Source organism: Giraffa tippelskirchi, chromosome X (genome assembly GCF_054371585.1).
Source record: "Giraffa tippelskirchi isolate mGirTip1 chromosome X, T2T-mGirTip1v1.2.pri, whole genome shotgun sequence".
In the NCBI taxonomy this organism is placed as follows: domain Eukaryota; kingdom Metazoa; phylum Chordata; class Mammalia; order Artiodactyla; family Giraffidae; genus Giraffa; species Giraffa tippelskirchi.
Genome location: NC_137289.1, coordinates 2904977 through 2976396, shown reverse-complemented (window position 1 = coordinate 2976396; position 71420 = coordinate 2904977). Strand labels below are relative to the sequence as shown.

Below are 71420 nucleotides of genomic sequence, written 5' to 3'. Positions count from 1 at the left end.
AGAATTCTGAGTTCCTGGGATGGGGAGATGAGGGTGTGCTTCTTCCTTTAGTATAAAATCATCTTTTCTGCTATTTGAATGCTAACATACAACTTGGTTTTGATACTTGATTCTTGCTTTGTTTGATTATCTTTAAGCATTTACTTTTACAAATACCTAGTAATTTGATCCCCTGTTTAGAGACTGTTTGCTTCAAAATTTTGTTTTCCTTTTTTTTCCATTTTTGCTATGATTAAAAATTGTTGAATATCTTGGCTACGGTAAAGAGTGCTGCAATGAAGATTGGAGTGCATGCATCTTTTGGAATTAAGGTTTTCTCCAGGAATATGCCCACCAGTGACGTGCTGGGTCATATGGTAATTCTTTTTTTAGTTTTTGAGGAGCTGCCCTACTGTTCACCATAGTGGCTCTACCAGCTTACATGCCCACCGATAGTGCAAGAGGGTTCTCTTTTCTTCACACACTCTCCAGAGATTATTGTTTGTAGAATTTTTGATGATGACTCTTCTGACTGATGTGAAGTAATAACCTCAAATGTAGTTTTGATGTGCATTTCTCTAATAATTAGTGATGTTGAGCATCTTTTCATGTGTTTTTTGGCCACCTGCATGTCTTCTCTGGAAAAATGTCAATTTAGATCTGCCTGTTTTTTGATTGAGTTTTGCTGTTTTGTTTTTATACTGGCCTACATGAGCTGTTTGTATCTTTTGCAGAATAATGTCTTGATAAGTAATGAGGTTCGTGAGATTGTACAGGAGGCAGTGACCAAGATCATCTCCAAGTAAAAGAAATGCAAAAGGCCAAAATGGTTCTCTGAGGAGGCCTTACAAATAGCTGAGAAAGGAAGAGAAGCTAAAGGCAAAGGAGAAAAGGAAAGATATACCCATTTGAATGCAGTGTTCCAAAGAATAGCAAGGAGAGATAAGAAACCCTTCCCCTTGCGACCACTGCTCTTTCTGTGCACTGTTTAATGTTGTTTATAATGTTCTATACTGTTGCACAATAACATAACCTGAGGGAGTTCTGAGAAGGAACACCTCTTGCTTCTGAGCAAGCTGTAATCCTCCTGAGATACTGCCTGCCCTCACCTTTTCATGATCTTCTCCTGCAGTTTTATTGACTCTGGTGCATTGCTTAGATGGTCATTTCTTTCTTTGATTTTTCAGAAGGTCTAGCAGTTTCTGGTTTCAACTGCTTAAGTTGTTCCCCTTTTACCTAGTTCTCCCCCTTTGCAAGGATTTTTGCTTCCAGGTCCTTAAAGGAGCATTCCTGGGTTGTCAGATTGGCAAGAGGCTTATTGAGCTTTTTAAAATGATTTCCACATATTGCAAAGAGGCAGAGAAAGAACTGACACGTTTTCCAAAGTAAACCTTCTAAAGCAAAGTGAGGGGTGAAAGCCTGCTCTCAGATTTTAATGGGGATAATTAAACCTCTGTTTCTTATGTCACTTTGTATTTGCCCTCCAATATCCTAACATGAGATAGCACATCCCCCCAGGTGTCTGTCCCCCACAAATTGTGATTGCCACACCCTGGGCCGCAAGGAACTTCCTTCAGTGGAACTTGTGCCAAAGGTACCTCAAGGAAAAGGAATAAGTAGGAGCCATTGTTCACCTTCCAGCTCACTTATATTTTACCAATACCTGTGCCCTTATGGCGAGTTGCAGTAGGGAATATAACCAGAGGCCTTGTTTACAGATGGTTTCAGTTGCTATACTGCTCTCAGCAGTCTTGGCAAGTGGAAGATGTACTGTTCTGTCAGAGGGGAACAGAAGATTGTGCATCACATCAGGTACCAAGTGGGACTCTGGGCTCAGTAATCTGGGGCATTGATGACAGGGGGTAGGGTGGCAGGGGGAGGGGTCTCCAGGCCGGAATTGAAGTTCTCCTCTTGTTAAGGCAAGAAGGATGGTAGGTAATCTGACATCTTCCTAGGTGAAGTGCTCCTTCTGGCCACTTCATGAGGATGACAGATACATGCCTGGATATTGTGGGGGTGGTGGGGGTATCTCCTGCTCCTACTAAGGGTGAGGGTATGAGGAGTGGCCCAGCATGGTTCTGGAGAACATCAGAAGTCATGGGAACAAAAATTGGAAGCACACAATAGGCTCCTGGTCCATTTTGTATTAGAATCCAGTCCCTTGTATTAGGGATTTTTCACTATGTAACACTCATTACCAGAGTATGAAGGGACAGAATCAAAAAGGTAACTGAATGGCAGAATTGTTTTGTGCTTAAAAAAAACGAAACTCTACACACATTGTGTAAAATTTCTAATAGGAAATTTACAAACCCTTTGTAGACCAGCTTGCAGACAACATTTTATGAAATAACCATTCAATTGGCAACATGGTACAGGAATACTAATTCCGGAGAATGTTAAGATAACTCTCAATCTGCCTAATGAACCTAGGCAGAGCGGGGAGCATCCAGGAGTTGGGCAGGCAGACAAGTTGAGTGGGCCACAGGCCCACACCTGACCCTATGTGGGGATGCATGGAAGTGGGGTTATGCCAGGCCCGCTAAGGGAAGTACCAGAAGGATGGCCCATGCAGGCAGATCCCCCAGGACATCTTGAGGCCAATCCTAAGCCAGGTGGTGAGGGCTCAAGCTAGAGCCTGGCTCAGGTAGGCAGGGTTGAGGCCTGGCCCTGGGGCTCTTGGAGGGCTCCACTAGGGGCTGCCAATTGCTTGGGGCTTCACTGAGGGGCTGCTGGATCTCAAGATGTGTCTGCCAGTTAGATTCAAGCACTCCTGGAGGCGGCCAGGGAGGTGGACATTCCACTCCTCCAGGTGGTCCAGACAGCTGTTGACCTGGTCCAACATGGCATTGATGGCTGCATGTACTGCTTCTTGGGCGATGCCATCGTCCTTGCCTTCCGTGTGGACATTCACAGGCACACCCTGTTCCACGTTGCCTCCCGACATGGCGGGCTCCTGCACCCGCAAGGCTCACGTGGCCATAGAGTGAGGCGACACAAGTTGGACATTCGGACGGCCCAGGCAGGAAGAGCGGAGGGCGGTCATTAAAACCTTGTGCTCATTGAAATCGTCTTACTGGGGAAAAGAAAGCAAGACTGTCACACTCTGTCCTGATTGAAGATGTGCCTGCTGGCTGGTGCGCTCGGGTCTCTCCCTGATTATTCATAAAGATCTTAACAGGCTGCAGCTGTCAGCAAACTCACCTCTTCCCACCCTGGTCTAGGGGTCCCCCAAAGCTGCAACATGTCACCTCCTGCCTGAGGGGTTCCTCAGGATGCTGAAGTCGAAGAAAGTCTGCTGTACTGTCATCACAGTGGGAATTTACTTCTTTTTTTTCACATTTTAACCTTTTTAAAATTTATTTATTAATCTTTTTTTTTTTTTTACTTTACAATATTGTACTGGTTTTGCCATACATTGACATGAATCCACCATGGGTATACATGTTTTCCCCTTCCAGAACCTCCCTCCCCATCCCAGCCCTCTGGGTCATTCCGGTGCACCAGCACCGAGCACCCTTTATCATGCATCGAACCTGGACTGGCGATTCGTTTCACATATGATAATTTACATGCTTCAATGCCATTCTCCGATACCATCCCACCCTCGCCCTCTCCCATAGAGTCCATAACACTGTTCTATATATCTGTATCTCTTTTGCTGTCTCACATACAGGGTTATCTTTACCGATTTACTAAATTCCATATATATGCGTTAGTATACTGTATTGGTGTTTTTCTTTCTGGCTTACTTCACTCTATATAATAGGCTCCAGTTTCATCCACCTCATTAGAACTGATTCAAATGTATTCTTTTTAATGGCTGAGTAATATTCCATTGTGTATATGTACCTCAGATTCCTTATCCATTCGTCTGCTGATGGACATCTAGGTTGCTTCCATGAAATTTACTTCTTTATCTCAGTATTATGACCTACTCGTGTTAAAGAATGGCTTACCCATTAAGATGTGAGCTACCCAACTTAGCTATGAAAGTCCAAGTCAGCAGCCGGGAGAGAAACAGGCTGAGATTTGGGGGGGTGGGGGTGGGTCCTACTTCTCATCTGTACTCCAAATACAGGATCGGCAGTTATTAATTAAATAATTATCAATTGACACATTTTGTGTTTTGTAGGAGAACAAGGGATTTTGGACCTGTGGAAGACTCAAGAGGAGTGTGCATAATTTTTTCCATTTATTGAGGGCTTTTTATGGGCCAGGCTGTATGTGTCTCCCTCATAACTATTGCTGTGGGGATAAATGTGATGCTGAAAGGGCAACTATGCGAAACACTGGCTATCCTGGCACTCAGAAGTAGGGTCTCATTGCGCAGGCACATGCATGTAGCAGTCCACATAACTCCTGGACCATGTGTGCACTTTTAGAACTCTGTTATTTTGGTGGAGATCAAGAATCTCTTAAATCAGTAACACTCAGTGTTCCCCACCCCCTCCACCACAACCACACACAGACACAGAGCAGGGGGTCCCTGCCTCCTTCTACCCTCCTTTTTCCTTAAATGTGGTGTCAACTTGGAGATGAATGATTAGGTGACAGGAAGCCTATAGGAAAAAGGGATGAGTAGGGGCCTGCCCATTCTGGGTTCCTTTTATGGTTTGTTCTGGTTCTTTTCCCCACCCCAGGTATACCAAGACTAGAAAGGCATGGAGCACCTTTTTGAAAGCAATAATTGTGGAACAAAACAACTGGCAAACTGGTCAATACATTGTAAGATGTGGATTATGTTACATGAATAGTAAGTAGAAAAAGAATCAGAGAAAGTAGGTTAGTGTTGGTGGAGTTAGCATGGGAAAGTCTCCAGAAAGGAGGTTGTATTTGACCAGAGACATGCATGGTGATAAGCTAACAGACCTAGTTATCATTACATGAAAGCTTAGTGTGTGTTAGTCACTGGTCTAAATGCTTTTCATGAACTCACTAAGGGTCATGGCAGCCTGATGACATAGTTCTCATTAGGATCCTCACTCTACTGATTAGGAAACAGAGGCACAAAACAATGAAGGATATTCAGCTGGTAGGAGGAATAATTGTGGTATGAATCCCAAGAGCATACCTCAAGCCCATGTACTGTACACAGTAGGTAAGAAGCTGTGAAAGATGAGGGTCATGATAGTTTCCTATTCAGTGAAAACCTGAAGCCTGAGATACTTAGAGAAACCTGTCCTAAGCCCATGTTCCTTCACCAAGTGACATGATGATGAGCAAAACTGGCTTATTTCCTAGTCAAAACAATTGTGAAATTTCAGAATAACTGTGATGCTTTATTCCCCTTCTACAGAAATATATTATGTAGTTTAAACGACCTAGTCTATGATGCTTTGTTTTGACAATCTGAGTAAGACACCTAATCTAGGGTTTTCTTAACTGTGATCTGGAAAATGCTGTTGTGCCTGGACTGTTAGTAGGTGTTGGTTCTATGGTCAAACACCTTTGAGAATGTTGCATAATATTAACATCCATTGATAGTTCACAACTTACATTAGACTATTAAAGGCTTTCAGAGCCCTAGATTAAGGAAACCCGGTTACCATTGTTGGAGGAGCACCTTTTAACATCTATATCACCGATTTCTTACACAGGGCCTGTGGAAGCCCTGGTGGATTGTTTTTGTTCTTGTTTCACACCTGTCCAGGCCTTGACTTTGCTAACTCCACACCTACTGAACCAAAATACCTGGGGGCAGAGTGCCCCAAATTATGAATGACTAAAGGCATACAGATTTTTGTGGAGCTGAGTTTGGGAACTATCATTCCAGGACAACACTCTCATGTTATAGGCGAGGAAATTAAGATCCTTGTAGGGAAATTGCTTGCCCAAGTGTGAGCACAGAGCAAATATTTGGACTATTTTCCCCTCCACTATAAATAACCCCTGAGGTTTTTGATATTTCTCCCAGCAATCGTGATTCCAGCTTGTGCTTCATCTAGCCCGGGACTTCACATGATGTACTCTGCCTATAAGTTAAATAAGCAGGGTGACAATGTACAGCCTTGACGTACTCCTTTCCCAATTTTAAACCAGTCTGTTGTTCCATGTCTGGTTCTAACTGTTGCTTCTTGACCTGCATACAGATTTCTCAGGAGGCAGGTAAGGTGGTCTGGTATTCCCATCTCTTGAAGAATTTTCCACAGTTTGTTGTGATCCACACAGTGAAAGGCATTGGCATAGTCAATAAAGCAGAAGTAGATGTTTTTATGGAACTCTCTTGCTTTTTTGATGATCCAACAGATGTTGGCAATTTGATCTCGAGTTCCCCTGCTTTTTCTAAATCCAGCTTGAACTTCTGGAAGTTCATGGTTCAGGTACTGTTGAAGCCTGGCTTGGAGAATCTTGAGCATTACTTTGCTAATGTGTGAGATGACTGCAATTGTGCAGTAGTTTGAACATTCTTTGGCATTGCCTTTCTTTGGGATTGGAATGAAGCTGACCTTTTCCAGTCCTGTAGCCACTGCTGAGTTTTCCAAATTTGCTGCCATATTGAGTGCAGCACTTTCACACCATCATCTTTTAGGATCTGAAACAGCTCAGCTGGAATCCCATCACCTCCACTAACTTTGTTCATAGCGATGCTACCTAAGGTCCACTTGACTTTGCATTCCAGCATGTCTGGCTCTAGATGAGTGATTACACCATCATGGTTATCAGGGTCATTAAGCTCTCTTGTATAGTTCTTCTGTGTGTTCTTGCCACCTTTCTTAATGTCTTCTGCATCTGTTAGGTCCATAACATTTCTGTCCTTTATTGAGCCCATCTTTGCATGAAATGTTCCCTTGGTATCTCTACTTTTCTTGAAGAGATCTCTAGTCTTTCCCATTCAGTTGTTTCCTATGGTTTTCTATTGTAACTCTGTGCTGATTCCTTATAATCAATCTCTTTCTGACTCTCTTTCAGTCTCTGTCCCTCTCTCTTACACACACACCACATAGTACATCCTATTAGTTCTGTTGCTATGGAGGACCATGACTAATACAAATGTATTTTATATTTCTTTTAAAATAGACAAGTGCCTTTTATTTTGGTCTTAAATATTTAGCTGAATGTAATATTGTATCAATTATCTGATTGAAGTTCATTCCTAGTCTTCATTTATAAGATATTTCAGAATATTTCCTCATGATATTTTTATTGTTCTTCATCCCCTCATGAATGATGTGCAAGTGACTGATTTCCTGCATTCTGAATGTTAGATTTTTCAACCTTCAATCAGAAACAGTATTGTAAAAAATAATGTTTTAATTTATTCAATATCTTCTGCTTCTGTTAGGTCCATATCGTTTCTGTGCTTTATTGTGCCCACCTTTGCATGAAATATTCCCTGGGTATCTCTAGGTTTCTTGAAGAAATCTCTAGTCTTTCCCATTCTCTTGTTCTCCTCTGCTTCTTTGCATTGATCACTGAGGAAGGCTTTCTTATCTCTCCTTGCTATTCTTTGGAGCTCTGCATTCAGGTGGGTATATCTTTCCTTTTCTCCTTTGCCTTTAGCTTCTCTTCCTTTCTCAGCTATTTGTAAGGACTACTAAGATAACCATTTTGCCTTTTTGTATTTCTTTTTCTTGGGGATGGTCTTGATCACTGCCTCCCGTAAAATGTCACAAACCTCCGTCCCTAGTTCTTCAGGCACTCTGTCTATCAGATCTAATTCCTTGAAACTATTTGTCTCTTCCACTGTATATTTGTAAGGGATTTCAGTTCAGTTCAGTTCAGTTCAGTCACTCAGTTGACCCCGACTCTTTGTGAGCCCATGAACCACAGCACGCCAGGCATCCCTGTCCATCACCAACTCCCAGAGTTTACCAAAACTCATGTCCATTGAGTCGGTGAAGTCATCCACGCATCTCATCCTCTTCATCCCCTCCTGCTCCTGCCCTCAGTCTTTCCCAGCATCAGGGTCTTTTCCAATGAGTCAGCTCTCTGTATCAGGTGGAGTATTGGAGTTTCAGCTTCAACATCAGTTCTTCCAATGAACACCCAGGACTGATCTCCTTTAGGATGGACTGGTAGAATCTCCTTGCAGTTGAAGGGACTCTCAAGAGTCTTCTCCAACACCACAGTTCAAAAGCATCAATTCTTCTGTGCCCAGCTTTCTTTATAGTCCAACACTCACATCCATACGTGACTACTGGAAAAACCATAGTCTTGACTAGATGGACCTTTGTTGGCAAAGTAATGTCTCCGCTTTTTAATATGCTGTCTAGGTTGGTCATAACATTTCTTCCAAGGAGTAAGGGTCTTTTAATTTCATGGCTGCAGTCACCATCTGCAGTGATTTTGGAGCCCCCCGAAAATAAAGTCAGCCACTGTTTCCAGTGTTTCCCATCTATTTGCCATGAAGTGATTTAGGTCATACCTGAATGGTCTAGTTGTTTTCCCTACTTTCTTCAGTTTAAGTCTGAATTTGGCAATAAGGAGTTCATGATCTGAGCCACAGTCAGCTTCCAGTCCTGTTTTTCCTGATGGTATAGAGCTTCTTCATCTTTAGCTGCAAAGAATATGATCAATCTGATTTCAGTATTGACCATCTGTGATGTCCATGTGTAGAGTCGTCTCTTGTGTTGTTGGAAGAGAGTGTTTGCTATGACCAGTGTGTTTTCTTGCAAAGATTGCTGGGAGAAATATCAATAACCTCAGATAGGCAAATGACACCACACTTATCACAGAAAGCGAAGAGGAACTAAAGAGCCTCCTGATGAATGTGAAAGAGGAGAATGAAAATGCTGTCATAAAACTCAACATTCAGAAAACTAAGATCATGGCATCCAGTGCCATCACTTCATAGAAAATAAATGGGGAAACAATGGACACAGTGACAGATTTTATTTTCTTGGGCTCCAAAATCACTGCAGATGGTGTCTGCAGCCATGAAATTAAAAGACACTTGCTCCTTAGAAGAAAAGCTGTGACCAACCTAGACAGCATATTAAAAAGCAGAGACATTATTTTGCTGACAAAGGTCTGTCTAGACAAACTATGGTTTTTCCAGTGGTCATGTATGGATGTCAGAGTTGGCCCATAAAGAGAGCTGAGTGCTGAAGAATTTTTGCTTTTGAACTGTGGTGTTGGAGAAGACTCTTGAGAGTGCCTTGGACTACAAGGAGATCCAACCAGTCAATCCTAAAGGAGATCAGTCCTGAATATTCATTGGAAGGACTGATGCTAAAGCTGTAACTCCAGTCCTTTGGCCACCTGATGTGAAGAACTGAGTCATTGGAAAAGACCTTTATGCTGGGAAAGGTTGAATACAGGAGGAGAAGGGGACGACAGAGGGTGAGGTGGTTGGATGGCATTACTGACTCGATGGACATGAGTTTGGGCAAGCTCTAGGAGTTGGTGATCGACAGGGAAGCCTGGCGTGCTGGAGTCCATGGGATTGCACAGAATCAGACACTACTGAGTGACTGAACTGAAATGAACTAAACTGATAAATAACCCCTAGGTGGCAGTCTATGTCTTCGTTTCAGTCTGTGCTTGCACAGGTGGAGAAGTTGAATGATTACTGAATGCATTTGAGTCTTGACATAACAACAGTTTTGTCAAGTGATTGTCATGAATCAGTACTGCGGATGAAGCATCTGCTGGGCTGTTTATGTGTATTCCTCACAGGCCAGCTCTCCGACCTGGAAAGAGGAGAACAGAGGGAAAGAGAAGTCTAGATTAGGAAAGGAGAGATGAAGGGTACCTTTCCTGTAGAGCTCACTCTGCCCACAGTGCCATCTCCTAAATCTTGAGATGAGGAGATATATATGTCAGGATGAGACAGCTAGTTTTCCCAAGCCATCCCTCTGTTGATAATATTCTTTAAGAATGCATATTTTAAAAATATATCTGATAACGAGTCATTTAGAGAGATGCCTCTTGAACGTCTGTCATTTTGAGGTCCTTTTTTCTTGTCCCTGCTCCTCTTCATTAGCATCCTAGAATATTTGGAGAGTTGCAGCCTCTCCGAGGCCAATACTAGGGTTCTAGTCATCTCTGCTACTAACTTCCAGAGTGACCTTAGGCAAATCTCCTCCCCTTCTTCAGCCTCCGTTTAATCATCTAATCTATTTGCATTAAACTCCTTCCATAAATCAGTGCCAATTTGGATGATGGCTTCATGTGGGCTCTGTCTAGTTGCGGAGAGTGAGGGCTACTCTTTCTTGTGGTGCATGGGCTTCTCACTGCAGTGGCTTCCCGTTGTGGAACACAGGTTCTAGGCCCACAGGCTTCAGTAGTTGTCACATGTGGACTCGGTAGTTGTGGCGCACGGGCTTAGTTGTTCTGCAGCATGTGGAATCTTCCTGGACCAGGGATCAAACCTGTGTCCTTTACATTGGTAGACACATTCTTATCCACTGTACCAACAAAGAAGTCCAGTGACTCTAATAATTTACATTTAGCAAGATGCACACACAGATACACACACAGAGGAAACCACATACATGCGTTTCCAATACCTGCTACACACTTATTAAGAGCTTCCCTTTTTTTTTTTTTAGTGTCATCAGGGGAGAAGTCCAGAGGTATAGCAGGCTCTAGACACAGAGCTCCAGTTCCACTTCTTTGTGATTCCCTTGTATCTGTCATCCTCCATGATTTGGCTTCATTGTCAGGCTCTTGGCAAGATGGCTACAACAGTTCCCAGGAGTCACATCCACATCTAACAATTTCCATAGGGAAAACAAAAGGACCAACCCTCTGCATTTTGTTCTTAGGAGAGAGGAAACGTTTCTTAGAAGCACCCTAGTGCACTTTTCACCTCTCACTGGTCCTGACTAAATCATATTTCCATTTCTTTTTCATTCGCTGACAAAGGGAATGATAGAATCCTGAATAGCTTGCACTAATCTTTTTCGGGGAAAAGGAGTACTGAAGTTAACTGCTTATTAAACTTCCTTTGTCCCCATGTTAGAAAGATAAAATACTTATAGCGCAAAGATGAAGTCATTCCTATGGAGAAGGATTAAATGGTCATTTTCATGATATGATACAATAATTGCTGTCCATTAATTCTATCCCATGGGGCCTATGTATTTATGTGCAGAGGGAAAGGGGCCACCTCATGGAGATGGTAATATTATTTACCATCCAAAGATGTTGTCATCCTTCTAGATTGACATAAGGGGTATATTATCCAGGGATGGCAAATGTGACACAGTGTCAGTTAAGAAAGAGAGTTAAATGGAAAGAGTGGTAGGCATTCATGAATTTTATTTACAGTGGTGAGCTCAGGCAGCAGGCTGTGATTCTGTTTTCTGGGTTGTCAAATGCAAACCTGGCCCAGATGCTAGCCTGTGACATATGGAATTGGGTGGTTAGAAAGCTACTGGCATAATGTAGGGGAAGAAATTAAAAACTTCTGAAGATGAGAGTACCGTATTGAATCTTATGAGAATCTGCCCATTCACTGCTAACTTTGCCCTCCAAATAAATTAAAGCATCTTTCCTGTAACCCTTACCTTTAGAAATTAGTAGGTGAGGGAAGAGTCAAAAGCTTTCAAAAGCACTTCTGCTGAGACCGAGTATGCCATTGAAAAGTAGATGCCACTGAAATGGGCTCTCTGATTTGTAGCATAATGAAGGGATCCAGGCATAGGTGAGTCTATGTTGTGACAGTTAACATCAGTAGCAAAGAAGATATTACCATAACATACATCTGAGGATCATCTGACATGTTATGGATTGAATTATGTTCCCCCTCCCACCAATTCATATGTCAAAGCCCTGATTCCTGATGTGACTATATTTGGAGATGGGGCCTTTAAGGATATAATTAAGGTTAAATGAAGTCATCAGGGTGGGGCCCCATTCTGATAGAATGGGTGTCATTGTAAGAGGAAGAGACACTAAATCTCTCTCTCTCTACAAACACATAAAAGAGAGACCATGTGAAGGCACAAAGAGAAGAGGACCATCTATAAGCAAGGAAGCCAGGTCTCACCAGAAACCCATCCTGCTGGCAGTGTTATTCTTGGGCTTTCAGTCTCCAGCACTATGAGAAAATAAGTGTGAGCTCTTTAAGCCACCCATTCTGTGACATTTTGTTACAGCATCCTGAGCTGACTAAAACACATGTACAGATCTCTGGCCATGAGCAATTAACCTTGGAGGTCCCGTGAATGAAAGCTACAGATAATCCACCAAGGCCTTATTTGATTTCTATAACCCAAAAGAAAAAAAAAACGATTCTTAAGTCTGGCCAACAGAAGTGCCTGGCATTTTAGTCACCACACTAGCCTAACAAAGGAATAGCTCATGTTCAATTCTCAAGCATGATTTATTCACACCCAGAGTCCTTAGACTAGAGGATGGCCAGGTGAATCCATTGTAACACTTGTGAAACTTCCTCTTGGCCTCACCCCAAAGTACCTGTACCAGTTGATGCTGGAAACCTACAGAGCGATGCAGGACAGCCACACACCTTCCAGAGACTAACTGGAAACTGCCTTTAAGGCAAAACAACTGCCAAGGGATCCAGGATGCCCCCACAGTAGTACCTAGCACAGAGTGGAAGGAGTTCTTATGGAGGTTAGGAAAAAAGTGTTCTCCTCAGGGGCTGAAACTTAGAAGGTTCAGGGAGACCCTGACCCCCTCCTCTGGGATTATTCTGCTGGTTCCCAGGAACATTTAGCATCAGGTAACAACTGCACACTGCTTAGCGTAGGCATTTTTTGCAATTGTGGTTGATGTCAAGCCTGAAGGCATCAAAACTCCCCTGATAAAACCAAGGACCCTCTCAAAAGGGACATTTAGGCCTCCATTTAGAATCCACCAAACTAAGACTAACCCCTTCTTTTGTATGAGGTTTTCACATATTATATAAACTTGAGAATATTAAGGACCTTTTGTGAGTGTGTGTGCATGTGTGTGTGTGTGTGCGTGCACACTCTGTTGGAGACTAGTTCAATGTGAACATTCAAGGACTGGGCAGAGTGAGCAGCATCCAGGAGTTGGGCAGGTAGGCAAGTTGGGTGGGTCACAGGCCCACACCTGACCCGAGGTGGGGGTATGCCACACACACAAAGAGAAATACCAGAAGGATGGCCCAGGAAGGCAGATCCCCCAGGACATCTGCAGAATGCCCTAAGCCAGGTGGTGAGGGCTCAGGCTAGAGCCTGTCTCAGGCAGGCAGAGTTGAGGTCTGGCTCTGGGGCCCTTGGAGGGCTTCACTAAGGGCTGCCGTCGCTTGGAGCCTCTGTGTGTGGCTGCTTGAACTCAAAATGCATCTGCCAGTTAGATTCAAGCACTCCTGGAGGTGGCCAGGGAGGTGGTCATTTCTCTCCTCCAGGTGGTCCAGGCAGGTGTTGACCTGGTTCAACATGGGGTTGATGGATGCTTATTCTGCTTCTCGGGTGAAGCCGTCATTCTTGCCTTCCGTGCCGACATCCACTGTCATGCCCTGTTTCATGTGGCTGCGAGATCTGGCGAGCTCGTGCAGGCACAAGGCTCACGTGGCCTTGGAGCGAGGCGGCACGAGTTGGGCGCGTGGATGGCGGAGGCACGGAGGGCGGAGGGCAGTCATTAAAACCTTGTGCTCACTGAAATCATCTTCCTGGGGAAAAGAAAGCAAGACTTTCACAGTCTGACCTGATTGAAGATGTGCCTGCTGGGTGGGTGGTCTTGGGTCTCTCCCTGATTATTCATAACGATCTTATAGGCTATGGGTGTTTGCAACTCACATCTTACCATCCCGGTCTAGGGGTCCCCAAAGCTGCAACATGTCACTTTCTTCCCGAGGGGTTCCTCAGGATGCAGATGTCAAAGAAAGTCCTCTGTTCTCTCATCAGAGCTGGAGTTTACTTCTTTATCTCAGTATTATGACCTCCTCATGTTAAAGAATGACTTATCCATTAAGATGTGAGCTACCGGACTTAGCTATGCAAGTCCAACTCAGCAGCCAGGAGAGAAACATGGTGAGATTTGGATGTGGGGGAGTGGGGCTTCTTCTCACCTGTACTCCTAATACAGGATCAGCAGGTATTAATTAAATAATTTATCAATTGGCAAGTTTTGCGTTTTATAGGAGACCAAGGGATTTTGGACCTAGGGAAGACTTGAGAAGAGTGTGCATAATTTTTTTTTTCCATTTATTGAGGGCTTTTTATGGGTCAAGCTATGTATGTCTCCCTCACAACCATTGCTGTGAGGATAAATGTGGTGATGAATGGTCCTCTATTTCTATGTGTCTGGTAAGTGTCAGGGCTATCCTAACGTTCTGTTCCTTCCTCTAACCTCTGTCCTCCAACTTGTTGTACCTCTGAAAACACTGAAATCATCTTCTGCACCTTCTGAGGGATGCAGAGTTAAGACTGGGTGTGGAAGTTTGTCCCCATCCTTTTCTTCCGTAATCCACCACATAATGATCTCTGCTCACCCTCCTGGAATAGACTGCTCCAGGAAGCCTTCTGACTTCAGAAATATCCAGGCAGAGACAGACTCTCATCTCCTCTCTACTGCCCCATGCTTCCTGAATACTGGAGAAGAGCTATGAGGTTCAGAAGGAGCAAATCACCCTCCTTATCAATAGAGGAAGTAAAATGGGGTAGCTTATCCTTATGGGAATTGCAGAGATTTTGGCCACCATCCAAGACTTCAAAAAGCACTTGTTATTCCTGCCACACCCAGGCTAATGTGGATCCACAGCTAAAACAGGCTCTCCATGCTAGGAGGTGAGCCTCTTGGCTCTTATCATGGCGCAGATCCTGTGGTGCCCAAAATATTTACAGTGAATCGGTATGCTTGCTGTATGGAGCATGTGGCAATGAGAATCACAGCTCAGGCTGCTAGGAGGTAATATCCACTAAGATCCTGGAGCCCATTTATGGTGCTGTTTCTCCCATTGCCAAGACTTGCAAGTTTCAGAAACACACCAGCAAGGATATACTCAAAATCCTTCAAGCTGGGCTTCAGCAGTACATGAACTTCCAGATGTAAAAGTTGAGTTTAGAAAAGGCAGAGGAACCAGAGATCAAATTGCCAATGTTTGTTCGATCATGGAGAAAGCATGGGAATTTCAGAAAAACATCTACTTCTGCTTCATTGACTACACTAAAGCCTTTGACTGTGTGGGTCACAACAAACTGTGGAAAATTCTTAAAGAAATGGGAGTACCAGATCACCTTATCTGTTCCTGAGAAACTTGTATGCAGGTCAAGAAGCAACAGTTAGAACCAAACATGGAACAACTGACTTGCTACAAATTGGGAAAGGACTATGACAAGACTGTATATTGTCACCCTGCTTATTTAACTTATATGCAGAGTACATCATGTGAAATGCTGGGCTGGATGAAGCACAAGCTGGAATCAAAATTCCTCAGAGAAATATCAGTAACCTCAGATATGTAGATGATACCACTCCAATGGCAGAAAGTGAAAAGGAAAAAAAAGAGCCTCTTGATCAGGGTGAAAGAGGAGAGTGAAGAAGCTGACTTGAAACTCAGCATTCAAAAAACTAAGATCATGGCATCCAGTCCCATCACTTCGTGGCAGATAGGAGGGGAAAAGTGGGAGGCCACAGAAAAGTGATAAGAAGAAAATTCTTATTTTCTTGTGTTAGTTGCTCTGTTGTGTCCAACTCTTTGCGACCCCATAGACTGTAGCCCATCAGGCTCGTCTGTCCATGGAATTTTCCAGGTAGGAATACTGGAGTGGGTTGCCATTGCCTTCTCCAAGCAATCTTCCTGACCCAAGGATCAAACCTGGGTCTCCTGCATTGCAGGCAGCTCCTTTACCATCTGAGCCACCTTTATTTTCTTAGACCCCAAAATCACTGTGGATAGCGACTGCAGCCATGTAATTAAAAGGCACTTGCTCCTTGGAAGGAAAGCTCTGGCAAACCTAGACAGTGCACTAAAAAGCAGATATATCACTTTGCAGACAAAGGTCCAGGTAGTCACAGCGATGGTACTTTTTCCAGTAGTCATGTACGGGTGTGTGACCATAAAGAAGGCTGAGCACCGAAGGATTGATGCCTTTGAATTGTGGTGCCGGAGAAGACTCTTGAGAGTCCCTTGGACTGCAAGGAGATCAAACCAGTCCATCCTAAAGGGAATCAACCTTGAATATTCACTGAATAGACTGTTGCTGGAACTGAAACCAAAGGCCACCTGACACAAAGAGCCAGCTCATTGGAAAACACCCTGATGCTCAGAAAGGAGAAGGGTGAAGCAGAGGATTAAACGGTTAGATAGCATCACTGACTCCATCGACATGAATCTGAGCAAACCCTGGAGACAGCAGAGGACAGAAGAGCTTGGCATGCTGTCCATTGGGTCACAAAGAGCCAGGCATGACTGAGAGACTGAACTGAATGGATCGATTAATTAAGGTCAGAAGTGATGTTGCTGCCTACTTTCTTGGCGGAAGAGGTCAAGCAGACAGCAGCTTTGGCCCCAAAGGTGGGACATTATAAGGTTGCGATGAACAAAAGAAAAAGGCCAAATATCAGAGCTACCTAACCATCTGATTAAAGCAGCCCGTTACCTTTCCAAATGTTCTAGACATATCTTGACTCCTCTCTTTACTATTTTCTCATGAAGAGGAAGACATTCAGAAACTGATTTACAGGTGTTCTGCTATGTATGATCCAAAAAGAACTCCAATTCTTTGTGTTTGCCCCTCTTCTTGAAGCATAATCACTGTGAGAGGTAACTCACAAGGGATTCCATTTTCAGAACTTCCTCAATTTTCAGTTTTAGTCAAATTCATTTTTTGAAAACTTCATTTTTTTAATCACCTACAAATTGGACCCTTTCTCCTTCATATCTGGATAAAATCAGGTAACAAACTAACTTGACAGAGCTGAGATAGAGTCAATCACAACCCTCACTTTTTAAGAGGCTCCTTTCAAAGACTGACTTCCCTGGTGGCTCAGAAGGTAAAATGTCTGCCTACAATGTGGGAGACCTGGGTTCAATCCCTGGGTCAGGAATATCTCCTGGAGAAGGAAATGGCAACATACTCCAGTATTCTTGTCTAGAAAATCCCATGGACAGAGGAACCTTGTAGGCTACAGTCCATGAGGTCGCAAAGAGTCAGACACGACTGAGTGACTTCACTTTCTTTCTTTTCAAAGTATGTTAACATGGATTATCTGTTTCTGCTGCTACTGCTGCTGCTAAGTCACTTCAGTCGTGTCTGACTCTGTGCGACCCCATAGACGGCAGCCCACCAGGCCTCCCCCCCATCCCTGGGATTCTCCAGGCAAGAATACTGGAGTGGGTTGGCATTGCCTTCTCCAGTGCATGAAAGGGAAAAGTGAAAGTGAAGTCACTCAGTCGTGTCCGACTCTTAGCGACCCCATGGACTGCAGCCTACCAGGCTCCTCCATCCATGGGATTTTCCAGGCAAGTGTACTGGAGCGGGGTGCCATTGCCTTCTCCGTTATCTGTTTCTAGATGAAAGTTAATAAAGTGCCCCACATTCCAGAAGTAGGTGACTACAGAGTCAACTGACACAACATATATGAATGACAAAGGAGGAAACTTTTTGTTAGGGTATTTTTTTTTTACTACTTGGAAGGAGTATGCGAAGGCTGTATATTGTCACCCAGCTTATTTAATTTTGATGCAGAGTACATCATGAGAAATGCTGGACTGGATGAAGCATGAGCTGGAATCAAGATTGCTGGGAGAAATATCAACAACCTCAGATATGCAGATGACACCACACTTAGGGCAGAAAGTGAAGAAGAACTAAAGAGCCTCTTGATGAAAGTGAAAGAGGAGAGTGAAAAAGTTGGCTTAAAGCTCAACGTTCAGAAAACTAAGATCATGGCATCTGGTCCCATCACTTCATGGGAAATAGATGGGGAAACAGTGGAAACAGTGTCAGACTTTATATTTTGGGGGCTGCAAAATCACTGCATATGGTGATTGCAGCCATGAAATTAAAAGACGTGTACTCCTTGGAAGGAAGGTTATGACCAACCTAGATAGCATATTTAAAAGCAGAGACATTACTTTGCCAACAAAAGTCCGTCTAGTCAAGGCTATGGTTTTTCCAGTGGTCATGTATGGATGTGAGAGTTGGACGGTGAAGAAAGCTGAGCGCCACAGAAATGATGCTTTTGAACTGTGGTGTTGGAGAAGACTCCTGAGAGTCCCTTGGACTGCAAGGAGATCCAATCAATCCATCCTAAAGGAGATCAGTCCTGGGTGTTCATTGGAAGGACTGATGTTGAAGCTGAAACTCCAATACTTTGGCCACCTCATGCAAAGAGTTGACTCATTGGAAAAGACCCTAATGTCTGCTGGCCCCCGCTGGGACCCTCCTGCTTTGTCCCTGCAGCCTGCAGTGGGCAGAGAGCTGCCCATGGCCAGGTGGGTTCGTGGGGCACCAGTTCTCCCCTTTCATTTTGCTTGCTCCTTCGCTTGGCTTAGCCCCGAATTCACTTTGAGGAGGTGAACCCGTCTGAAATGCTCAGTCAGAGGACCCAGTTCACCTTGGGTTCCCTCCATGATATGGTTTTAGTCTCAAGCAGGTGCAACTTTGAATGACTTTTTATTCTCATTCTGTGTCCTGTCTTTGCACACAGGTCTCATGGTCATTGGGGACACTTTGCTGTGCCCAGAAAACCTAGATCCTGACCAGGTGGAGGAGCTGGAGATTCAAGCCCTGCTACCTGCCCTGTGACAGAAGTACCTGACTGTGCTCACCACCCCCGCTGGCTGTTGCAGCCCATCCCAGCAAGGGGTGGGAAGGACATCTTCCAGGTGGACTGGACATCCCTAAGCACCTGATCCCCTTTGGGCAAGAGGCCTGTCCAGACTGGGCTCTTGAGAGGAAAGTGACTGAAAGGCCAGCACATGGTGATACCATACAGTCACTGCCGTGCTCTGGACTTGCCCATCTGGTTCTGTCTGAATCGGCCCCGCACTGCGGTGCCCACTTGGTGCAGGGCCGGGGGCAGGCACTCCCCTCATGTGGTGCTGCTCTGGACTCAGCGAGAGACTTTGGGACTTTGACCTTTACGAAATGATGATGTTGCCACTCGTTTTGGCCCTGCTGGGTCTGGGTGCACTTCAGGTCAGTTCAGTCGCTCAGTCGTGTCCGACTCTTTGTGTTCCCATGAATCGCAGCATGCCAGGCCTCTCTGTCCATCACCAACTCCCGGAGTCCACCCAAACCCATGTTCATCGAGTCGGTGATGCCATCCAACCATCTCATCCTCTGTCATCCCCTTCTTCTCCTGCCCCCAATCCTACCCAGCATTAGGGTCTTTTCCAATGAGTCAACTCTTCGCATGAGGAGGCCAAAGTGTTGGAGTTTCAGCTTCAACATCAGTCCTTCCAATGAACACCCAGGACTGATCTCATTTAGGAAAGACTGGCTGGATCTCCTTGCAGGCCAAGGGACTCTCAAGAGTCTTCTCCAACACCACAGTTCAAAAGCGTCAATTCTTCAGCACTCAGCTTTCTTCACCGTCCAACTCACATCCATACATGACCACTGGAAAAACCATAGCCTTGACTAGACGGACCTCTGTTGGCAAAGGAATGTCTCTGCTTTTAAATATGCTATCTAGGTTGGTCATAACCTTCCTTCCAAGGAGTAAGCGTCTTTTAATTTCATGGCTGAAGTCACCATCAGCAGTGATTCTGGAGCCCAAAAAATAAAGTCTGACACTGTTTCCACTGCTTCCCCATCTATTTCCCATGAAGTGATGGGACCAGATGACATGATCTTAGTTTTCTGAACGTTGAGCTTTAAGGCAACTTTTTCACTCTCCTCTTTCACTTTCATCAAGAGGCTCTTTAGTTCTTCTTCACTTTCTGCCATAAGGGTGGTGTCATCTGCATATCTGAGGTTATTGATGTTTCTCCCAGCAATCTTGATTCCAGCTTGTGTTTCTTCCAGCCCAGCATTTCTCATGATGTACTCTGCATATAAGTTAAATAAGCAGGGTGACAATATACAGCCTTGACATACTCCTTTTCCTATTTGGAACCAGTCTGTTGTTCCAGGTCCAGTTCTAACTGTTGCTTCCTGACCTGCATACAGGTTTCTCAAGAGACAGGTCAGATGGTCTGGTATTCCCATCTCTTTCAGAATTTTCCACAGTTTATTGTGATCCACACAGTCAAAGGCTTTGGCATAGTCAATAAAGCAGAAATAGATGCTTTTCTGGAACTCTCTTGCTTTTTCGATGATCCAGTGGATGTTAGCAATTGGATCTCTGGTTCCTCTGCCTTTTCTAAAACCAGCTTGAACATCTGGAAGTTCACAGTTCACGTATTGCTGAAGCCTGGCTTAGAGAATTTTGAGCATTACTTTACTAGCGTGTGAGATGAGTGCAATTGTGCGGTAGTTTGAGCATTCTTTGGCATTGCCTTTCCTTGGGATTGGAATGAAAACTGACCTTTTCCAGTCCTGTGGCCACTGCTGAGTTTTCCAGATTTGCTGGCGTATTAACTGCAGCACTTTCACAGCATCATCTTTCAGGATTTGAAATAGCTCAACTGGAATTCCATCACCTCCACTAGCTTTGTTCGTAGTGATGCTTTCTAAGGCCCACTTGACTTCACATTCCAGGATGTCTGGCTCTAGGTGAGTGATCATACCATCGTTATTATCTGGGTTGTGAAAATCTTTTTTGTACAGTTCTTCTGTGTATTCTTGCCACCTCTTCTTAATATTTTCTGCTTCTGTTAGGTCCATACCATTTCTGTCCTTTATCGAGCCCATCTTTGCATGAAATGTTCCCTTGGTATCTCTAATTTTCTTGAAGAAATCTCTAGTCTTTCCCACTCTGTTGTTTTCCTCTATTTCTTTGCATTGATCGCTGAGGAAGGCTTTCCTTTCTCTCCTTGCTATTCTTTGGAACTCTGCATTCAGATGGGAATATCTTTCCTTTTCTCCTTTGCTTTTTGCTTCTCTTCTTTTCCCAGCTATTTGTAAGGCCTCCTCAGACAGCCATTTTGCTTTTTTGCATTTCTTTTCCATGGGGATGGTCTTGATCCCTGTCTCCTGTACAATGTCATGAACCTCTGTTCATCAGGCACTCTATCAGATCTAGTCCCTTAAATCTATTTGTCACTTCCACTGTATAATCATAAGGGATTTGATTTAGGTCATGCCTGAATGGTCTAGTAGTTTTCCCTACTTTCTTCAATTTAAGTCTGAATTTGGCAAGAAGGATTTCATGATCTGAGCCAGTCTGCTCCTGGACTTCTTTTTGCTGACTGTATAGAGCTTCTCCATTTTTGGCTGCAAAGAATATAATCAATCTGATTTCGGTGTTGACCATCTGGTGATGTCCATGTGTAGAATCTTCTCTTGTGTTGTTGGAAGAGGGTGTTTGCTATGACCAGTACGTTCTCTTGGCAAAACTCTATTAGCCTTTGCCCTGCTTCATTCTGTACTCCAAGGCCAAATTTGCCTGTTACGCCAGGTGTTCCCTCACTTCCTTTTGCATTCCAGCCCCCTATAATGAAAAGGACATCTTTTTTAGGTGTTAGTTCTAAAAGGTCTTGTAGGTCTTCATAGAACCATTCAAGTTCAGCTTCTTCAGCGTTACTCGTCGGGGCATAGACTTGGATTACCGTGATATTGAATGGCTTGCCTTGGAAACGAACAGAGATCATTCTGTCGTTTTTGAGATTGCATCCAAGTACTGCATTTCGGACTCTTTTGTTGACCATGATGGCTACGCCATTTCTTCTAAGGGATTCCTGCCCACAGTAGTAGATATAATAGTGATCTGAGTTAAATTCACCTATTCCAGTCCATCTTAATTCACTGATTCCTAGAATGTTGATGTTCACTCTTGTCATCTCCTGTTTGACCACTTCCAATTTGCCCTGATTCATGGACCTCACATTCCAGGTTCCTGAGCAATATTGCTCTTTACAGCATCGAATCTTGCTTCTATCACCAGTCCCATTTGCAACTGGGTGTTGTTTTTGCTTTGGCTCCATCCCTTCATTCTTGCTGGAGTTAATTCTCCACTGATCTCCAGTAGCAATTTGGGCACCTACTGACCTGGGGAGTTCATCTTTCAGTGTCCTATCTTTTTGCCTTTTCATACTGTTCATGGGGTTCTCAAGGCAAGAATACTGAAGTGGTTTGCCATGCCCTTCTCCAGTGGACCACATTCTGTCAGACCTCTCCACCATGACCCATCCGTCTTGGGTGGCCCCACACGGCATGGCTTAGTTTCATCGAGATAGACAAGGCTGTGGTCCATGTGATCAGATTGGCTAGTTTTCTGTGATTATAATTTCAGTGTGTCTGCCCTCTGATGCCCTCTTGCAACACCTACCATCTTACTTGGGTTTCTCTTACCTTGGACGTCGGATATCTCTTCACAGCTGCTCCAGCAAAGTGCAGCCATTGCTCCTTACCTTGGACATGGGGTATCTACTCACGACGGCCCCTCCTGACCTTGAATGTGAAGTAACTCCTCTCGGCCCTCCTGTGCCCACGCAGCTGCCGCTCCTTGGACCTGGGGTAACTCCTGCTGGGTCTGGGTGACTGACATAAATGTGTTGTTAGGAAACTTGTCAGTGTTTTTCCCTCTCTCTTCTGGTCCAAACTCCTGGATATTGGAACAGTGTCCAGGGAGTGATGGGGAAGAAGGCTGGGGGTGGGACTGCACATCAGCAGGCAGAGAGGCCCACAGGCCCAGAAACAGGCTGTCATGTGTCCTTGCACGTGACCCTTGCCTGACTGTAAAGTGTCCCTTGGCTCTCAAAGTTGTGTGTTGGACGTGGTGCCTGGCTGCCTCACGTCCAAAGACAGGCTCCTAAATACAGCTGTGAGGGCAGAGCGGCAAGGCCTGGTGTTCACCTTGTGGAAACCTTGTACTTGTCTTTGGGTTTGGGGTAATGTGTTTGCAAGGCGCTTGGGGGCTGGGATGACCCTGCTTCCCAGTCAGCCTCTTGGGGGAGGCCCTGGATCGGGAGCTGGGATGCTCAGCTGCTGATCAAAAACTTGTGTAATCGTTGGGGGACACAGGAGGAGCCCATTCTGCTGCAGGGTGCATGACTCATGGAAGGTGACACCCCTAAGGACAGGAGCCCAGGTGGACCATCTGCTGAGTGTCAGGCAAGGCCCAGGGACTAGTCTGTCCTGGGCTCGCCTCAGCACTCAGCTCATGGGTCAGACCCTTGGATGAGCCTATGAAATGCTGCTGTTTAAGATGAAAAGGGACCATGGGAACTGGACTGAAGCCTGTCTGGGGCATGAGCTTCCAGCCTCATCTGGCTCAACCTGTGCCATGTGTGAATACAATGGACAGATAGAAAGAACACAGATTTGCAGTTCTCGCTTGATTGTTTATTTACTCCAGTGCAGTTTTGCTATACTTTATTAGAGTCAGAAATCTAGTTTTGATTAAAAGAGTGTTTCTGAGTGTCCCTGGGGATCTGGCAGATAGATCAAGGATTGGGCTTCTTCTTGGCCTGCTCATAGAGGGTACACTTATACTCTTGAGGACTCTCCCTGCTCCACCTCTGACTCAGGGGCCTTGTCTGGGGCCATGACTGAAAGCCCCGCCATCAGGGTGGCGTAACAGGTGTTGTACAAAGTCATCCCTGATTTGTAACCTGAGTACACCGGGGGGCTCTCAGGAAGTTCACCTGGGCTGCCCCTTCCAGCAGTAGCTGAGGGCATAGATGTAGCATTGCTGGATGTGCCCTCTCCACTGGGGCCGCCCTGCTCACTAGGGAGACGGTTTCCCCCAGCCCGCCTGGATACGCTGCCCATAGACCAAAGGTCTGAGAATCGGCTGGGGGTTCTGCAAGCAGTTGGCATTCCCTTCTGGACTTTGTTTCCAGCCTCTCGGGTGAACTCATTGTGGTGGAGTCGAGGAGAGAATCTGGTCGCCACCGCTCTCTTCTTTCTCTTTGGGCTGTCTGTTGTTCCAGCGGCAGGCTGAGAAGTTATTCTCGGGTCGCCTTTCCTCCATATTTTCTGCAGGAGGCGAGGCTTGGCTCTCTGAAAATTGGAGTTGCGATAGAGCTGAAAGAAAATGAATCACTTTAGCCATGAGACGGGAGAAGAGCCCTTCCTCGCTGCCCTCTTCCCCACAACTGCTTGGGGCGTGCCTAAGTATGGAGACAAGGTCTCTTCATTCTGGCAGGTTATGAGGCTCTAGCATGCCGCTCCCTAGAGCTCCCCTAGGGCCATCCTCGCTTGAGATGTTACTGGCCCTCCCTGAGATCAAGTGGCCCTTCAGGGTCTGGAGTCACCCCCGTGGATGCTAAGGGGAGGGAGTGGAACATGACAAACCTGTGTTTTCCTCCTTCCTTAACCACCCCCATCACGAGAACAACGTTCTCCTGGGAAATGAAATCCGTCCAGCACTCGGCTGGTCTAGTCCAGTCTCCCCAGCAGGGCTTTCTACGTTACCATCATCTTCTTCCCCGCAGAGCGATTCGAAGGGCCGATTTTCCTGAAGCCGAAGAGATTCATTTCACGAATGAAGGTCTTTATGCTATCCGTTTCAAAGATCTGGTCCACGCCTCGTCGCTGGAGAACCTCCGTCTGGAAGAGATCTGCTTCGATGACCACCGTGTCTCCCTTGTTGTTCCAGCACACAGAGGTGAAGGCTGAATCCTCCACGATCCTCCAGAGCTTCCTGGGGAAGGACAGCCCGAGGATGGCATTGCTCTCTTCCTTGTTGGCCTTTTCCAGATTCGGGCCCTGTAGGGGCAGATTGCCAGGGAGGCCTGCATCTGGAGTCTCGGACTGGTCACCTGGCTTTTCCAAAGCCTCCCCCGAATCCACATTTGGATCCGGGGAGGAATCATGGGGGTCCCCTGCTGTGGGCTCCCCATCAGTTGATGGGGCCGGCAGGGCTGCCTGTGCCTCGCGGGGACTCCGACTAGCCGTGGAGCCCATCTAGCTGAGGAGCATTATCTACCCAAGCAGTGAATGCTCAGGGAAAACAGGCCTCAGACCAGGGTCGGGGTGCCCCATAAATACTCTCTGGAGATTCTAGAATCTGGGTGGTGGGACAGGCAGCCAATTAAGTGGTCCGCTTCCTTAACTGTTTCATGATGTCACAGAGGTGAGGTGGAGAGGCAGCCCTGGCCCAGTGTGGGGGAGGGGGGACGGGGATGGAGATGGGATCCCCAGCTTGTCTCTCGTCTGAAAGTACAGAAAAACTTGTTTCAGGTTGCCTGAAAAGGCTCCCATCTGCTGCCAGGCACCTTGTTTCAGGGGGCCAGGCCCTGGATGGGTTGACAAATGTGTCCCTGGCTCCATTCCCCTCCCTAGCAATGTGCAGGCCTGTGGCTGGCTTCTGCTGAAGGGCCAGGCCCTGGCCAGTCCTGGGTCTACTAACACCAAGAGAGACCCCAAGGATCAGATGGGCCCCTGGTGACTGTCCCCCCCAGAAGATGGGGTCCATAGTGGGCTGATTGGCCTTGCCTGAGTTGGTGGCCCCCCATCCTTCCCCCTCTTCTGGATTTGTTGTCTTCTGGCTGGTGCTGCTGGTTGGTCGGTCCCACTCAGATGGCCCCAGAGTCAGAGCCCTGTTGTCCTGCCCCCACCGCCCCCCAGGTCGAGTTCTCCCCAGAGTAGGGCTGTGCTCAAGCACAGTGGGAGCGACCTCACGTTCCACTTGACTGTTCCCAAGCACCTGAGACACAGACTCCCCAGGAGGCCATGTGGGAGGGCACAGCCAGGTGTTCCACTGAGCTTGCAGCCTCCCGAGCTCTGCCCACCCCCGAACTCATCCCGCTGCAGATCACAGGCTGTTGTCTTCAGTTTCCTATTTGTCCCAGAAACACCACTCTGGTGGCCCTAGAGCGCTCACTTTGGGAACACCTGCGTGTGCTTTTCCCCTCCCCTTCCCAGAGCCTCAGATTCAGCCTTCCTGGAGGCTGCTTCAAAAGCCCTGTTTCCTTTTGTCAATGGAGTGGTTGGGCTTCTGCTACCCCCAGTCCTGGCTGGCCACATCCACCTTGGTTCTACTTGGGTACCTTCCCTTTGAAGTACTTGATTGGGGGCTCAAGGTACAGCCTGTTTTGTTGAAAACAAGCACTTCAACTGGTCCTCTTTGAGGCCAGCTCTGATCTTCCCCACCCCTGCCCCTGTCCCAAGCAGTACTGTGGACCTGTTCTCCTTCACCCAAATGGCAGGTCCATAGAATGATTTTGTTTGCTTATGGGTTAGGCGCTTTTCCAAGGCCCTCCTTTACACACATTCATTCCCAGGGACATGTCTCACTTGCTGAGCTAGATGTGACCAAACGAAGCCCCTGTCTACCTGTATTTGAAAAAGGATGAGTATCTGGGTGTGGGACTGGAAGAAAGCTGAGTGAGAATCACCAGGCTTCACCACACGTGGGCAGTAGAGCAGTGGGTTTGGAGATGTGTGTTCTCTGGCATTTGTGGGCCACTGTTCTTGAAAATCACCGTGTAGAAAACAGACTGGCACCTTGGACAGGTCCACATTCGAGGTCCCTAGGGCACTGTCTCCCAGTTCAGCCAGTAGCAGGGTCATTTGCCCTGTGTGAGGGCCACGGCTTGGTGTCTGAAAGGGGAGAGCTAAGAGGGTGTGGAAGAAGCTCTCCCAGGGGCCTTTCTGCCTAAGGACTGGTGGCCTGGATGAGCTCTAGGCTTAGACTTGGGCTTCTCCGTGGCCCTTCTGCTTCTAAGCAGGTTGACAAGTGTTTCCTTCCGGTCAGTTCATCTGACTGGGACATGACTCTGGAGGCTGTGAATGTCAGTACAGGCCCCTGGTGATTCCTCCAAAGGGGACAGAAGGTCATGGCATCTGTGGGCAGCCTGGCTAGGTGGTCTTTCTTGCCACCTCCATGCTCGGTGTCCCTCCTCGCCCCTGAGGTCCTGGGTCCTGAGGGAGCTGCCTTTTCTGGTCCCCCTCCTTCAGGCACCACCTGGGCCCTGGTGGTGGGTTTCTGTGGCACCGAGGGGGTGTTTGTCAGCCGTGGCTCAGGACACTTGTGTTGTGCACACACAAGCCTTCATGACGTCCAAGGCCTGCCTTTCTTAGCCTCACTCTCCTGCCCATGCACTTGGCATCCTCGCCCCAGTGTCCCCAGCCCAGAGGGCTTCCAGCTGCTCCCCTCCCTCGCTGTGGCTGGGGAGACCTGGAGCCTCAGGGTTCTGCCCATGTTCCCTTCCCTCTCGTATCAGAGGAGGCTCTTGTAGGGCCTGGGATCCCAGTGAGCACTGGGACCACACAGTCAGGCTCTCCCTCCGTCCTGCTCAGTGAGAAGCTGGTCAGCCTGGCAGGTTCTGTTGGGCAGGAGGCCCCATGGCAGCAGCAGGGACAGGGCGCCACCCTCAGGCTGGAGGTGCTAGGACTGGACAGAGACGCTGGCCCCCGGCAGAGTCAGTTCTCAGCAAAGCACAGAGCAGCCCCACAGTGCTTCGGATTCTCCTTGTCCCCTTCCTTCCACAGGCCTCCTTTTTGTCACCTCAGTGACATCGTGTAGCACTGAGAAGAGGAAGGTGTGAGAAGTCGGAAAGTCGGGCCATGGCCTGGGGTGGGCGGGAAGGGAGGCAGCCCCAGAGGAATTGAGACCAGGGTTCTGAGCCCACCCTGGCCCTCACTAGCACACGGTCCTGGGAAGATTCCCAAGACCCGTGGCCTCAGTTCTTCATCTGGGAGGTGAGCGGGTGTGAGGAGCCCCGTGAGTTGGGCTGCAGGATTCGCGTGAGGGATGAGACAGAGCTCGCAGGGCCTGGCAGCTATTGGCCCTGTGATGATGGGGCAGAAATTTCTCACACTGTTGCCCCCAGACAATCCTCCGCTCTCCACTGGATGGGGTTGACTGCTTTGTTGTCCAGGGCAGGTCAGAGAATATGCACCTCAATGGGATGTGGAATTCCTAATTAGCCAAACAGGATGTTTCATAAATAAAACTAAGAAACTTTTCTAGTTAAACCATAGTGGACCATAGTGTTACTCACTCAGTCATATCTGACTCTGCAACTCCATTTACTGTAGCTTGCCAGGCTCCTCTGTCCATGGCATTCTCCAGACAAGAATACTCGAGTGGGTTGCCATGCCCTTCTCCAGGGGGATCTTCTTGACCCAGGGATTGAACCCAGGTCTCCCACAATGCAAGCAGATTCTTCATTGTATGGGCTACCAAGAAAGGCCCATTTCCAGTTAGAGGACCTGTGAAATTTGCATGTGGAACAGTGTTCTAGCAGGACCCATGCTGGTCCAGGAAATACAAGCAAGAACCACTCTTTCCCTGTGTCCCAGCTGGCCTTCCACTCAAACTCCCTTTTTTTTTTCATCATTCAGTTCAGTTCAGTCACTCAGTCGTGTCTGACTCTTTGTGACCCCATGAAGCACAGCACACTAGGCCTCCCTGTTCATCACCAACTCCCGGGGTCCACCCAAACCCATGTCCATTGAGTCGGTGATGCCATCCAACCATCTCCTCCTCTGCCGTCCCCTTCTCCTCCTGCCCTCAATCTTTTCCAGCATCTGCTGCTGCTGCTAAGTCGCTTCAGTCGTGTCCGACTCTGTGCGACCCCATAGACGGCAGCCCACCAGGCTCCGCCATCCCTGGGATTCTCCAGGCAAGAATACTGGAGTGGGTTGCCATTTCCTTCTCCAGTGCATGAACAGGAAAAGTGAAAGTGAAGTCGCTCAGTCATGTCTGACTCTTAGCGACCCCATGGACTACAGCCTACCAGGATCCTCCGTCCATGGGATTTTCCAGGCAAGAGTACTGGAGTGGGGTGCCATTGCCTTCTCCTTTCCAGCATCAGGGTATTTTCAAATGAGTCAGCTCTTCGCATGAGGTGGCCAAAGTGTTGGAGTTTCAGCTTCAACATCAGTCCTTCCATTGAACACCCAGGACTGATCTCCTTTAGGATGGACTGGTTGGATCTTCTTGCAGTCCAAGGGACTCTCAAGAGTCTTCTCCAACACCACAGTTCAAAAGCATCAATTCTTCAGCGCTCAGCTTTTTTTATAGTCCAACTCTCACATCCATATATGACTACTGGAAAAACCATCGCCTTGACTAGATGGACCTTTTTTGACAAAGTAACGTCTCTGCTTTTTAATATGCTGTCTAGTTTGGTCATAACTTTTCTTCCAAGGAGTAACTGTCTTTTAATTGCATGGCTGAAATCATCATCTGCAGTGATTTTGGAGCCCAGAAAAATTAAGTCAGCCAGTTTCCACTGTTTCCCATTGCTCGCCAATAAATGTTGAGTCTTAGATTACAATGCCCAATTACAATGAAGATAATTAAAAGCTAGTTAACACCTTGAGTTCTGTGTTCCCGGAACCAGGAAAGAGGATGGATTTCTGGGCATCACTTTAAGGGAGTGCAATGGGAGTTCTGCAGGATTTCTAGCAGATACGGGGTAGAAAACACCTACTCCATCCTTGTGGTCAGCAGCAATGTGACAAGAGACAGGACCCCTTCCATGCTGCCCCAGAAAGAGATCTCTCTGGAGTTTATCCAAGATCCAAAAGGACACCTTACAGCAATGTCCCATTTCCCCTCACTCCCACGATGCACCTCATGTGACTGTGCCTCCTAGACCATTGCCCTATATATGGGGGTGTCCTGCTTCTCCCAGTGCCCCCACTGCTAACACAGGGCCTTTCATGGAACAGAGGCTCCATAAAGGTCTTTGGAATAAATGAGCCAGTAAGGAGGGGGAAGCTTGACTCAGATGAACTGCTACTTCCATTGATAACCAAGGCAAATCCAAATAAACCAAGATCACTTAGATGTACAAAATGACACAGAAAAAAGTATAAGAATCAAGAATTCACTACTATCACTTTTTATTTTCTAATTCTTCCAACAACTATATCACTGCTAAATAAATTCAAATTTCCAAAATCATTCTAATTCTAATTCCATGTTATCTTGTGCAGGACCACAAAATAAAATGAAAGTGTTCCTAATCTCTTTTTCAAAACAGGAAAACTCTTGTTCGTGAACTGGATAAGTACAAACACAGTGTGATCAACGTCAATGAAATAGTTAGATACTGGAATGCACTGTCTTCTATAAAAAGAATAACATTTGAGAAATTCCTAAAGAAAACAGAGATGAGTCTCCATGTCGTTATAGACAACAGGAACACAAGAACGCCACACACCACGTTCCCCCAATGGGCCCAGACCCTCACTGCTGAGAAGGCTGACCGCTCCCTCTTCAGTCACAGAGGGAAGGATCAGCCTCCCTTCCTGACCCCCAGGACAAGCTGTTGGACTCGGGCCTGGAAGGAGTGTGGTTGCTGCTCTGGCTAAGAGTCCCCCTTCCTGCTCCCTCGCAGCCTCTGCAGAGGGGCTGGAAGGAGCCAGGGCCCCTTCAACCAACTCTGTCCAGATACTCCAGGACTTTCAACTTGTTGGTCTCCACATAGGCCCAGGGACCCCACAGGAACTCGTAGTGAGGAGGGTCACCATCAGGCACCTGCCAGTACCAGGTACCCCTCCTGCACCCACACTTGGGTCAGAAGCTCCCTGGGCTCACCATAGATAAACTGCTCCCTACCAGGACACACCCCTATCTTGCTCAGTGCTCCCCACATCTGCTCCTCAGGGGCACGATCGTCCTCCACAGCAATCAGGCACATGATCACCACCAGGAGGCCAGCCATGGGCAACCTCTGCCCATCCCTCAGCATCTCATTGAGGGTGAGGCCCAGGGTGGGGACCAGGATATAGGTGTGCTCACTGGGGTCCACCTCTTTCACCTTCAAACCAAAGACCAGCTGCAGGTACTCTGAGGCTTGATTGATGACCACCAGAAAGTGGTCCTGGTAATCTTTGAGGACACTATTCAGCACTTCTGCCTTTGTGATCCACTCCTTGGCAAGATAACCTGCTGAGCAGAAATTGCCCCAGTTCATTCTTCTTCACCCTTAGTGCATCTTGGAACAAGGATCTGGCATCTTCCTGGTCACACAAGGTGCTTGGCACTTCATCTTGCCTGCTGAGTCCATAGTCTTCAAATTGGCTCCCCAGAGTGGCAGCCATGGCAGTGGGAGAGGGGCAGATACCCATAGGGCTCTGGGGGAGACTGGCTGTTGCAGCAGCAGCCACCTCCTCCAGGATGCCCCCGACCTGGAGAGAGGAGGAGAAGGAAGCTGCGTTTCCTTCCTCCACCTGCTCCACCTCCTCCTCCTCTAACTCCTCTTCCTCCACCTCAATCCAAAAGAACTGTGCATCCATCAGACTCTTGTCATTTCTTGGATCATGAAAGACTCTCTCAGGCTGGTGGAGCTCATGCAGCCCAGGCATGATGACCAGGGTTGAACTGAAGACAGGAGTGAGGAAGGGGGACATATGGGGACTCCAGCCTGTGGGAGAGGGGGGTTGTGAGCGGCCTTGGCTGAACCCACCCTGGGTGGTCTGACTTGGGCCATGTACAGGTGTCCTCTCGAGGGGTGCTTTCAGGTCTCATAGAGGAGCTCCTCCTCAGCGGCCTGACCCCTGGCTATCCGAAGAAGGATGTGGGGTGTCTCCCCAGGGTGCAGCCAGCACAACTTGAGTTTGTGGGGCTGACACGGTGGGGGATTAGGGCCTTGTGGGGTCCCCTCTGTTCTGGGATGGGAAGTCCCTGGTGCACATTCAGGGGAACCAACTCACCTTGACTCTGGGCATAGCCTCGACCTCCTCTGTTCTTTGACCTGTGTACTAGGGCCTCAGACCTCTGCCTTCACCTCCTGGCTCCTGGAGCCCCTGTGAGAGAAATAGAGGGGCACCTCGGGGGTAGACTGTGGCACAGACTTGGGCCTTCTTTGCTGGTAGGAGGGGTAGACTCTGTGAGGCCCCCACAGTTGTGGGGTGGGTGGTCACCTCGGGGATCCCTTGTAGTTTCCTCTTTCCCCTGGCACGGTCTGGACCCTCCCCTTTGGGGACCTGCAAGTATCTCAGAACAAGACCTGAGTCTGTACAGAAAGCACTGAGGGGCCCCACATGTGGCCACACATGCCCAGGGCCTCCTGCAGGTCCTAGGTTGGGAAAATGCTCGCTCATCACCTCCTCCTCACATCCTGCCTGGCCTCCTAACACTGACCACAAAGGTGGGGGGTCTTCTCAGTCTTGCCTCAGGGTCTCAGGAGTCCATTCTCTGGGGATCTGAAGCCTCCACCCTCCACCCTAACACCTCACCTCCCGAGGTTCCTAAGCCAGAACTGATAAAACTGCTCACCCCACTTGGGGCCTCCAAGACCCACCACAAGGGCCAGGATCCCTCCCTGCCTAGGGGTCTAACAGCCTCAGTCCTTCCTCACATGGAGCCTGGACTCAAGACAGGACCCGAGATTCTCCCGTTCGCCATTTTGAGGCCCTACCACTCTCCCGAGGTCCACAGTCTCTCTGAGACCCAGATGTCAGGAAATGCTGCATGAGGTCGTCTGACCAAGGACTACCAGGGTCCCCTGTATTCTGGGGTCTGGCTCTCCACAGTCCTCCCTCAGGGTCCTCACCTTGACTCCCGCTAGGAACTGGGCTCTGTCCTCTTCACACTTGAGTCCTGGCTCCTCCCACCAGGGCCCCAGTCTCTCTGAGACCCAGATTTTTCACACCTGGGCTCCAGTCTCTCCAAGACTCAGATGTCAGGAAGTCAGTACAGGCCTAGGGTGCTCTTCTCACCCCAGGGTCTCCCAGTGTGGATTACAGGAGTGGAGATCTCTGTGGTCCTGTCAGTCTTCCATTGGGTTCCCCTCAGTCCTCCCTCAGGACCTTACCTTGCCTCCTGGCAGGACCCAGGGTTCTCTCCTCTCCCCAATCATGGCCTCGTCCCTCTAACCAGGTCCACAGTCTCTCTGAGACACAGATGTCAGAAAGTGACGACCAGCCTAGAGTGCCAATTCCACACCCGAGACCTCCCAGGGCCAAATGTAGGGGTGGGGATTTGTGGAGTCCCCTCATTGGGATCCAGGTTTCCCAGAGTGCTCTGACAGTGTACTCCCTTTGACTTCTTGGAGGACCTGCACTCTCCCCTCTGCCCACATTAGACCCTACCCCTTATCCCAGGTCCCCAGTTGCTCTGAGATGCTGATGCGGAAGTCAGGACACCCTGTGAAGTGCTCATCCCACTGCCAGGGATGCCCAGGGCTGGCAGCAGAGGCGTGGAACTATGGGGTTACCTGTGTTCTCCCTCTGGGTCCTCATCCTGAGCCCTGTCAGGTCCTGGGATGCCGGAGTCCTCGGCAGAGACCAGACCCTCACACCAAGGGCCTCACTGCTGTGAGGCCCCAGGAAGAGGTTGTGGATATTCTATCAGGTCTCCAAGCCCAGGGCTTCTTAGTGGCTGAGGATGCCATGGGCTGAGATGATGTCCCGGGAGTCACTCAGCCTTCCTTGTGCTCTTCTCCTTGACTCTCAGCTACTCTGGGCACTGCCCTCTGCCCACCTGATTTTGCTTCCTTTAGAGACCCAGGCCCTCTGGGGCCAGGACACCCAAGAGGGAAACCATGATTCAGCAGCTCATTCCCACAATCCTGCTGGTGTCTCCCAGGGCTAAAAACAGTGACCACCTGTATGTCCTAGGGCCCCAGAGTCCTCCTCAGGGGTCTACCTTGACTCCTAGCGCACCTGGGCTCCTTCACACTTCTGACCTGAACCCGAGTTCTGTGACCCAGGCCCTCACTTCTCCCCTCCCAGCGAGATCAGTGATGTCACAGCTGCATGCCACACCCCATGATCACTCAGGGCTGTCATGTGAGCCACACGTGCATCCCCTGGGAACTCTCAGTCTACTTTGTTCCTCATCTGGGGTCTCTGCAGGATGTTGGCCCCTTCCTCTGTCCATAGGAGACTTGTCCACAGACCACCCTCTGACTCCCTGTGGTCACTGAGGACGCCGGGCAAGGGGACAATTTGACAAGCTGGCTCAGGGTCCCCAGAAGTCCCAGTAAGCGTGAAGTTGTATTCTATGGGACCCTCTGTTCTGGGGTGACTGGATCCCCTTGTTCTCACTGGCAGGGGCCTCCTTGACCCTTTAGAGAAGGCTGCAGTCACAACACAACCTGATGGCACAGATGCTTGATGGGGGGCTGCAGCACCCATGACAATGCAGGAACAAAGGGAACCACACTTATTTTCATGGGGGCCCCTCACCAGGCACCAGATATCAGAAACCTTTTGTAGAAAAGATGTTTTAGCTGAAGAGGGTTAACAGCAGCAGGTATCTGTCCATCACCAACTCCTGGAGTTTATTCAAACTCATGTCCATTGAGACGGTGATGCCATCCAACCATCTCATGCTCTGTTGTCCCCTTCTCCTTCTGCTTTCAATCTTTCCTAGCATCAAGGTCTTTCCAAATGAGTCAGCTCTTCTCATCAGGTGGCCAAAGTATTGGAGTTTCAGCTTCAAAATCAGCCCTTCCAATGAATATTCAGGATTGACTTCCTTTAGGATGGACTGGTTGGATCTCCTTGCAGTCCAAGGGACTCTCAAGAGTCTTCTCCAACACCACAGTTCAAAAGCATCAATTCTTCAGCGCTCAGCTTTCATTTATAGTCCAACTCTCACATCCATACATGAGTACTGGAAAAACCATACCCTTAACTAAATAGACCATTGTTGGCAAAGTAATGCCTCTGCTTTTTAATATGCTGTCTAGGTTGGTCATAACTTTCCTTCCAAGGAGTAAGGGTCTTTTAATTTCATGGCTGCAATCACCATCTGCAGTGATTTTGGAGCCCAGAAAAATAAAGTCAGCCACTGTTTCCACTGTTTGCCCATCTGTTTGCCATGAAATGATGGGACCAGATGCCATGATCTTAGTTTTCTGAATTTTGAGCTTTAAGCCAACTTTTTCACTCTCCTCTTTCACTTTCATCAAGAGACTCTTTAGTTCTTCTACGCTTTCTTCCATAAGCGTGATGTCATTTGCATAACTGAGGCTATTGATATTTCTCACGGCACTCTTGATACCAGCTTGTGCTTCATCTAGCCCAGCATTTCTCATGATGTACTCTGCATAGAAGTTAAATAAGCAGGGTGGCTATATACAGCCTTGACATACTCCTTTTTCTATTTGGAACCAGCCTGTTGTTCCATGTCCATTTCTAACTGTTGCTTTCCAACCTGCATACTGATTTCTCAAGAGGCAGGTCAGGTGGTCTGGTATTCCCATCTCTTTCAGAATTTTCCAGAGTTTATTGTGATCCACTCAATCAAAGGCTTTGGCATAGTCAATAAAGCAGAAATAGGTGTTTTTATAGAACTCTCTTGCTTTTTCGATGATCCAGTGGATGATGGCAATTTGATCTCTGGTTCCTCTGCCTTTTCTAAAACCAGCTTTAACATCCGGAAGTTCACGGTTCACGTATTGCTGAAGCCTGGCTTGGAGAATTTTGAGCATTACTTTACTAGCGTGTGAGATGAGTGCAATTTTGCGGTAGTTTGATCATTCTTTGTCATTGCCTTTCTTTGGGATTGGAACAAAAACTGACCTTTTCCAGTCCTGTGGCCACTGCTGAGTTTTCCAAATTTGCTGGCATATTGAGTGCAGCACTTTCACAGCATCCTCTTCTAGGACTTGAAATAGCTCAACTAGAATTCCATCACCTCCACTAGCTTTCTTCATAGCGATGCTTCCTAAGGGCCTCTCGAATTCCCATTCCAGGATGTCTGGCTCTAGGTGACTGATCACACCATCGTGATTATCTGGGTCATGAAGATCTTTTTTGTACAGTTCTTCTGTGTGTACCTGCCACCCTTCTTAATATCATCTGCTTCTGTTAGGTCAATATCATTTCTTTATTTTATTGAGCCCATCTTCACATGAAATATTCCCTTGGTATCTCTAAGTTTCTTGAAGAGATCTCTAGACTTTCCCATTCTATTGTTTTTCTCTATTTCTTTGCACTGATCACTGAGGAAGGCTTTCTTATATCTCCTTGCTATTCTTTGGAACTCTGCATTCAAATGGGTATATCCTTCTTTTCTCCTTTACTTTTGCTTCTCTTCTTTAATGGCTATTTGTAAGGCCTCCTCAGAAAACTACTTTGCTTTTTTGCATTTCTGTTTCTTTGGGATGACCTTGCTCCATGCCTTCTGTACAATGTCATGAACCTCCATCCATAGATCATCAGGCACTCTGTCTATCTGATCTAATCCTTTAAATCTATTTCTCACTTCCACTGTATAATCATTAGGGATTGATGTAGGTCATGCCTGGATGGTCTAGTGGCTTTCCCTACTTTGTTCAATTTAAGTCTGAATTTTGCAATAAAGAGTTCATGATCTGAGCCACAGTTAGCTCCCGGTCTTGGTTTTGCTGACTGTATAGAGCTTCTCCATCTTTGTCTGCAAAGATTATAATCAATCTGATTTCTGTACTGACCATCTGGTGATGTGCATGTGCAGAGTCTTCTCTTGTGTTGTTGGAAGAGGGTGTTTACGACGACCAGTGCGTTCTCATGGAAAAACTCTATTAGCATTTGCCCTGCTTCATTCTGTACTCCAAGGCCAAATTTGCCTGTTACTCCAGGTGTTTCTTGAATTCCTACTTTCGCATTCCAGTCCCCTATAATTAAAAGGACATCTTTTTTTGGGTGTTAGTTTTAGAAGGTCTTGTAGGTCTTCATAGAGTCGTTCAACTTCAGCTTCTTCAGCGTTACTGGTGGGGGCATAGACTTGGATTACCGTGATATTGAATGGTTTGCCTTGGAAACGAACAGAGATCATTCTATCGTTTTTGAGATTGCATCCAAGTACTGCATTTTGGACTCTTTTGTTGACCATGATGGCTACTCCATTTCTTCTAAGGGATTCTTGCCCACAGTAGTAGATATAATGGTCATTTGAGTTAAATTCACCCATTCCAGTCCATCTTAGTTCGCTGATTCTTAGAATGTCGACGTTCACTCTTGCCATCTCCTGTTTGACCACTTCCAATTTGCCTTGATTCATGGACCTAACATTCCAAGTTCCAATGCAATATTGCTCTTTACAGCATCGGACTTTGCGTCTATCACCAGTCACACCCACAGTTGGGTATCATTTTTGCTTTGGCTCCATCCCATCATTCTTGCTGGAGTTATTTCTCCACTGATCTCCATTAGTATATTGGGCACCTACTGACCTGGGGAGTTCATCTTTCAGTGTCCTATCTTTTTGCCTTTTCATACTGTTCATGGGGTTCTCAAGGCAAGAATACTGAAGTGGTTTGCCATGCCCTTCTCCAGTGGACCACATTCTGTCAGACCTCTCCACCATGACCCATCCGTCTTGGGTGGCCCCACACGGCATGGCTTAGTTTCATTGAGATAGACAAGGCTGTGGTCCATGGGATCAGATTAGCTAGCTTTCTGTAATTTTAGTTTCAGTGTGTCTGCCCTCTGATGCCCTCTCGCAACACTTACTGTCTTACTTGGGTTTCTCTTACCTTCCGCCTTAGGTAATTCCTCTCGCCGTCGCCGCCCGCCCCCAGCCCCCGGCCCGCCGCCGGCACTGTCGGCCGCCGCCCCCGGCCCCCGGCCTCCGGCCCCGCCTAGCCCCTTTCGGCCACCGCCCCCTGTCCCCGGCCCCCGTCCCCCGGCCCGGCCTAGCCCCTGTCGGCCACCGCCCCCGGCCCCGCCTAGCCCCTGTCGGCCGCGGCCCCCGGCCCCCGTCCCCCGGCCCCCGTCCCCCGGCCCCCTTCCCCCGGCCCCGCCTAGCTCCTGTCGGCCGCCGCCCCCGGCCCCCGGCCCCGCCTAGCCCCTCTCGGCCACCGCTCCCTGTCCCCGGCCCCCGGCCCCAGCCCCCAGCCCCCAGCCCCCAGCCCCGCCTAGCCCCTGTCGGCCGCCGCCCCCGGCCCCGCCTACCCCCTCTCGGCCGCCGCCCCCAGTCCCCGGCCCCCGGCCCCGCCTAGCCCCTGTCGGCCACCGCCCCGGGCCCACGGGCCCCCGCCCCGCCTAGCACCTGTCGGCCGCCGCCCCCGGCCCCCGGCCCGGACTAGCCCCTGTCGGTCGACGCCCCCGGCACCCGGCCCCGCCTAGCCCATGTCGGTCGCCGCCCCCGGTCCCCGGCCCCCGGCCCCGCCTCCGCCTAGACCCTGTCCGCCGCCGCCTCCGGCCCCCGGCCCCTGCCCCCGGCCCCCTGCCGCCTGCCCCCTGCCACCGGCCCCGCCTAGCCCCTGTCGGTCACCGCCCCCGGCCCCCGGCCCCCAGCCCCCGGCCCCGCCTAGCCCCTGTAGGTCACCGCCCCCGGCCCCCGGCCCCGCCTAGCACCTCTCGGCCACCGCCCCTGGCCCCGCCTAGCCCCTCTCGGCCACCGCTCCCTGTCCCCGGCCTCCTGCCCCCAGCCCCCAGCCCCCAGCCCCGCCTAGCCCCTGTCGGCCGCCGCCCCCGGCACCGCCTAGCCCCTTTCGGCCACCGCCCCCTGTCCTCGGCCCCCGTCCCCCGGCCCCCGTCCCCCAGCCCGGCCTAGCCCCTGTCGGCCACCGCCCCGTCCCCGGCCCCCGTCCCCTGGCCCCGCCTAGCCCCTTTCGGCCACCGCCCCCTGTCCCCGGCCCCCGTCCCCCAACCCCCGGCCCCCGGCCCCGCCTAGTCCCTGTCGGTCGCCGCCCCCGGCCCCCGGCCCCCGGCCCCCGGCCCCCGGCCCCGCCTAGCCCCAGTCGGACACCGCCCCCAGCCCCCGGCCCCCGGGCCCCGGCCCCGCCTAGCCCCTGTCAGCCGACGCCCCGGGCCCACGGGCCCCCGTCCCGCCTAGCCCCAGTCGACCGCCGCCCCCGGCCCTGCCTAGCCCCTCTCGGCCACCGCCCCCGGCCCCCGGGCCCCGGCCCCCGGCCCCCGGCCCCCGGCCCCGCCTAGACCCTGTCGGCCACCGCCCCCGGCCCCCGGCCCCGGCCCCCGGCCCCCGGCCCCGCCTAGCCCCTGTCGGTCACCGCCCCCAGCCCCCGGCCCCCGGCCCCCGACCCCGCCTAGACACTGTCAGCCGCTGCCTCCGGCCCCCGGCCCCCGGCCCCCGGCCCCCGGCTCCGCCTAGCCCCTCTCGGCCACCGCCCCCTGTCCCAGGCCCCCGGCCGCCGGCCCCGCCTAGCCCCTGTAGGCCACCGCCCCCGGCCCCCGGCCCCCGGCCCCCGGCCCCGCCTAGCACCTCTCGGCCACCGCCCCCGGCCCCGCCTGGCCCCTCTCGGCCACCGCCCCCTGTCCCCGGCCCCCGGCCCCCGGCCCCCGTCCCCCGGCCCCCGGCCCCCGGCCCCCGTCCCCCGTCCCCCGGCCCGGCCTAGCCCCTGTCGGTCGCCGCCCGCGGCCCGTGGCCCCCGGCCCCCGGCCCCGCCTAGCCCCAGTCGGACACCGCCCCCAGCCCCCGGCCCCCGGGCCCCGGCCCCGACTAGCCCCAGTCGGACACCGCCCCCAGCCCCCGGCCCCCGGCCCCCGGCCCCGCCTAGCCCCTGTCGGTCACCGCCCCCGGCCCCCGGCCCCCGGCCCCCGGCCCCGCCTAGCCCCAGTAGGCCGCCGCTGCCGGCCCCGCCTAGCCCCTCTCGGCCACCGCCCCCTGTCCCCGGCCCCCGGCCGCCGGCCCCGCCTAGCACCTCTCGGCCACCGCCCCTGGCCCCGCCTAGCCCCTCTCGGCCACCGCTCCCTGTCCCCGGCCCCCGGCCCCCAGCCCCCAGCCCCCAGCCCCCAGCCCCCAGCCCCCAGCCCCGCCTAGCCCCTGTCGGCCACCGCCCCCGGCCCCGCCTAGCCCCTTTGGCCACCGCCCCCTGTCCCCGGACCCCGCCCCCAGCCCCCGGCCCCCAGCCCCGCCTAGCTCCTGTCGGCCACCGCCCCCGCCCCCCGGCCCTCGGCCCCCGGCCCCCGGCCCCCGGCCCCCGGCCCCCGGCCCCGCCTAGCCCCTGTCGGCCGCGGCCCCCGGACCCCGGCCCCCGGCCCCCGTTCCCCAGCCCCGCCTAGCTCCTGTCGGCCGCCGCCCCCGGCCCCCGGCCCCCGGCCCCGCCTGCCCCTATCGGCCGCTGTCCCCGGCCCCCGGCCCCGCCTAGACCCTGTCGGCCGCGGCCCCCGGCCCCCGGCCCCCGGCCCCCGTTCCCCGGCCCCGCCTAGCTCCTGTCGGCCACCGCCCCCGGTCCCCGGCCCCCAGCCCCCGGCCCCGCCTAGCCCCTGTCGGTCGACGCCCCCAGCCCACGGCCCCGCCTAGCCCCTGTCGGCCACGGCCCCCGGCCCCCGGCCCCGCCTGCCCCTATCGGCCGCTGTCCCCGGCCCCCAGCCCCGCCTAGACCCTGTCGGCCGCGGCCCCCGGCCCCCGGCCCCCGGCCCCCGGCCCCCGGCCCCCGTTCCCCGGCCCCGCCTAGCTCCTGTCGGCCACCGCCCCCGGTCCCCGGCCCCCAGCCCCCGGCCCCGCCTAGCCCCTGTCGGTCGACGTTCCCGGCCCCCGGCCCCGCCTAGCCCCTGTCGGCCACGGCCCCCGGTCCCCAGCCTCCAGCCCCCGGCCCCGCCTAGCCCCTGTCGGCCGCGGCCCCCGGCCCCCGGCCCCCGGCCCCGCCTAGCCCCTGTCGGCCGCCGCCCCCGGCCCCTGGCCCCCAGCCCCGCCTAGCTCCTGTCGGCCACGGCCCCCGGCCCTCGGCCCCCGGCCCCCGGCCCCCGGCCCCGCCTAGCCCCTGTCGGCCGTCGCCCCCGGCCCCCGGCCCCCGGCCCCCGGCCCCGCCTAGCCCCTGTTGGCCGCCGCCCCCGGCCCCCAGGTCCCGGCCCGGCCTAGGTCCTGTCAGCCGCCGCCCCCGGCCCCCGGCCTGGCCTAGCTCCTCTCGGCCATGCTTCTGCCCGGAGCCGTCGCAGCCGCCTCGCTTCTGCGCCGAGCCGTCATGTCAATGTATGGCAAAAGCCACTACTATATTATAAAGTAATTAGGCCCCCAACTAAAATAAATAAATTTAAAAAAAAGAAGAAGTGGCAAGAATACACAGAAGAACTGTACAAAAAGGATCTTCATGATCCAGATAGCCATGATGGTCTGATCACTCACTTAGAGCCAGACATCCTGAGATCCAAAGTCAAGTGGGCCTTAGGAAGCATGACTACAAACACAGCTGGTGGAGATGATGGAATTCCAGCTGAGCTATTTCAAATGCTAAAGGATGATGCTGTGAAAGTGCTGCACTCAATGTGCCAGCAAATTTGGAAAACTCAGCAGTGCCCTCAGGACTGGAAAAGGTCAGTTTTCATTCCAATCCCAAAGAAAGGCAATGCCAAAGAATGCTCAAACTACCGCACAATTGCACTCATCTCACATGCTAGCAAAGCAACACTCAAAATTCTCCATGTGAGGCTTCAACAGTATGTGAACCAAGAACTTCCAGATGTTCAAGCTGGATTTAGAAAAGGCAGAGGAACCAGAGATCCAATTGCCAGTATCCACTGAATCATAGAAAATGCAAGAGAATTCCAGAAAAAACATCTACTTCTGCTTCATTGACTACGCTAAAGCCTTTGACAGTGTGGATTACAATAAACTGGAAAATTCTTAAAGAGATGAGATTACCAGACCACCTGACTTGCCTCTTGAGAAATCTGTATACAGGTCAGGAAGCAACAGTTAGAAGTGGACATGGAACAACAGACTGGTTCCATATTGGGAAAGGTGTACATTAAGTCTGTATATTATCACCCTGCTTATTTAACTTATATGCAGAGTACATCCTGCGAAATGCCAGGCTGACTGAAGCACAAGCTGGAATCAAGATTGCTGGGAGAAATATCAATAACCTCAGATATTCAGATAATACCACCCTTATGGTAGAAAGAAGAACTAAAGAGCCTCTTGATGAAAGTGAAAGAGGAGAGTGAAAAAGGTGGCTTAAAACTCAACATTCAGAAAACTAAATTCATGGCATCCACTCCCATCACTTCATGACAAATAGATGGGGAAACAATAGAAACAGTGACAGACTTTATTTTCTTGGGTTCCAAAATCACTGCAGATGGTGACTGCAGCCATGAAATTAAAAGACGCTTACTCCTTGGAAGAAAAGCTATGATCAACCTAGACAGCATATTAAAAAGCAGAGATATTACTTTGCCGACAAAAGTCTGTCCAATCAAAGCTATGGTTTTTCCAGCAGTCATGTATGGATGTGAGTGTTGGACCATAAAGAAAGCTGAGCACCGAAGAATTGATGCTGTTGAACTGTGGTGTTGGAGAAGACTCTTGAGAGTCCCTTGGCCTGCAAGGAGATCCAACCAGTCAATCCTAAAGGAAATCAGTCCTGAATATTCATTGGAAGGACTGATGCTGAAGCTGAAACTCCAATACTTTGGCACCTGATGTGAAGAACTGGCTCATTAGAAAAGACCCTGATGCTGGGAAAGATTGAAAGCGGGAGGAGAAGGGGATGACAGAGAATGAGATGGTTGGATGGTATCACCGACTCGATGAACATGAATTTGAGCAAGCTCTGGATGTTGGTGATGGACAGGGAAGACTGGTATACTGCAGTCCATGGGTTGCAGAGCTGGATACGACTGAGCAACTGAACTGAACTAAAAATCCTAATGTTATAACCAACCACTGTGAAGAATTTCCTCACTACATAAGTTGCCTTATAACAATATACCCCTGAGCCTTGTTCCATGTTTTGAGTGCTTCTGGCTTGCAAGCTGTCTTTTTGGTGTGTGCACAGTAAACTTTTACTAACTAAGAAAAAGAAAAAACCTGCAGAATGTTTAATATGATCATACTTGTATATTTTTTATGCAAAAGGCAAGTAAATAAACAGTTCTACTCACAAAAAGAATGCAAATCATAGTACATTTAACCCACTTCTAACAGAAATGGACCAAGCACAAAATATTGGTAAGGACATAGAAGATTTAAACAACAATCTGAAAGTCATGTAAAACCCTGCATCCACTAGAGATAGAGATTTTTTTCCCAAGCGCACAGGGGACAATTACAAAAATAGACCACATACTATGTGATGAAAGATATTTCAACAAATTTCAAAGAATCAACACCATACAGACTATGTTCTCTGACCATTATTCAATTAAATTTGAAGCAACATTAAAATGACAAAGTCAAAAAACATATGTTTGGAACCTTAAAATGCACTCCTGAATAACTCACTGGTAAAGTGCCAGTAATATACATTGTGAAATATTTGAAGCTGAATTGCAATGAAAGTACTACATATCAGACTTATAAGGAGAGAGTCGTTCTCAGAGAGAAAACTGTAGCCTTAAATACATGTATTTAAAATCATGGGATAGGAGAAACCGAAAATCACCTAGGGAGTCCCAGAGTGATCATAGCTGCCAGTAAAATCCACCACTGTGCGTTAACAGTAGTGAGTGAGACTTTGAAGAGAAATGGACAATTAGCATAGCCTATCTCCTCTAAAATGTCTGGTAATTACTGTACTGCTTTATCATATGTCCACAAATTCTTTGTTAGTCTTCCCTCTAGGAGATGAAACTCAGTTTTCCTCCCCTTGAAGTAGGCTGGACTTATTTACTCCCTTCTAAGGATTTATTGTGGGAGACCTGGGTTTGACCTTTGGTTTGGGAAGATACCCTGAGGAGGGCATGGCAACCCACTCCAGTATTCTTGCCTGGAGAATCCCCATGGACAGAGGAGCCTGGTGGGCTACAGTCCATGGGGTCGCAAAGAGTCGGACACGACTGAGCAACTAAGAAACACAAGCAAGGACTTGTTGAAAGGGAAAATATTAACTTTACGGTGGGGAAACTTGCCACATAGCACCTAAGCCACAGTTAACTTCACCAGTGATAAGGCATCACAGTGATGTTACATTCTCCCCATAGGAGGTGATGAGAAGAGTGCTTCCCTTGTGGCATTCTTCCCCAGACTCCATAAATCCGTCTCATTATGACAAAATTGTCACACAAATCCAAATATAGGGACATTCTACAAAATGCCTGGCTGGTGCTCTTCAAAGGTATCAAGGTCTTGAAATACGAGGAAAGACAAAGAAACCATCACAGATCAGACTAAGGACACATGATGACTAAATGCAGTGTGGTCTCCTGGGTTAGATCTTGAAACAGAAAGGGGACGTTACTGAAAAGCTGGGGAACTCCAGATAAAATCTATAGCTTAGTTAATAGTATTTACCCAATGTTAATTTCTCCATTTTGATAAGTGTATCATAATGATGTAAGATGCTAACCTTAAGGGAAGCTGGTTGAAAGCTATAGAGGAATTCTCTGTCATATCTTTGCAGCTATTCTACAAGTCTAAAATTATCTCAAAAGTGAAAAGTTAGAAAAAATGTAAATGTCTAAAAATCATAAAAGACAAAATAAATTGTATCCAACTCAAGAAGCTAGTAAAACATTACAGAATAAACCTAAAGAAAACGTCATTGTTCACTTGCCAAGTTGTGTCCAACTCTTTGTGACCCCATGGACTATATAGCCCGCCAGGCTCATCTGTCCTTCACTATCTTCCAAAGTTTGCTCAGATCCGTGTCCAATAAAAAGGAAATGTAAAGATAAGAGCATAGATTAATGAAGCAAAAAGCAGAAAAACAAGAGGAAGGGTTTAAAAAATGTTTTTTGACAAATGTCTTAGAAACGTTTAGCAAAATTGTGGCAGAGACCACCAGCCATCATTCAATCTCTGTCCTCTTTTCCTTCCATATCTGGTGTGTAGCAGCCTGGAAAAAGACAAGATTTCCTGATCGCTCTTGTCACTAGGAGCAGCCATGTGATTACGTTCTGGTCCATAGCCTGTTAGGAGGGAACCTTTTGGAAGATAGGAATTCTTTATTTTCTAGACGATATCTACTAATGTTTGGCCAGTATGATGTACACTAAATATATTATTTGAGTTTGTATCTTACATTTGCATTTGTTTGTGGTATCCCTTTTTTCGTGGAGGAGGAGAGGTAGGGTGACTATCTGGGCTTCCCAGGTGGCACTAGTGGTAAAGAACCCACCTGCCAATACAGGAGATGTAAGAGATGCTGATTCAATCCCTGGGTTGGGAATAGCCCCTGGAGGAGGGCACGGCAACTCATTCCAGTATTCTTGCCTGGATAATCCCATGAACAGAGGAGCTTGGTGGGCTACAATCTATAGGGTCATAAAGAGTCAGACATGACTGAAGTGACTTAGCATCCATAGCGACTGTTCATATTAAAGTAGTAATGTTATCAGAAAATTCTAAAGCAAAATGTTGTAAAATGTTAAGTTTATTAAATTAGTGTGGTGGACATGTGTGTGTTTCACTATTCTCTAAAACTTTTTTGTATGTTTGACATATTTCACACACAAAAATTAAGAAGGAAGGAAGGAAAGAAGCAATGAAGGGAGGAAACCAAATTAAGGTCTGGCGCCAGAGGGTTCCAAACAAAAGAAAAACAATTGCATTTTGAGACTAAGTTAACTGGGAGAGATTCAGGGTGTGAGCCCTCTCGCTGGTGAAGATCACAACAGACCAGCTGGTTGCAGAGCTGACAGCTGTCTGATTGCAGATGGCATCTCACCTTGATAGCACCACTCTGATTGGTAATATGTTTCTGGAAAATCAGCTCGGAGTTCATTTCTTCAGGCTTCTTGACAATCACATAAGCTTATTTAATGATTATGTAATCAATCTTTCTCTGTAAAAGGGCAAAAATGAATTTTTTTTCTCTGCATCAAAACTCAGTCTCCACAGAAATTATGGTTATCTTTTTGTATTTATCTTTGGTTACTTCTCTACCATGGTCAAAATGTGTTGTCTTACTCATGGTTTCTTCTAGGTAGAAGTAACAATATGCTGATTTGATCCTTGGCCTTATGAAACATCACAGCCATCGCTCTTGCATTTTTGACATCATTGTGAACGGAAGATTCCTAATAGCCTGGGAACCTTCCGGTCCAAGAAAAATGAGAGACTTATAAGAGTAGGGCCATCCTTAGCTGTACAAAGCCCTATTGTACAGATGTACTGTAATTTATTTAAAGTGAAAGTGAACTTGCTCAGTCACGTCCAACATGGACTGACGGTAGCCCACCAGGCTCCGCTGTCCATGGGATTCTTCAGGGAAGAATACAGGAGTGGGTTGCCATTTCCTTCTCCGGGGGATCTTCCCAACCCAGGGATCGAACCTGGGTCTCCTGCATTGCAGGCAGACTCTTTACCCTCTCAGCCACTAGGGAAGCATAATTTATTTAAGGATTACTTTATTGATGGGCACTTAAGATTTTTATTCAAAATCCTCACAAGTCCAAACAGTGTTTTAACAAGCACTCTTGTACAAACATGTTACATACATATATCATATTTCTGTGACATAGGTACACCTAGGTGACATAATGACATAAGATACCAAGCCAGGTGTCTTAGTATGTTTGGGCTGCTATCACAAAAGATCATGGAGTATGTGCCTTAAACGACAGACATTTATTTCTCCCAATTCTGGAAACTGGAAGTCCAAGATCAAAGTCAGCTGGTTCAATTTCTGGTGAAAGGTCTCATCCTGGCTTGTGGATGGCTGACATCTCACAGCCATATGATATCCTCATATGATTCATGGTGAGCAGAGAGAGAGGATGTGAGGGCACTCTGGTGTCTCCTCTTCTTACAAGGCCATGAACACCATCAGACCAGGGTGCATCTCCAAATACATCATACTGGGGGTTCAGGCTTCAACATGAGTGTGTGTGTGTGTGGGAGGCACAAACATTTTATTCATCACAGGGGTGTTTTCTATTTTCCTGCAATTGGTGATGAAAGTCTACAGCCAAGGAAAGAAAGGTTTTGAAAATACCTTTAGAATAGCTAAAAAAAAAGCCGACCAGCTATTCAGGACCAATCAGCCCCTGAAAAGTTTGCTGAAAGGTGCCACTTCAAAGGTAGAACAGTTTGCCTTTGAGGAGAAACCACCTTCCTCTTCCCTGAGGTTCTCTGAATGTTGGGAAGGGTGCAGAGGCGACCACCGCACATGTACAGGCTGCAAGAGTCTTCAGAAGGCAGAAATTGTGGTTGTTTTTGGAGCTGCCGTGGGGCCCCCAGAGCTGTGCATGCAGGGGGCAAGGCTGTCCTAGCTGAGGGCCACCTACTCCACCAAATGAGTCACCCAGATGTTGGCCTTTTATAGCTACCAAAATTGCCCTCCAAAAGTCGGTGCCAATTTACCTGGCCCTAGTGGTATTTTCCCCAACTCTCCCCAATGGTATATATACTATAAATGTTTTTCATTTTTGTTAACATGATAAATGAAAAGTGATATTTTTGTTGTTGATTATGTGTGAATGCTTATATTTTCTTTACTGAATTGTTTTTGTCTCGTTTGGCCATTCTCTTACTGGAAGACTTATTTTCTGTCTTAATGATTCTCAAGAGGTTTTATGTATAAAGACTATTGACTATTTTAGTGCTCCTTGTGAATAACTGGCATTTTGTTTTTATTCAGGATGCATGTGACATCCAGCAGTTTTCTATTTTTACGGCATCAGATCTCTGCTCTCAGGTCATTTCTTCCATTAACCAGATGCTTTGCAAGTCCTTTCCCATTTGAGAAGTGTCATTTGCAGATACAAACTTATCAGGGTTGTCTCCTGATCGAGGCATCAGGACTTTGCCCCACAGGTTACTCTTCTGAGAGCAGCTTTCACATCCTTATTTCTCAGGGTGTATATGAGTGGATTCAGCATGGGAGTCACTGCTGCATAAAATATAGAGACATTTTTGTCCCCATCTTGAGACCTTTTGGTTTGAAGTTTCACATAAATATATATTAAAGTCCCAAAGTAGATGGTGACCACAAGCAGGTGAGAACCACGTGTGGAAAAGGCTTTAAGCCTGGCGTCAGGTGATTGAATTCTTAAGACAGCCCTAAGGACACAAAGGTAAGAGATAAGGATGAGAATTAAAGGGAGCAGCATTGAAATGATAGCACAAACCATCATCAAAACCTCTAGAAAAATGGTGCTGGAACAGAGCAGTTTAAACATGGCTTGGACTTCACAGGAGAAGTGATGGACTGAATTATGCCCACAGGAACTGATGGGAAAGAGCAGAACAGGCATAATCGTGAGCAGGAAAGCTGTCAACCAAGCAAGCAGAGCTATTAAAACGCAGGCTCGAGAAGACATCACCAGGTTGTACCTGAGTGGGCCTGAGATAGCCACGAATCGATCATAAGCCATAATGGCAAGAAGGAAACACTCGGTCAGTGCCAAGAAGGCTCGGATGGCAAGCTGTGCAAAACAGGAGCTGTAGGAGATGGTGGGGAAGTTCTGCAGAGTTGGCCATGATCAGGGTTACAGCACTACTGGAAAACAGGAGATCCAGGAGAGACAGGTTGCCGAGGAAGAACTACATCGGAGTGTGGAGCTCAGAACTGACTCCTACCAGGAGAATGATCATGCTGTTTCCTGCCAAGTTCCTACATAGAGAAACATCAGTGCACAGAAGAGAACAGCTTGGGACGTGGGGTGCTCAGACAGTCCCATGAGAATGAATTCAGTCACTCTGGTGTGGTTTCCAATTTCCTGGTAATTCATTTCCTCTATGCTCAGCTACAGTGGGAGAGAAAGTGAAGGAGTCAGCTTTTCGTCAAAAAGGCACACATTGGTTATCCCATCGGGTTGGTTAAAGCACAACAGCCCTGGATGCAAGCTCGTCTCGGAAGTTTCCAGCCTCTAAGCCACCTAGCAAAAGGGATCAGGAGCCCTGCACCCATGTGGATACAAGTTTTCAGGAAGACAGCAGAGTACTTATCACGTCTTCCAGTCAAGAAGCCTCGCATGAATCACCCCTCCACGCTACAGGAGGCCTGACCAACGGTGGACACCAACTGCATGGTGAGCTTGAGTGAAGAAAACAGAATTGTCCTGAGGGCCTTTTCCTGTGCCACCACACCATCATCCTTCTGCCCTATATGACGAGACAGTCGGTTTCCATCTGGCCTCCCTTGCACCGGAATGATGAGATATGAGGTTTCGGTGTGGCCAGCAGTGTGCGGCTGACTCCTCCTACATCTGTGCTTTTGACCAAGCTCCTAACTCCAGTGCTGTCATTTATATTTTGTAAATCTCCCGATACGCATCTCCATTTGCACATTTGCTGTCACCTTCCATCCCTTTCGATCAACATCAAACTCATTTGTCTGCTCTACCCCCACCTAAGTCAATGTCATTTCAACTTTGCTGTCTCAGGGTCTGGCACATGTTAGGGGCTCAGCAGAGGCCAGATCCCTTCTCCACTTCTCCCTCCATCACCCTTCAGTCAACAAGCTCTATTAATGTGTCCATCTCATTGAATTAGCACTAGAGACACCTACTGTGGAGCAGGCCCTGGAGAGAACATCCCTTTACCATATGTGTCTATCCACCCCTCCTTCTCTACTCTCGTGTTTTTAGAGCCAAGAATTCATTACCTCATACCAAGACTCACTCCTGGCAACCTCTGGACACAGTCCCTGTCCTCAAGGGGTTCACAATCTGATGGGAAGGACAGAAAAGAAAAAAGACAATTATAAAGTGGCACATAGTACATCGTGGGGAGGTTCAAGATCTTACCAGAGGGCCCAGTTCAGCTCAGGAAAGAAGTGCCACCGCAGCTGCAACAGGAAGAACGAGTGACAACTACCCAGCCGGTTCCCTCTACAGCTGATCAGAGGGGAAGTAGGAGAGGAAGAAGCAAAGCTGAGCGTGTCAATCTTGCTCAGCTCACCATCTGTGCACAAGAAGTCCAACCATCCTGATCTTGGGTGATGGGAGGAAGGCATCCACCTTCTGGTGCCTCTAAAGTTTGAGAACCACTGGCTTCAAGTACAGCCTCTTCATTTCCTAGTGGCTTTCAACTCTTGTCCCAAAGCACTCATGAGAGCACCAGACACTGACAACGTTTCCATGGCTTCATGACTGTAGGGTCCCAACATCAGCATGAGAGAGAAAGTGATTCACCCCAGTCAGGCCTGGGGAACCTCCTGCCCCACCCCCTCCTTGCTGGTCCCCAAAGCTGTTGGGCTGCATCTCTTGTCTTGTGGCTCTCATTTTCACTTCCCGCACGAGGGCTTTCATGCCTTCAGGTTCTTGGATTCTAAAAAACAGCACAAGGTCCTGGAAGCAGCCCCTACTTCTGCTGTTGGGACCTGGCACACCACCTGAGCCAAGCAGGAACTCACCGTGGAGGTGGGGAGGGGAAGGAGCTCCGCTGAGAGGACAGACGGTGACATGTGCTCATTGTGCTCTGGTCACAGAGCAGACACACGAGGGGCCTGAGGCCAGCCCCAGTCAGGGCCTCGTGGGCCACACCCCAGGTCCTACCAGCCTCAATCAGTGGACTGTAGACAGTTTTGCTAATTTCCTTCCAAATGAGTTTTGTGAATCTCTCTCTCTCTCAAACACACACACACACACACACAATTTTTAAACTAGCACTGGAAATTTTACAGAAGTTGAAATAGTTGCCAATATATGATTCCTTGCTTACAGTGAATATTCATAATTGAAAACCACCCCTCCGTGTATATTTCTTAGGAATGTTGCATTTAGCCTGAGCGGGGTGTGTACCTGGGTTCAAAGAGCACCCACCGATTGACCTTGTTCCACAGGAAACTCCTGTTAGGGGGCTGGAGCCATGTTCTGGAGCGTGGAGAGGATTAGACCTTCTGGAAGGTGGTGGCTTTGAGTTGCCATGAGGGCTGACTCTGGCCTCATGAAGTGGGGCAGACTGAGCTGTCTGGAGGGCTGAGGAGAGCTGCCTCTTTCCACTCAAAAGTATCCCGTACCATTAAGATACAGGCAACACCATCCCCAGGGAAGAGGCCCCAAGCTGTTCTTCACCGAAAAGGCCATAGATGGCATCCCCCCACCCCTCACCTCAGCATGAGATGGAATTGTGACAAAAGTGCATTTGTGACGTGGGCCGGGTACCTGGCTCCAGCCAGCTTGGTACCCAGGTCTCCTTCACTGAAGGAGCCCAAACACTCAATTGAAGAGTCAAGAACATCAGAAACACTGCCCCTTCCCGCTCTGCTTTTGAGACAAACTTGGTTTTACTGAGATTAAACCTACTTTGGGGTGAACTTCCCTGGTGGCTCAGCTGGTAAAGAATCCACCCACAATGCGGGAGACCTCAGTTCGATCCCTGGGTTGGGAAGATTCCCCTGGAGAAGGGAAGGGCTACCCACTCCAGTATTCTGGCCTGGAGAATTCCCTGGACTATCTAGTCCATGGGGTTACAAAGTGTCAGACACAACTGAGTGACTTTCAATTTGGGGATGACCACAAAGAGATTTTCATTAGCTCTCTGTTGTCAGATTGCAGTTTGTTTGCCTGATTTCAACAGGGCTTTGGACAGCCACGATGTCCTCACTTACCTAAAGTTTTGATTTCTAGATGGGAAGACGTCTAGTCTCTGTCCAGTGCATGCTTTCCTTTAGATGAAAGCTGGCAGGCTCCATCATCAGTGACTTGAAGATCTAAGGGCTGTATATGTCAGCTCCTTCAGGGAGGGGCTGATTTTATTTCTGCAGAGCTGACAGCATAGGGATTGAGCCTGTGGGCAGATGTGGGTCCTCTTTTCCCGGAAGTGTAGTCGAAATTTTCACTCTTTCCCCAACTAGCAGCATTTCCTAACTAGTTGGTCCCCAGCTTCTGAAGGACATCCCTCTGGGCACACGCTTGCCAAGGACTTTGAAGTTTTCTGCATCTGAGGCCCTAGAGCCCTCAGCTACTCCCCACTGCTCACAGATCAGGGCTTCAGTGAAATCAGGATAGGTCATGAGAAAGGCCTGTCCTCTTGCTCAGGACACACAAAAGGACAGCTATAGCTGGCATGTCTTCAGCTTGACTCACCATGTAGGCAAACAGAGGTGCGTCGCTGAATCACGTGGCTCAGGAAAGGAACCCCAACTCTGTGATCTTCAGTCTGCTTGGGGGTCACCTCTCCTAGCCCTTGTTAAGCAAAGAGAGCCTTAGGAAAAATAAAAGGATCGTGACAAGAGAACCGAAGGACAACCATCTGCCCTTTTAGGAGAAATCTGGACAGGGGACTTAACCCCATGTCAAGTCACAATTTGCCCAGAACTTCTAACTTTTCTGTTTTACTGTATCAACATGAAAATATCTTTATTAATTATTCTGATTAGAGGTGTTTGCCAAGCACATTACTGATGTTGTGATCGGCCACAATTGTAAATGTGGTCCTGGTGGGGCAAATGGATTGACTCTTGGAGCCAAAGAATTACAACAGATAGCAAGCGTGGGCAACACGCTTGCAGCCAAACAAGGGGGACTTCTGTTTTCCTTGTCCAAAGCTTCATTTCAGGGTCCTTTCAGGAGTGAGTGATTCTTGTCCACACACCTGAATTAATAGACTGATGGCCATCAGTTGCTATATGCCTCCTGTATTCTAGCATCTGTGACCAAATTTGAAGAGTCCCCTATTAAGGGGACCAAACACAGATACTTGAAGCAGACAAGAGTCAAGCATTAGCCTGCTAAAACTGAGGCCAGACTTGACTGAGAGGTGGACTTGATCTGGGGCCTGACAGGCCACCTGAGGCCCAAGCTCAACTCCACCCTTCCGAATGGGTGACTGGGTGGAAGCGAGGACGCATCACCTCCCCCAGCTTTAGATGTTTCCTTTTTGATGTGGAACAAATAATAGTGGGGCTGGGGAGGCTGAAGCCTAAAATGAAGGCAGCCTAGACGTTCCTTCTCTCTTACAGTGGGTTGCTAGGGCACAGTTCCCCCAACAGAACCATTCCATGGCAGTGCCCAGTTCTTTCTCTGACACGACCAGATGCAACCAGGCTCCTTCTTCCAGCTGTTGTACCTCCAGCCCTGGCTCTTCTCAGCTGGTGTGTACAACTCCCCAAGAAGCTCTGCTTTCCTGTTGTTCACTGCGGACCCTGCCCCCTCAGCCCCCTACCATTTGTCCTTTTAGGAGAAATCTGGACAGGGGACTTAACCCCATGCCAAGTCACGATTTGCCCAGAACTCCTAACTTTTCTGTTTTACTGTATCAACATGAAAATATCTTTGTTAATTATTCTGACACAGAAGTAATACAGTTTCTAGATTCTGGGAAGGTAGCAGCAGAGGTGGCAACATCAGTTTTGAATCCTCACCCCTGAAAAGAGAGAGACAGAGAGAGACAAAAGGATCATAAAACCAAAAAGCCAGGGCAACATCCACAACAAAACTTGCTGAAAAGGTATCCTCATCAACTCCAAATCTGGATTGACTGGAACCAACCCATCCTGGCTCAAAGGCTTGTGGATTCTTATCATCTGAGAGAAGGAAGCAGATGGAAGGAAATTAAGGATGTGGGGGGGCCTGGTGGTCCTAGAACTCTAATACTTACCTACCTACAGGTGGTTCTAACTATGGAATTACTTGTGGTTGCCCAAATACAAGGCAGGAAAATAAAGAGAACCCATTGGCCTGTCACTAACAGGATTAACAAGTACAAAGTACTATGTACAAAATAAATAGTGTACAGCTCAGGGAATATAATCAGTATTTTATAATAACTATAGAGCATAACCTGTAAAAACTGTGAGTCACTGTGTTGTACACCTGTAACATATAATACTGTACATCAACTATACCTTGATAAATAAACCAACTACGAAGAGACTGTTGAGGGAAAAATAATCAACCAGATTGCTTCATCACATCCTAACCAAATACAAGCACATGGTTCCATGAAGAGGCCTACAGTCCCTACCCATAAAGAGAGGAAGGGGGAGCAGAGTTCCCTCCAGGGACCAGGAATGCTCCTGAAGAATTCTGAGAATTCTGGGAATTCTGAGACCTGACCCCCCACCCCAGTCAAGATTGCATGCCTGCATACTTGGCAGAACAATTTCTAAGAAATTTGAATACAAATATTAGTACTGAAGTTGAGAATTTGGAGGAGTGAAGAAGGACCAATAAATAGCATCCCTCTTCCCTGCCAGATGGGGAAGTAAAGTGTCTACACTGATAAAGGCTGCTTTGTGAATACAGCTAATTCCCTAGATCCACATACCATCCGACTTTGAACAACACACTGGAGGAAAATTTAGGGTTTATAGAGCAGGGTCATGTCTGCAGCACCACTGCCTCCCACCCAGCTGCTTGGACAGGGAAGGAGAAAGTGACCAAATACTCCACCCCAAGAACCTGTGACAAATTCCCCCAGGTGAAGAAATGTAGACCTCTGGGCGCTGCCCACGCACAGCACGTTTCACTGTATCTCCATGTAGCGTCCCCTTCCTCCAGGAAACCAGAGGAACCAAGAGTTCCCCCTTGGTGTACATATCCAACATTTCACAGATATTTGTACCTCTTAAGCCACTGGGCTTAGCTCTTAACTCTGTGGTGGACCCACATACAAAAGTTTATACTTAGCCATTCTATTTTCTCCTCCTAGTATTTCCAGCCACCAGTGCCCAACATACCTCATCAGAGATTATGCCAGAAGATCACATGACAAGCACAAGCTATCCCAGAAATAAACCCTTGATGAATTTCCTGGGGAGACAATAAAGTTCAAAGTTCTCCTTGCAGGGACTTTCCTGGTGGTCCAGTGGCTAAGACTCCATGCTCCCAGTGCAGGGGACCCAGGTTCCATCCCTGGTCAGGGAACTAGATCCCACATGCCACAAGTAAAGATGGCACGTGCTACAACTGCAACAAAAATTGAAGACCCGCCTGCTGCAACTAAGACCCGCTGCCACATCACGTCTCTCCAGCAAAGTCACCTCGACAAAGTGTTCCCCAAGCCAGTTCCATGGTGTTTGTCTCCATCAGATGGCAGAAGAGCTTTTGCTATTAGAAACTGTGGCCAAGAGTAGAAACAGGCCAGGGAGGAGGAAAAGGAAGGTGGACAAGTGCCCATCCGGAGGTCAGGATCAGAGGCGGAAACTACTGGAATGATTCAAGGGGAAATTGTGTTCGATTCTAAGCACCAAGAGCGCTCTTGGGGGTCCTGTTTCTGGTTGCGGGGTGTGGCAAAATGCTGGCGGGCGGGACTTCTCCTGCTGCTGCCTGCAACCCAGCACTGAGATAGCCTTCCAAGGCTTTGGCCTGGGTGCAGGTATTCCCCCCCAGAACTGCAGTGGTAACGAGGCTTTTCTGAGCATGCCTGCAGGCTGTGGAAGTGAACAAATTGAAGGCCTGCAGTCAGCAGCCCCCAGTGGTTGCAGGTAGGGGCTGCTTTCTGAATGGAGGCTGCACAATGATGCAGATCACCTACACCAGGACCAGGGAGGTGAAAGTGTTAGGCAGCAGCTGGTGTCAACTGAGGAGTAGCTTTCTCAATCTTCCATAACTTTTATTCCCCATTTCATTCAATGAACCTAGTTTGATGACTCAGATTTTGCAGATTAAAAATGGAGACACTGACGGCCCTGATTCTGCCCCATTGTAGAATCTCAGCTTTGGCGGTTGTGGGGGCGGGGGCGGCTTACAAGCTCACCAATTTCAGATTCCACTGCCCATTGTGCACTCCTCTATAGAAAGGCTTGAAGGCTTGATGTGAACTCAGGGAAACCTGTACATTTTCTGCCTGAGGCCCATCCACATTCTGGGGCCAGCACAGTGGGCCTTGCACTTTCGCCAGATCTGACTTCAACCACGTTGTCAACATCTAGACCAGAGTTTTTGCAAAGAAAACGCAAGTCATTGGGTTTGGGTTCAGCTGTATGACCTGGGGAAGGCACTCACCTCGGTGGGCTGGACCACAGCCCCACCTCTCTTCCCTTAGGGCTCCTGGAGTCCTGCCTCCACCACCTCTACATAAATGACAGAATAGAGCAGCTCCTCTGAGGACACTCCCCTCCTGCCAGCCAGCAGGCAGGCCTTCCCAGGACTCGCTGCCCGTGGTCCAAACACGTGGGAGAGCCACCTGCCCGGCTGTGGGAACCTGCATCACCAGGTGCAGGCCTCTTGGCCCTGCTTCCCTGAAGAGAGGCTGTTCTTCCTTCTCAGGCTTCCCCCTGATTTTCCCCTTCACACACTGATCTGAACCTCCCAGGTAACATCAGGTCTCTTCTCTGGGGCTGCCCCAGGGATGCAGGAAGACAGCAGGAGCCGCATTCACAGCAGGGTTGTGCTTCAGACCATGGCGTGTGGTGAGACACAAATAGAAACCACTTCAACAGCGAAGTAATGAAAGACTGATTAAAGTCTCATTCATTTTAATCATGTTTTATTTACTTATGTTTATAGATTTTGTTTATTATTATTTGATCATAATTAATTACATTATAGCACATCCACACTATAGAATGCAGCAGTTAAAAGAGTGAAGCAAACCAGTATGCACTGACTGAAAACCTCTTCCAGACACATTAATAGGTGAAAACACTAAGGGCAGTGAGTCTGTATAATATGATCCCATTTCAGCTTGTTAATGGGTGATGAATGCTTATATATATACATATGTGAGTGTGTGAATATATGGATGTATGTGTGCATGTGCGTGTTAATACTTGCGTGCGTGTACTAGGTGTGTGTGTATGTGTGTGTACATGTGATTGTGTTTATGTTGGTGTGTGTAAGGTGTGTGTTTGTTTGTTTCTGGGTACACAGGTGGGAGTGTGTGTGTGTGTGTGTATGTTCATATGTGTGTGGGATGAAGTATCTGTGCTTGTACACACAGAACAAAGGACGGAAGGAAGTGAGCCTCAAGGCTGACAGTGATTCACTCTGGAGAGCAGGGCGAGGCTTGAAGGAGCAGAAACTTTCACCCTGACTTTCATTTCTCATTTTTTAAGTGTTTGGATCTCGTGTGACTTTTTATTCGTGTGTTTTCAGTATTTCCAAGGTTGAGCGCCCAAATAAAACAAAGCAGTCCCCACAGGCCTGCAGTCATGTCATGGGAAAAAAGAGTGCAAGTGACCGGGTGTGGCAAAGCCAGAGCCAAGGGTCTGAGTCCAAGGAAGAAAAGTGAGAACCCAGAAGTGTGGCCTCACTCAGACTGTTGGCAGAACGGAAAGCTGGGCTGGGCTGTGCACTCTACCAGGCAGGGACTTAGTATGGTTTTCCAGGAAGAGCTGGTGGCAGGGCTGGGAGCAGGGAAGGCACCATCTAGGGAAGACTTCATGATCATCTGCTCTACACTAGCAAGTGGGCAAACAGCCCTCCAGGGACCCGTCCAAATTAGAGACTCTAGCTGCTCTTCGATCAATTAAAAAAAACAGAGCAGTCAGTGTAACAGGCAAGTGTCTGAAAAACTATCATCACAAACATTGTAGATAGCCAAGCAAAACTATTGGCAAGATGGCTTTTCATGTTTCAGTGGACCTAATACAGTGGTCTCAGTCGAAATGGTACCTAAGTGAGCTCCTGTCCTTTAAGTGACACCTCCATTTCCACGAGGCCCTTAACTCCTGTTGATTCTCAATGTCTTGGTTCTCTACATCATTTAGCAATCTTCTTCTCTCTTCTGCTGTGAGAAAGGGATGCACAGGAAGAAATCAAAGGCTAAACACAAGGCTTCCTACTGGAAATATGGGTCCTACTAGGGGAATAAAGAAGCAAACATGTCCCCCAGAATCTCAGAAGGTGCCTGGTTCTTCCCACACTCAGGACACAAACCAGCTAAAGCTACTGTCATGTCGGACACTCAACCCCTGTGTCCTGAGAGTTCTTGTCCCTAGTTCTGTCCTGTTGGCCCTGTGACCGGGCCCACCTCTTTGCTTTCTGTTCCTCTCACTCTACATCCTCCCCAGACAATCATGAGCTCCACACTCCCAGTATGTCAAAGATTCCCTGATCTCACTTAACATGAACTCCAGCATATATTTTGGGCACCTACTTCATGTCCAATCAGTCCTAACTGTAGAGGATGCAGAAATGAGCAACAGGCTTTTAGTCAACAAATCTTTATCAATAATACTAACATGCACCAGCTGCTATCGGTGAGGCTAACTGTGGCATCATCCTTGCCATCATGGAGCTCACAGGCTGTTGGGGTAGCCAGAAAAAGAATCCAAGAATTATAAGACTCAGTGGTGAATAATATGGTTGAGGAAGCCTGGAGCACTGTGGGAAGCTAGGGGGGAAACTAAGTCAGCCCAGGGCTCAGAAAAGGGTGACACGTAAGTTGGGGTCACCCTGAGACTGAGTACAGCTGAAAGAGCAGAGGCAGAAACTCCTGCTGGTGATGCTTCTTCCTCTCTGGACATCCTGTTCACAGGATGTAGGATTCTGGGAGTTTGGGGGAGTGGTAAGGTAGGGACAACATAGCCAATGCACAAAGTCAAAAGTGTCTTTAAGATCAACTTGCTGGACTTTACATTCTACAGAAATTCCCTATAGCATCAATGACGCTGTCGGCCCAGTGTCTGTTTAAACCTAAGTTTAAGTAACATCTGATTCAGCCCTTTTCATTTTGTGATGAGGCTTCTGACTTCAGAAGTTGAGAGTATTCAGGATCACATGGAACAAGATGACAACTAGAACTTAGATCCCTTGGCTCCTAGCTGAATGCAGTTTATTCTGGTTGTAAATTAAAATGGCAATATTTCCACAGTATTACTGGAATTCTGGGGACTGCCTTCTAATCCAGTTTAAAAATGACAGAGGAAACTTGTCACACTGCTTCATAGCATCACTTTATATTTTAAAATGCTTATTAACTGACTTCCCCAGTAGTTCAGCTGGTAAAGAATCTATCTGCAATGCAGGAGACCCTGGTTCGATTCCTGGGTCGGGAAGATCTGCTGGAGAAGATATAGGCTACCCACTCCAGTATTCATGGGCTTCCCTGGTGGCTCAGCTGGTAAAGAATCCGCCTGCAGGGCAGGAGACCTGGGTTCGGTCCCTGGGTTGGGAAGATCCCCTGGACAAGGGAAAGGCTACCCACTCCAGTATTCTGGCCTGGAGAATTCCATGGACTGTACAGTCAGTCCATGGGGTCGCAAAGAGTTGGACACAAGTGAGCGACTTTCACTTTAAAATAACCACCTCAGTTCCCAATCCCTCCAATGAGACAACCCTTCAAAACATAGCCAGAAGGAGGACTATCGATAGGGTCTATTAAAAACAACTTCATACATAGATTTTACTCATCTCAGCTCATTTCTATAATAACAGGCAATGTGATGTCACCATCAGAGTGAGCGCACCTTTGCTCTCAGTGAACAGAAGGCAGAAGTCCAAAAGCTCATAGAATGAGGGCAATGGTCATCTGTGGAAAGGACTCCAGGGGCTCCCATGACTTAGTGGATTGCTAGAAAGCTGACTTTTCCAGCCCAGGAGCTCTATAAAGGAGAATATAGGAAGGTCCTATTGCAGAGAAACCTCACCTTAAGCTCTGAGTTTATTATCTTGGGCTTTGGGGACCTGGCTGAACTACAAATCTTCTTTTCTGGACTCTTTCTAATCATGCATCTTGTCACCCTAGCAGGACATGTGACTATCGTGCTCATCACCCTCTTTGACTCATGCCTCCAGACTCCCATGTATTTCTTCCTCCACAACCTGTCCACCATTGAAATCTGCTATATATTGGTCATCGTCCCCAACATGCTGGCCAATTTCCTGTCCGGGAGCCAGCAGATGCCCTTCCTGGGCCGTGCCCTGCAAATGCACCTCTTCATCGCACTGGGTGGAGCGGAGTGTTTCCTCCTGGCCGTGATGGCCTATGACCGCTTTGTGGCCATCTGAAAGCCCCTTCACTACACAACACTCATCACCAGGACTGCATGTGTGCAGATGCTGGCTCTGGCGTGCATCAGCAGCTTTGCACTCTCACTCACTCTCACCACACTGATATTCCTCCTGCCCTTTTGTCAGTCCCACAAGATCAATCATTTCCTCCGTGACATCCCTGCTGTGCTATTCCTGGCCTGCTTGGACACACAGGACAGTGAGATTGCAGTCTTCCTTGTCTGTCTGCTCATCCTGTTGATCCCTTCCTGCTGATCCTGCTCTCCTATGGGTTCATTATCACTGCCATCCTCAGAATCCACTCGGCTGAGGGCAGGAGCAAAGCCTTCTCCACCTGTGCTGGGCATCTACTGGTCTCCCTTCTGCACTACGGCTGTGCAACATTCATCTACATTCGCCCCAGGTCATGCTACACCCCAGAACAGGACAAAATTGTGTCCTTAATCTACACCAACGTCACTCCCATGCTCTACCCTATGATCTATAGTCTGAGGAATAAAGAGGTCAAGGGTGCCCTCAAGAGATTTCTGCAGAGACATGACTGGACCAGGTGGTGGTCCCATGCAGGGGGACAGGGAACAGGGGTCCACGTGCAAGAGCCCATTTGGTCATCTCACTGCAGCTCTGTGCCTCCTCCTGAGGGCTTCTCTGAGGTTCTTCAGGTGCCTGGACCTTACCGTGCCCTTTCTGGTGGTCAGAGATGGAACAAACCCTAATGCTTTCTTAGATGGGGTGGCTCTGGGGTGTTAGTGAATGTCTGTCCGGCCAAAAGACTAAAATAAAGCAAATTATTTTAATACCATGGTTACAAGCTATTACTTAATAGGAAGGAGTGATTCATCCCACCACCAAGCCTAGGAACACCCACGTGCTGTTAGAAGGGTGAGGAGGGAAAGGATCTGGGTCCTTGATGACTCTTGATTCAGTTCAGTCCACTTCAGTCACTCAGTCGTGTCCGACTCTTTGCGACCCCATGAATTGCAGCACGCCAGGCCTCTCTGTCCATCACCAACTCCCGGAGTCTACCCAAACCCATGTCCATGGAGTCAGTGATGCCATCCAACCATCTCATCCTCTGTCGTCCCCTTCTCCTCTTGTCCCCAATCCTACCTAGCATTAGGGTCTTTTCCAATGAGTCAACTCTTCGCATGAGGTAGCCAAAGTATTGGAGTTTCAGCTTCAACATCAGTCCTTCCAATGAAAACCCAGGATTGATCTCTTCTAGGATGGATTGATTGGCTCTCCTTGCAGTCCAAGGGACTCTCAAGAGTGTTCCCCAACACCACAGTTCAAAAGTATCAATTCTGCGGTGCTCAGCTTTCTTCACCATCCAACTCTCACATCCATACATGACCACTGGAAAAACCGTAGCCTTGACTAGATGGACTTTTGTTGGCAAAGTAATGTCTCTGCTTTTAAATATGCTATCTAGGTTGGCCATAACCTTCCTTCCAAGGAGTAAGCGTCTTTTAATTTCATGGCTGCAGTCACCATCAGCAGTGATTCTGGAGCCCAAAAAAATAAAGTCTGACACTGTTTCCACTGTTTCCCCATCTATTTCCCATGAAGTGATGGGACCAGATGCCATGATCTTAGTTTTCTGAATGTTGAGCTTCAAGCCAGCTTTTTCACTCTCCTCTTTCACTTTCATCAAGAGACTCTTTAGTTCTTCTTCACTTTCTGCCACAAGGGTGGTGTCATCTGCATATCTGAGGTTATTGATATTTCTCCTGGCAATCTTGATTACAGCTTGTGTTTTCTCCAGCCCAGCATTTCTCATGATGTACTCTGCATATAAGTTAAATAAGCAGGGTGACAATATACAGCCTTGACGTACTCCTTTTCCTATTTGGAACCAGTCTCTTGTTCCATATCCAGTTCTAACTGTTGCTTCCTGACCTGTATACAGGTTTCTCAAGAGACAGGTCAGATGGTCTGGTATTCCCATCTCTTTCAGAATTTTCCACAGTTTATTGTGATCCACACAGTCAAAGGCTTTGACATAGTCAATAAAGCAGAAATAGATGTTTTTCTGGAACTCTCTTGCTTTTTCGATGATCCAGTGGATATTGGCAATTTGATCTCTGGTTCCTCTGCCTTTTCTAAAACCAGCTTGAACATCTGGAAGTTCACGGTTCATGTATTGCTGAAGCCTGGCTTGGAGAATTTTGAGCATTACTATACTAGTGTGTGAGATGAGTGCAATTGTGCATTAGTTTGAGCATTCTTTGGCACTGCCTTTCTTTGGGATTGGAATGAAAACTGACCTTTTCCAGTCCTGTGGCCACTGCTGAGTTTTGGACAACTCAACCACCACAGTGAGTGCCTGCCTGTAGCCTTTAGGTTCAGTCAACAATACACTTGCTGATGGTTTAACACCCCCCCACCAAAGCATTCCTCACTAAACACCCCCCAAAGCCTCCATGAGCCTCCATTATTCCCAACCTTGCTTGCCCTCCTTAGTTCATGGCTCCTACCCTCTCCCTGATCATTCCTAGGTAATGACCCCATCTCCTGTCCCAAAGGGGCCCTCAGAGTCACCAGAGACACTTCTCAGTGGGAGTGGCAGACCTTGGAGGGTAAGAACCATGTGGGTAATTGTTCTTCATGTCCAGTCCTACTTGTTTTGTGGCCTGTGCCAAGGCCAGTGCAAGTCACTGAGAGAAGACGGAGGCAACAGGGGAGAATCCACTAGAGGCTCTGCCAAAAGAGCTGATGGACCAGTGACGGTTCAGTGCTATTGATGCTCTACAGAAAGAGATGCCCATGTTGTTATTCAATGGGGTGATACTACTCCACACCTCCCAGGACTGTGATGAGGATGGCACGGGACGACACATAGAGGTGGCCTTGGCAAGCAGGGCACTGAATCAGTGGTGCTGAGAACTACCACAGCCTGGTGTGGTATCAGGGCCTCGCACATCACCCTGCCCCATCCCCCGGGAGCTGAGCTTCCTTCTGTGCCCTCAGACCTGAAGAAGGTCAGAGCCTGGAGGGGCAGAGTGGGATACCATTCTGAGATACTGGCAGGAACCCTCATGATGATTCTAGGTTTATCGAAGGGAAGGGGAGGTGATCACTAATTTAAGTCTCTGTGCACAGAGAGACAGAAGTGAAAGAGAGAGAGAAAGCAACCAAGAAAAACTTTGCATTGCAACCGTACTCAGGCCCTGTGCTTCACGGCCCTGTGACGCCCCTTTAATTAGACAAACTTAGAAGGGTGCCTCTTATCTTTTTAAGAAATATTATTTCTCACCCTTAAATCCTTCCCTATTTTCAAAATAATCCAGTGAAATGTTTACAAGTGTTGAAGCTGGGTCAAACATAGGTAGTTTTTTTTTTTTTTTTTTTTTTTAATACTGTCCTCTCTCATTGTGTGTAGATGTGAAAAGTCCATAATAAAGACTTTAGAGCAATTAAAGTACCCACTAGTCTCCTCTGGCCAAGCAGTCCCTTTGCTGAGAAAGCCTCGCCCACCCTCACCATTCATCTCCCCTTCACTTTAAGGCACAGCTCAGATGCCTCTTAGTTCTGGACCTCTTTTTAATAACCGTCTCAGTCCAGTTCACACTTAAGGCAATGGAACATCTCTGACGGGATGACAGCCTTGGGTTGCTGACCACCATGGCCTTGCTGTGTGTGCAAGGAAGGCGGGATAGCCCCAACCCAGGTATTCATGTGCATGCACACACATACATACGCATGGTCTTGGATGGGCAGGGGTGTGAAGATAGGGGGTTCCACCACTTCCAGGCAGTGAAATGGGGGTCTTGCAGCACATGGGGGGCCCAGGGAGGAGGGAGAATCTCTCGTGGGTGGGAGAGGGTAGGGTGTGGGTCTATAGGGGTTGAGGGAGTCCCTAGGTGATGTGATGATAACCCACTGACCTTTCCATCAGAGGAGGGGTTCTGAGAGAGCAGGGGTACAGGAATCTATCAGGTAAGAGATGATGCCACACTGGTAAAAGGCAGCCTAGGGTGAGTGCCTAGGGATACTTCAGGCTATTGATTAGATGGATGGGCTTCCTAGGTGGCTCAGTGGTAAAGAATCTGCCTGCCAATGCAGGAGATGCAGGAAATGTGGATTTGCTCCCTAGGTCAAGAAGATCTCCTAGGGGAGGAAACGGCAACCCATTCCAGTATTCTTGCCTGGAGAATTCTACGGACAGAGAAGCCTGGTGGACTGCAGTCCAGGGGTTTGCCAAGAGTCAGACATGACTTAGTGACTGAACATGATTAGATGGATGACAGTGGAGAGAGTAGGAGGAAGTGGAAAAAGACTGTCATCAAAACAATAAAGGAAGAAGAGGGAAGCATTGGAAAGTGGTAGAAATCGAGTGAGGTCAGCTGGGGCTGGCTGGGTCCAGGTCCTCCAGGATATCTGGGTTTAGGTGTCTGCACTGACTTGAAGCTCAGAAACTCAAGAAAAATGTTCAGTATCTGGCAAAGAGATCCTTGCTGATTTAACCATCAACTTCCTTGAATTTATACGCTCAGGGCCTATCACCACTTAGCCTTAGTCGTAAAAGATTATGCTTAATCTGTTCTAAATATATTTACTCTATTCCAAACAAGTCTTCTTCTCTGATTCAAAAAGGTGCAGGCCTTGACTGATAACCAGCCAGACGTGTCTGTGCCAGGTGGGGCTGTGATGTGCTCGGCCATGTGAACACGGCCTGGTGTGGGTGTGTGCTTTCTGTGTTTACTCACGTATATACATGTACACACATGTACTTGGAAGAAGTAAAAGAGCAAAACATGCTCGTGTGATAGTGATGAAAACACTGCTGAAGCAAACTCTCACTTGTCCTCTAGAGGAACACCTGTCCAGGTGCAATGAGCATTATGTGTGCAACTTAGAAAGGGTTGCTTTTTGGCAGCAGCTCAAAGTCACAAAGGCAGGCAGAGCTGTGCCACCCTGGACACCCCCCCACCCCCGATGGTTAGCCCGGGCCCCAAGGCTCAGGGACCTGAGAGACATCATGATGGAGCTTCTAATTGCATCAAGAAAAGGTGCCAATTAGCAGCACTTTCAAAGGAAACATCAACCTCCAAAGATTTAAACACAGTAACTAAAACTTTGGCAAAATAGGTCACTTGGGGACTAATTAAAATTTTTTCTAAACAATATCTGAATAAGTTTCTTATTTTTTTTTTTTGGATTACAAATGTAACCCATAGTCACTGTCAGAGGTAGAGAAAATACAGGCAAGTGCGGGAAAAAAAAAAAAAAAGCAATCATCTCACTGTTAAAAATAACCATGATGAAAATGGCAGTATATGTGAGGATGAAATGACCTCTTTGATGTTTCTTGTTGAGCAAAATGACTGGAAAAATGGTCAGTCAGTTTAGTCACTCAGTCATGTCCTACTCTTTGTGACCCCATGGACTGCAGCATGCCAGGCCTCCCTGTCCATCATCCACTCCCAGGGCTTGCTCAAACTCATGTCCATCGAGTCATTGATGCCATCCAACCATCTCATCCTCTGTTGTTCCATTCTTCACCTGCCTTCAACCTTTCCCAGCATCAGGGTGTTTTCCAATTACTCAGTTCTTCACATTAGATGGCCAAAGTGTTGGAGTTTCAGCTTCAGCATCAGTCCTTCTGATGGATAGTCAGGACTGATTTCCTTGAGGATTGACAGGTTTGATCTCCTTGCAGCCCAGGGGCTCTCAAGAGTCTTCTCCAACACCACAGTTCAAAAGCATCAATTCTTCGGCACTCAGCCTTCTTTATGGTCCAACTCTCACACTCATACATGACTACTGGAAAAACCATAGCTTTGACTAGATGGAACTTTGTTGGCAAAGTAATGTCTCTGCTTTTTAATATGCTGTCTAGGTTGATCATACTGTTCATACTATTCACGGGGTTCTCAAGGCAAGAATACTGAAGTGATTTGCCATTCCTTTCTCCAGTGGACCACGTTTTGTCAGAACTCTCCACCATGACCCGTTCGTCTTGGGTGGCCCTACACGGCTTGGTTCAGAGTTTCATTGAGTTAGACAAGGCTGCGGTCCATGTGATCAAATTGGCTAGTTTTCTGTGGTTGTGGTTTTCAGTCTGTCTGCCCTCTGATGGAGAAGGATAAGAGGCTTATAAAAGCTTTCTGATGGGAGAGACGGACTGAGGGGGAAATTGGGTCTACTGAACGATGAATTCCCCAGGTAGGTAGATGCCCAATATGCTACTGGAGATCAGTGGAAAATTACTCCAGAAAGAAGGAAGAGATGGAGTGAAAGCAAAAACAATACTGAGTTGTGTATGTGACTGGTGTTGGAAGTAAAGTCCAATGCTGTAAAGAGCCATATTGCATAGGAACCTGGAATGTTAGGTCCATGAAAAAAGGCAAACTGGAAGTGGTCAAACAAGAGACAGCAAGAGTGAACATCAACATTTTAGGAACTGGGGAATTAAAATGGACTGGAATGGGTGAATTTAACTCAGATTACCTTTATATCTACTACTGTGGGGAAGAATCCCTTAGAAGAAATGGAGTAGCCATCACAGTCAACAAAAGAGTCTGAAATGCAGTACTTGGATGCAGTCTCAAAAACGACAAAAAGATCTCTGTTCTTTTCCAAGGCAAACCATTCAATATCACAATAATCCAAGTCTATACCCTGACCAGTAACACTGAAGAAGCTGAAGTTGAACGGTTCTACGAAGACCTACTAGAACTAACACCAAAAAAAGATGTCCTTTTCATTATAGAGGACTGGAATGCAAAAGTAAGAAGTCAAGAGATACCTACAGTAACAGGTAAATTTGGCCTTGGAATACAGAATGAAGCAGGGCAAAGGCTAACAGAGTTTTGCCAAGAGAAAGCACTGGTCATCGCAAACACCTACTTCCAACAACACAGGATAAGACTCTACATATGGACATCACCAGATGGTCAATTCCCAAATCAAATTGATTATATTCTTTGCAGCCAAAGATGGAGAAGCTCTATACAGTCAGCAAAAACAAGACTGGGAGCTGACTGTGGCTCCCATCATGAACTCCTTATTGCCAAATTCAGACTTAAATTGAAGAAAGTAGGAAAAAAAAAAACAAACCACTAGACCATTCAGGTATGATCTAAATCAAATCCCTTACGATTATACAGTGGAAGTGAGAAATAGATTCTAGGGATTAGATCTGATAGACAGAGTGCGAGAAGATCTATGTGCAGAGGTTCATGACATTGTACAGGAGGCAAGGATCAAGTTTATCCCCAAGAAAAAGAAGTGCAAAAATGCAAAATGGTTGTTTACGGAAGCCTTACAAATAGCTGTGCATGGAGGAGAAGTGAAAGGCAAAGGAAAAAAGGAAAGATATACCCATTTGAATGCAGAGTTCCAAAGAATAGCAAGGAGATATAAGAAAGCCCTCCTCAGTGATCAATGCTAAGAAATAGAGGAAAACAATATAATGGGAAAGACTAGAGATCTCTTCAAGAAAATTCGAGAAACCAAAGGGCATTTCATGCAAAGATGGACTCAATAAAGGAGAGAAATGGTATGGACCTAACAGAAGCCTGTATGCAGGTCAGGAAGCAACAGTTAGAACTGGATATGGAAAAACAGACTGGTTCCAAATAGGAAAAGGAGTACGTCAAGGCTGTATATTGTCACCCTGCTTATTTAACTTATATGCAGAGTACATCATGAGAAACGCTGGGCTGGAAGAAACACAAGCTGGAGTCAAGATTGCCGGGAGAAATATCAATAACCTCAGATATGCGGATGACACCACCCTTATGGCAGAAAGTGAAGAAGAACTAAAGAGCCTCTTGATGAAGGTGAAGGAGGAGAGTGAAAAAGTTGGCTTAAAGCTCAACGTTCAGAAAACTAAGATCATGGCATCTGGTCCCATCACTCCATGGGAAATAGATGGGGAAACAGTGGAAACAGTGTCAGACTTTACTTTTTTGGGCTCCAGAATCACTGCTGATGGTGACTTCAGCCATGAAATTAAAAGACGCTTACTCCTTGGAAGGAAGGTTATGGCCAACCTAGATAGCATGTTTAAAAGCAGAGACATTACTTTGCCAACAAAAGTCCGTCTAGTCAAGGCTATGGTTTTTCCAGTGGTCATGTATGGATGTGAGAGTTGGACGGTGAAGAAAGCTGAGCACCGAAGAATTGATGCTTTTGAGCTGTGGTGTTGGAGAAGACTCTTGAGAGTCCCTTGGACTGCAAGGAGATCCAATCAATCTATCCTAAAAGAGATCAATCCTGGGTATTCATTGGAAGGTCTGATGTTGAAGCTGAAACTCCAATACTTTGGCCACCTCATGCGAAGGGTTGACTCATTGGAAAAGACCCTAATGCTGGGTAGGATTGGGGGCGGGAGGAGAAGGGGACGACAGAGGATGAGATGGTTGGATGGCATCACCGACTCAATGAACATGGGTTTGGGTAGACTCCGGGAGTTGGTGATGGACAGAGAGGCCTGGCGTGCTGCAATTCATGGGGTCGCAGAGAGTCAGACACGACTGAGCGACTGAACTGAACTGAACTGAACAGAAGCAGAAGATATTAAGAAGAGGTGGCAAGAATACACAGAAGAGCTGTACAAAAAATATCTTCATGACCCAGATAAGCACGATGGTGTGATCACTCACCTAGAGCCAGACATCCAGGAATGTGAAGTCAAATGGGCCTTAGGAAGTATCAGTATGAACAAAGCTAGTGGAGGTGATGCAATTCCAGTTGAGCTATTTCAAATCATAAAAGAGGATCCTGTTAAAGTGCTGCATTCAATATGCCAGCAAATTTGGAAAACTCAGCAGTGGCCACAGGACTGGAAAAGGTCAGTTTTCATTCCAATTTCTAAGGAAGGCGATGCCAAAGAATGTTCAAACTACTGCACAATTGCATTCATTTCACATGCTAGCAAAGTAATGCTCAAAATTCTCCAAGCCAGGCTTCAACAGTACATGAACCTTGAACTTCCAGATGTTCAAGCTAGCTTTAGAAAAGGCAGAGGAACCAGATTTCAAATTGTCAACATCCATTGGATCATCAAAAAAGCAAGAGAGTTCCAGAAAAACATCTATTTCTGCTTTATTGACTATGCCAAAGCTTTTGACTGTGTGGATCACAATAAACTGTGGAAAATTCTGGAAGAGATGGGAATACTAGACCACCTGACCTACCTCCTGAGAAATTTCTATGCAGGTCAGGAAGCAACAGTTAGAACCGGACATGGAACAACAGGCTGGTTCCAAATTAAAAAAAAGACTACGTCAAGGCTGTATATTGTCACTTTGCTTATTTAACTTATATGCAGAGTACATCAGGAGAAACACTTGGCCGGATGAAGCACAAGCTGGAATCAAGATTGCTGGGAGAAATATCAATAACCTCAGATATGCAGATGACACCTCCCTTAAGGCAGAAAGAAGAACTAAAGAGCCTCTTGATAAAAGTGGAAGAGGAGAGTGAAAAAGTTTGCTTAAAACTCAATATCCAGAAAACTAAGATCATGGCATTCTGTCCCATCAGTTAATGGCAAATAGATGGGGAAACAATAGAAACAGTGACAGACTTTATTTTCTTGGGCACCAAAATCACTGCAGATGGTGGCTGCAGCCATGAACTTAAAAGACTCCTGCTCCTTGGAAGAAAAGCTATGATCAACCTAGACAGCACATATTAAAAAGCAGAGACATTACTTTGCCAACAAAGGTCCATCTAGTCAAGGCTATGTTTTTTCCAGTAGTCATGTATGGATGTGAGAGTTGGACTATAAAGAAAGCTGAGCACCGAAGAACTGATGCTTTTGAACTGTGGTGTTGGAAAAGACTCTTGAGAATCTCCTGGACTGCAAGGAAATCCAACCAGTCCATCCTAAAGGAAATCAGTCCTGAATATTCATTGGAAAGACTGATGCTGATGCTGAAATTCCAATACTTTGGCCACCTGACTTGAAGAATTGACTCATTTTAAAAGACCCCTATGCTGGGAAAGATTGAAGGCGGGAGGACAAGGGGCCAACAGAGGATGAGATGGTTGGATGGAATCCCCGACTCAATGGACGTGAGTTTCAGTAAACTCCCGGAGTTGGTGATGGACAGGGAGGCCTGGCATGTTGCAGTCCATGGGGTTTCAAAGAGTCAGACATGGCTGAGTGACTGAATGGAGTCTATATTTCAATAGAGATTTTCTTCCTATTATTATATGACAATAAAACTCTTTTCTGAGTGAAGATATACATTAAGGCTTAAGGTGTAAACACTTTGGAGGGAAAACAACGGTAGGGAAGAAATTACTGTTCATTTTAAAATGTGTATCATCTCATAATAGGTCCCTGGATTTTCAAATTCACATGTGAGAATACATTTACATCTTGAATTTATAGGAAATGCACAAGTTTTATGTAAAAAAGCAGCAAAATTTTAAACCCACCAATTTATTGAAAAAGCCATTACTTTTGTTAGAAACAAAAAGTGCTTCTCAAGATGTTGGCAACAGGTCATAATATAGACACTTATTTCTTACAGTGGACTTCTCCCTTCAATTATATTCCAGTTGGAGGAGGAATACCTCCTTGAGAAGTAGAATTATTTGACAGACTGTGAAAGCTGGCCTCCTTGTACACAAACCATGCATTTCCTCCCCAAAATATCATGTTCACAAAGCCAAAAATTACAGATACATTTAGGTAGTCACAGAGACAAAAAAATGACACAACACTTCTTGAAGATTACAAGGCTTAAGTTCCTGGACAATATAATGACCAGTAGCTATATTAATATCTTTAAGAGCTTTAACCCAAGCTGAAGTGCTCACCAACCACAAAAAAGTGGCAACAATAGTAATTACAAAGTCAGTCATGGAAAGCTTTCGACTATCATGATGCTGGTTCATGTAACCACCATACAGCAGAAGAGCAGCAATGCCCATGTGAATCTGCTTCTGCCCTGGCACATTTTTTCTCCAGGGATTATGGTGAACCCTATTAATATCTGCTAAACCAACAACTAAAATTGTAAAAATACCTGTTCATGGCTCCCGCTTTGCAGCACCCACAGGGGAAACTGGGATAGAGAGCTCAGTTGTCTGTAAGTGACTGTGAGGCTTTACTTCCCACTTGGCTTTCGAACAGGATCCCTAGTCCAATTCTGCACTGCTCTTTAGTCAGAGAAGCGGGCCTGCTCTCTTCTCCTCCTGTTGATTTTATTTATTTATTTTTGCATGTGCTGGGTCTTCCTTGCTGCACAAAGGCTTTCTCTGGTTGTAGGGAGTGGGGGCTGCTCTCTAGTTGCTGTGCACCGGCTTCTTATCTTGGTGGCTTCTCTTATTGCAGAACATGGGCTCTAGAGCTCATGCTCAGTAGCTGTGGGGCATGGGTTCAGTGGCTCTGTGGCATGTTGGATCTTCCCGGACCAGGCATCGAAGCAGTGTCCCTTGAATTGACAGGTGGATTCCTATTCACTGAATCCCCAGGGAAGTCCTCCTCATGTTTTATCTTGCTCTGTCCTGGGTTGTAACCACTCCTCTAACCTCTGCTTTCTTCTGGATTAAAAGTATATGTGTATAAGTATGCTTGGGCACAATTCTGTCTGAGTCTTTGAGACCCACAGGATGTAGCCCACAAGGCTCCTCTCTCCACGGAATTTTCCATGCAAGAATACTAGAGTGGCTTCCCATTCCCTTCTCCAGGGGATCTTCACCACCCAGGGATGGAATCTGTGTCTGTTGAGTCTCTTGCTTTGGCAGGCAGATTCTTTACCACTAGCGCCACCTGTCTTTCGAAAGCTCGAAAGAAAGTATGTGGCTTTATAAACTGGACCACCTGAATCACTTCCTCTACAAGTTCACTGACACCATCCACTCACACCTGCTGCCTCTCCTTTCCCACTCCTTTCAAACAGGTGGAGCTTAGCATCTGAAACCTTTGACACATCCCCCTTGACATGTGTTTCAATCCAAATATCAGTTTTATTACTGATGAATCTGATTGGGAAGAATGTGGCCTGGGCAGCT

The 71420-nt window shown here is 48.0% G+C and overlaps 1 long non-coding RNA gene and 5 pseudogenes across 2 annotated transcripts; 1 reads left to right on the top strand and 5 right to left on the bottom strand.

Moving 5' to 3' along the window:
- Positions 1-2585: 2585 nt before the first annotated feature.
- Positions 2586-2926, bottom strand: LOC145536622 (bublin coiled-coil protein pseudogene; annotated as a pseudogene).
- Positions 2927-23233: 20307 nt separating this feature from the next.
- LOC145535895 (heat shock transcription factor, X-linked member 3-like) lies at positions 23234-24874 on the bottom strand (annotated as a pseudogene). Its single transcript, XR_014075527.1, has 2 exons — positions 24330-24874; positions 23234-23939 (listed from the first exon to the last, which is right to left on the bottom strand). The product of XR_014075527.1 is annotated as a heat shock transcription factor, X-linked member 3-like (transcript).
- Positions 24875-30090: 5216 nt separating this feature from the next.
- Positions 30091-31181, bottom strand: LOC145536621 (melanoma-associated antigen 8-like; annotated as a pseudogene).
- Positions 31182-46003: 14822 nt separating this feature from the next.
- Positions 46004-50021, bottom strand: LOC145535861 (uncharacterized). The gene is made up of 2 exons (XR_014075518.1): positions 49347-50021; positions 46004-47658 (listed from the first exon to the last, which is right to left on the bottom strand). It is a non-coding gene; the product is annotated as an uncharacterized LOC145535861 (long non-coding RNA).
- Positions 50022-57670: 7649 nt separating this feature from the next.
- On the top strand, positions 57671-60157 carry LOC145536620 (olfactory receptor 10Q1-like; annotated as a pseudogene).
- Positions 60158-69951: 9794 nt separating this feature from the next.
- Positions 69952-70268, bottom strand: LOC145535843 (synaptophysin-like protein 1 pseudogene; annotated as a pseudogene).
- Positions 70269-71420: the final 1152 nt, after the last annotated feature.